The sequence below is a fragment of the Rhodamnia argentea genome, chromosome 6 (genome assembly GCF_020921035.1).
Source record: "Rhodamnia argentea isolate NSW1041297 chromosome 6, ASM2092103v1, whole genome shotgun sequence".
NCBI classification, from domain to species: Eukaryota; Viridiplantae; Streptophyta; class Magnoliopsida; order Myrtales; family Myrtaceae; genus Rhodamnia; species Rhodamnia argentea.
In genome coordinates, this window is record NC_063155.1 from 23375759 (window position 1) to 23444582 (window position 68824).

A 68824-nucleotide genomic window follows, 5' to 3' on the forward strand; every position below is an offset into this window, starting at 1 on the left:
ACAAGCAGGGGGGGAGGTTTCAGTGATTGAAACAAAAAAAAAAAAGGCGTTAGAGAGAAGTTATAGAGAGAGAAGGTGTTGTTAACGCTTGATTTTTTTTTTTTATCAATTTTATTTTTAGAAATTTTTTTAAAAAAATTCATAAAAAGTCAAAAATTACAAAATCAACTTTGGAAATCTTGGCCAAGCCTAAGAACCATTTTTTGAACAAAAAAATATTTTTCATATTTTTATTATTTTTTGAAAATAGAGAAAACACTTGAAAAATGGGGAAAAATAGCATTTGAGGCAGAAAAAATATATAAAAATAGCCAATATTTTTATTTTAATTTCATTTTCATTTTGGCTTCTTAAAATTTGAAAAATTCAATTCGAGATTATGGGTTACTTCATTAGACATAATTCTGAATTGAGCTAAAAAATGCATTTTGAGTCATTTGATTTTCTTTTTTTCACTTTTTGCAAGTTGTGGCATTTGCCTCAAGTCCCTCTCGTTCGCTTTTGGCCCAAAAATTTCAGAAAATTATAGAATTGGACTAAAACGACCAAATTGCACAAATATTTTTCAGTTTAGTCCATGGGTTTTAAATAAAATGCAATTAATCAAATTCTAGGGATCACCATGGCAAAGTAGGACCACTACCCTATAGTTTTCAACTTTCTGAATTGATCTGTGGGGGTAGTTTGGATTGAATTGGTCATTTAGGGTTTGAATTACATAATTTTCATTTCCGGGTCAAATGGAAAATTTGGGATTTTTTATAATTCCTAGCATATTTTTGGGGAAAATCACATTTTCTAACAGAATTCATGCCCCTGAGTCCAATTTTGACATCTAATTTGAAAATATTTGAAGTCTTGGAGGTCAATTTGAGGATTTTAGGTCTGCTCGGTCAAACCGGATTTGACCCAGCGACCCCGAGAGACCATTTTCTTTCCCAAATTGCAATTCCCACGCAATTTTAAACTCATTCATAGGTCGAGATTGACCAGCCAAATTGGGTCCCTTCCCGACCATAATCGTAGGAGCTTGGGGAGGGGTTTTATTCGTCGCCTTCCTCTATGTCTATCAAGACCAATTTTAGGGCCAATGGTCGCCGAAGCAGGGCGGAGCAGCTCGGTCAATACCGCGGCGGTTTGCGAAAGTCAACTCAAGCTGTACCGTCCGAATCGGACATTAATTCGAGCACGCCGGAGGTGCAAACCGACTTGACGGAATTCTCCATCGTTTCTGTCGGCGTTTGGACCAAATAGCACGCGTGATCACATGCCGTTTGAAGTCGGTGGATGCTCCTCCCGCGCGCAAACTCAATTCGAATAGGAGAAGTATGATCTCACGCATTTTTGTGGGAGGAGGTTCATTATGTTCACAAACAAAACAAAATAAAGAGAGAGAGTTAGAGAGAGAAAATTCTCTCTGTGAGGCCGCCATTGAAGCAAACTCAGGCTAGAGCTTCAAGGACTTCACTGCGACAATCCATAGCAAATCAAGGCTTAAGATCACTTCTAGAAGCTTGCTGAAGCTCGAAGGAAGCGATCGAACCTACTCCGACGACTCAACACCTCCAAAAGCGGTAAGTCGAACTCGCGAGCTTTCATCTTATTGACACCTAAATTTTGACTAATCTTTTTAGTCATTTATTTTGCATAAAAATTAGGAATTAATTTCAATCCCTACAAAAAATAATCGGATCACTTTTCATATTTATATTTAACTTCATATTGCATTACATTGCATTTACATTTAATCGGATCGACGGTGGAAAATGGATTGAAATCGACGAGCGGTGGGCCAAAACTCAAAGAGCAGAATTCGGCCAACTAGCGGGCAATTCCGAAAAATTCATCAAGATCTTGAGGTCTAATTTGAGCTTAAATCAGCCCATTTAGTGTTTAATTTGGGAAAAAGCCTTTTAATTAAGGATGCTCATTAATTGAGAAAAAGACTTGTCTCTGGATCAAATTACGGTTATCCGAAGTTGAAGGACTATTTCATAATTAAATAAAAGTTGTGAAACCCTAGTTTGTCCATAAATAGGTAGCTTGTTCACAATTCAAGGGGAGCCACTTTATTGAATACACGGCCACTTGGGGGATTGATAGTCAAGGGACGAACGAAGAAAACCTCACGTTGGTCCACTCCTGGGACCGACCAACAGAATGGAATCTTGGAGCATCTCTTTTGCCTTCGCTGACCTCAATTGCTAAGTGCTACAAGCCATTGTGTCGTGAATACTCAATCGCCATCGAGCTGAATACCATTGACTGTTCATCTACAAAAGTAAGAGTTTCCTCTTTTTTGTGTTTATTTTGCAGATTCTTTGGGCCCCGCAAGTGATTCATCGATGACGGGTCCTTGCGATCCTCGTATGGGAGCACCATCCAGTGCCATCGCATTGCAGTCGCTGTACAGTCCTTTTTGCGAGGCAAATTGAGCAGCCACGAGGTTCAGCCCTCCAGCTACGATCCAGGGGATTCGAGAGCCCGATCGACAAAGACGAGCCACAACTGCGAGTTTGTCGGTTACCGAATCGAGTGCGACCATCCAGATGTTGATGCATTTGTTCTTGATCACGACCGGTGGACTTCATCACTACAAGACTACCTAGCGGACTGGCATGATCAGATATAAAGGGCAGTGATTTGGTGATCCGTGAACCCATACCAACGCCACAAGTTTCTCGGCAATTGTTTCTTCTTCTTTTTTGGGTCCTTTTCGGAGGATCATCGTTGCTGCAATTCTCCATCGTGAACCACCGCTGCATCAATAGCGGACCTCTCAAGTTCGTCGTCACAAGCTCCCCGCCGCAAGACGAGCCTGAGAATCGAACAAGCCGATATACGTGACCCATTCAATTTTGGCAACATCATCTCGGAGGCAAAAATCAGATCCCGCATGCCATCCTGCCGCCGGTTCATGATCCGCAAGATTGAGTCGATTTGATTTGGTTCGAATTCGGGTAACTCATCTGCAAATTAGATAAATTTATTATCTAATCGATTTAAAATATTTGATTATCTATTTGGGCTATTTCGTTATCTAGCGAAATCTTTTTTGAGTCGTAGGTGATCAATTAGGAAAATCTTTTCCTAATTCGCAACCGCACATATGGAATTAATTATATCTATAAGGCTTTAGATAAAATTAACGACATTTCGAGTATTTCGAATTTTTAGGGTCGATCTATCATGCTTTAGATCGAAACTTGATTCGAAAGAAATTGCGAAATATTCAAGATTGATTTATTTGCTTTCCATATTTGAATTTAACCGATTGGATTGCTATCTTTTTTGCAATTGAATGCAGGTTGAAAATCTCTAAAAAAATATTGCACATAGATAATTGTTGCATATAGATTAGATTTACATATCATTCTAGATAAAATTGTCATGTTTAAATGAAATTGTACTCTAGGTTAAAATCATATAGATAGGATTGCATGTTTAAATTGATTGCCGGAATAAATTAGATTAGATTCCATTCTAGGTTAGAATATGCATGTTTAGATAGATTATTATGTCAAAAATAGATTATCTTTAATGGGTTAGGGTTTAGGTCAATTTAAATCCTAAAATATGTAAGATAACTATCTTTTAAGCATAGTTTATTTTAGGGCCATAATTGAATCCGAAAATCAAAAAATCATTTTCGTCATGTCACATTACATGTCACATTTGGAGTTGCATGTTTAGGTCAATTAATGAATTCATCATGTAGATTGCATGTTAGGATTGATTGTAATTGCATGTCATATAGAGTTAGTCATGTATTTTAATTAAATTTATATGCATTCTTAGGCTAGATAGCATTCATTCATGCCATTGCATTTAGATTAAAATTCATGCATTGCATATAGATTAAATTTCATTTAAAAGTGAAAATCCAAAAAGAGAGCATATTGTTTGGTGCATGCTTCCTACTTACGTTGAATTTTGGATGTTCATTTAATTCATTGTGCACACGCATGATAACCTACGTTAGTGGCTTAAGTTAAAATCAATTAAAATCTGCTTGATGAAACTTTTTCTTGAAATTAAATGGTACCGAAAGGGTGTTAGAGTAATCTAGCGTAATCAAGTTCCCATACCCAAAATCTCTGGTTTATAGAAATAAAATAATCCTTCCACTATTTTATTTAGGTTCATAATCAACCTACCATAAATGATTAGTGGCGACTCCTAATTAAAATCTTAGCATATTAATAATTGAACCTTAAGCTATGAATTGGTAGAGTTTGGGAGAACTCGAGCTAAGTTAGTTACTTTAATTAACTTAGTATTCCATTAACCTGAAAAGTGATTTTTTTTTTTTTTAGGTCGTGACACCTTTGTGCATCAATGGTAGAGCTCAACTCCGGCCAGTATTATTGCAATTATTGTTTGCGTTTTGTTCCCCGAGCTCATCTAAGCACGTTCGCATTCCATTTTTACATTGACTTCGCCTGAAACCTTCGAGTTGAACCCCCTACCGGTCGCGAATTCATCGCAACTTGGCCATTCAAATCTAGCAACCTAGAGCTCGATCGGGACCTCGGGTAAGTCTCCCGAACTTCATGTGGTGATATTATGTGAGTTAATTGCATAGTTATGCTTTAGAATGCACATATAGGTTTCGCCATTGATGAACTGTGCGAGCTTCAATCATGTTTATTCTACCGTTGGATTACTCTAGATTTTGGGTATGTTGTAGAGGACATCGAGACGAGTCGAACGGCGCATGTTTTAGGTTTATCGGTGAAGAATCCACCATTGATCGTCGCTGGGAAACTCTCGGCCATCCGTTCGATAGCTACGCAAGGAAGACAAAGACCAATCAGCCTTCGCTAACTTGATCAATGTTTGACCTAGCGCCGACGTGGCGCCACAAGGCTCGACACATGGCAGCCACATCGATCGAGGCGAATATTCTGATATATTTTCGAATACTAAAAAAAAAACCCAAATCGGATGGTTGGTGTTAAATCACATATTGCGATTTGTGATTTTTCAGAAATTAAAAATGATTTTTTGGATTATAAAATATTTTCAGAAAAAAAAATTGTGATCGAACGGTCGAGAATTAGTCTCGCCGTGCGATCCTGGCCGTAGGATCTAGTATGCGGATTGAACGGCTGAGAATTAGTCTCTCTGTTTGATCTCGGCCGTTGGTTTCGGAAATTAGATCAAACGGTTTAGATTGAGTCTTCGTTTCCGATGGTGGTGGCTTAGCTATGAGGGTAAGCCTAGACTGTATGATTCAATATTAGATTAAAAAATTCTATTAAAATAGATTTAAAAAAATTAGAAAAATATCAAAAAATCAAATGCGGCATCGTTTTAGACCAACTCGGGACCCTTCCGGTCTAGGTTGGATATCCGGTTCGCATGGGTGGAGCCAACCCGATCCAAAAAATTAATAAAAAATCATAAAAATTAGAAAAATCAATAAAAAAAATCAGAAAAATTCCCAAAAAATAACAAAAACTAGGAATGTCCACATTCAACTAGCCCAATCCAATTTTATGATTTTTCGATTCCCGAGCATCCGAAAATGACCGTTTTACCCATCTAGACAATTTGTCCCAAATTTTTCCGAAACATGTCCGAACTTAATTGGTACATTCCCTAAGCCCTCCTAGGGCTATGCTAGGCATGACATGTTGACATTGATTGAATGCGTTTTATCTGCATGTTCTTGATTGCCTTGATTTGCGCACTTTCGATTTTGATTGTGACTGATAAAATAAAAATTCTCATTTGCATAAAATCCTTAGATTGCTAAAACTTGTCTCACCTTCCAACGCATCTGCATGAATTCTTAGTTTAGGAAATCACTGAACTTAGGTATCGAAAGGGCGTCGATAATAATTTCGATGTAACCAAAACCCCGAACCCATTTCTCTTATTTTCGTAAAATCGAACAGACTTTCCCGACCACTCAATAGGGTATCATACCCTCCAAAAAATGATTGGTAGTGACTCCGTTGGCATGTACACTAAGCACATGTCACCCAACCACACTAAGGTCGACCTCGATTTAAAGTTATCCGTCGCGATTTGAGTAATGGGCCTTAGGAGGGGCCCGTGTTCGAAATTCATACCATGGCGAGTAGTGGACAACGACGACCCATTACCCCTCAAAAGCCATCCGCCGCATTCCGCAAGCAGTGAGGGGAGAGAGAGAGAGAATTCACAGGTCATGAAGTAGAGTCCGTGGTATACATCAAAGAGGGAGTGAAGAAGTTCTTCTATTCTTGTAGAATCCGAAGATCAACCAGAAGACAAGCACCAATGTAATATTGGAGGGTGCGACGAAGGGAATCAACAACTCTAGTGAAGCAATCATCCTCCAAGTCCAAGATCGAGCCTCCTGCCGTGTCTTGCTCGCTCTAGATCGGTAGGGGTGAGCAATTCCAGATTCCGGATAAGTTTCACCTGGAACTTGGAACTTACCCGCCAGTTAGGTTCCTCATTTTTTGGAATCTAAAACCTACCATGCATACCTTAGAACCTAGAACCTACCTTGTCACAGGTTTCGGGTCCGGTTCTAAGGTACCCGAGAACTTGCCAATACAATTCCCTTGCATCAAAACAGAAGACATTCATATAGAGTCAAATGGAGTTGTGAGGAAGGAAACAAATGGATAGTGCATCATCGACAAGGATAAATGACGTGCAAATCAAGCATAAAATCCAACCTCTGCTTTTTGTTTCATCCCATTCATAAAATCCAACTAAAAGTCCTCACACTTAAACCAACTTAAAGTTGAACAACAAACTAATCACAAATCATGATGAGATAAAACAAAAAAAAAATTGCCAATTAAAACGCCACATGCAAACAGCTTATCACAAGCCTCCATTCCGATCGCACGAGAACCGAAATCTAACTACCTGAAACCAAACGAAACAACAAATTAGAACACAAGGAATAGGAGAGGCTAAACAATGAGTCAAAAAAGTACAGACACCGACACCTTCGAGCTACAAAGTCCCCTTCTAACCATCCAGGCTCCAGAAATGAACAAACCAATCTGATATTTAGACTCAACTAAGTGCCGACTTTGCGTATTGTCTACATACTAATCCACCGGAGAACTACAAAAGCCAAAGGACAATGTTCTAGTGCTACGATAAGAGTCATATGTTATTATGTCTTCAATCTTTTTCTCTTGTGCAGTGTAATATGAATATCATTATCAAAATGCATCCCGAGTTCAAAAAGGAACTAGTTCACACAGGTCTGCTTCTTGTAAGAGGTCAAATTATCAAGTTCAATATTCTCATGATTTAACTGACGCCAATTCCACGACACACTATTCAATAGCGTTTCCCAAAGCCAAAAAGTTGGTGTCTTGTTCCTCGTGCACTTGATGCCAAGAACTTCTCTGAATGATACAAAAGGTCTCATTAACTTCTTCTAACCAGAGATATTCTCGACACTATCAAAACATCTACTGCATACTTCACGAACAGGTTTAAATATGAACACCTTAACTCCAGCCTCCAACAAGCATGTAATCCCATACTACTACCAATAAAGAAAAGAAAGCCACAATATCAAGTTTTCAACAGACGAAGCAAAAAGAGGTGTCCGAAAGCGAGCAAAATCAAGGGGAATTGATCTAGCTGTACAAGCACCTAAGCTTGAGCAACTCAAATCTGGACAACTTGGATGCCGTCGAGCAAGAGGAAGTTGGGGACGCCGTCGAAGATGTGGGTACCGAGGACGAGGCAATGGACGGCGAGGGAAGGGTCGTCGTCGAAGGGCTGGGGAGGGAGCGGAGCCCAAAGGACAGTGAGGGATGGCCACTTGAGGGCGTGGAAAATCGTCACTCTCACTTGTGCGTTCCCAAAGCCGTCGGCCTGCTGCTGCTGTGGTGTTGCGTTGAGGTTTCAAAGTGAGAAGAATAGAAAGTAGAAAAGTAGAATAGGAAATTTAGGGTTTAAAAATACCGGTTCTGATTCCAGTTTCGGTTTGGTTCCATAGAGAACCGACAACCGGAACCGGTGGTTTCTCAAAACGCGGAATTGGGAACCATATCCTATTTTACTAGAACTTGGAACCGGACCGGAATCACAGGTTCAGTTCTCTAGTTCCGGGTTCTACCCTAGAACCATGCTCATCCCTACAGATTAGTCCACTTCTGCATTGATAACGTCCTCATGTCCTCGCAAAAAGTCCATCACAACATCTGAATTCCTGGAGAGTTCTTATGCCTCGATCTAACATCGCTTGGAGTTCGACGAAGTCGCAGCGTTTGCGTACTTTACCCTCAACATCGGTGAAACTCGTTGGTCTTGGCTGCGGACCTGCGGTGCTACTCAACGACCATGACCCTTGTTCCATCATCGGTCTGTGACTCCGGTATTCCTACACCGACAAAGAGCTCATCGTGACTTGGTATGAGATTTACGTATTATCCACTGCCAGTTTAGTTTATTAAGTCTTTGTCTTGCAGGTTATTTAATGAAAGCAGCCCCTCCATGTGAGCCCTGCAATGTCTCACAAGTGTCGTGTTAAGGCCAATTTTAGTCCACCGATGAGCCTCACAATGCCCAGCTCATCATCAAATTTGCACTTGATTCTTTGATTATCCTCTTTGTGAAAATCCAGGGACGGTGAAGTCCCTTCCTTTTTTTTTTGCGATGCCCATGCTCCTCCAATCAACGACTCGATGACCTCCATTGGAAGTAGCATCCCGACAAGTCCTCATCACCGTTATCTTCATCCACAACGAGGCCGAGTTTGTGAATACAACTGCAAAGCACATCGCCGGTCCCATCCGCATGCAAGATCGAATCGATTTGATATCGATTCAAATTCGGAGAGAGAATATTCATCAGGTAAGGTAATACTTTTTTATCTTAATTCATTCGAAATGTATTTACTTATCTTAAGATAATTTACGTATCTTGCGCCTTGCAGCAAAGTGGACATCTTTTAAAATATAGGTTGATTATGAATTTTTACTAATCCGCAACTTGTCATATGATCGAGAAAGTCCATTGATGGAATACTCGATTAGGCAATGATTTGGGTTCAATCGTTAATCATATGATTAGGATTAAAGATTAGATTCAAATACTCGCGAAATCTTTTTTAAAAAATTGATTGATATATCCAATTTTTTTTTATTGACATTGATTGGCATATTCTCTTTTCTTATTTGAATTGGAATTGATTGACTTCAAATATGTCGTTATCTTTTAGGATATATCTTGCCATGTTTGCATGGTATTCTAAAATTGAAAAAGATATTTCTTGCATAAAGAATAGATTGAATCTTAGAATTAGGATCATGTTGATTAAATTTGCATTAGATTAGATTGCATTCTAAGGTAGAATTTGCATTTCTAGATGAAATTTTATACCTAAAATGACTCATCTTTAATAGGTTAGGGTTTGGGTTAATTCAAACCCTAAAATATGCAAGAGAAAAATCATCTTGGCATACTTTTATTTAGAGTCATAATTAAATCTGAAAATACAAAAATATGTCACCTTTGTCATGCCATCATGCATTACATATTATCATTGCCATGTGACATAGAAACACATGGTTAGGTTAAATTAATTCATCATGTAAACTACTTGATAGAATTAATTTTAATTTGAATTGCATGTCATATAGGTTAGACATGTAGTTAATTAGATTAATTTCACGTACATGCTTAGGATAGTTTTGCAATTTAATGTCATTATATTAGAATAGAATTCATGCTTCTCATTTAAGTTAATCTTTGGCCTCTAAAAAAGCGAAAATCAAAAAGTGAGAACAATAATTATGTGGCGCATGCTTCCCGCAATTATCACTGATTTCTAAATGTTTAATTAATTGATTGTGCACTCACATGATAAACTTTGTTTGTGACTAGGCTAAAATCAATCAATATTGCCTAACAAATATTTTTTCATGAAATAAAATGGTACCGAAAGGGAGTTATAGTAATCTAATGTAATCAAGTCCACGGACTCTTAATCTTTGGTTCGTAGAAGTAATTTTGTCCTCCCGCTAATTTACTTAAGTTTTTAATCAACCTACCAGTGGTAACTCCAATTGAAAACATTTGCATGTTAATCACATTGAACCTTAAATTGCGAATTGGTAGGCTTTGGAGAGTCCAAGTTAAGTTAGTTAAATAATTAACCCGATAATCCATTAGCTTGGAATTTTCGAATTTTAGGTCGCGACAAGAACCATCCTTAATCCCCTACTCTAAACACGTTCTTCTTTAATTTTATATTACTTAATGTAGAGGTGCATGCGAAAGTCTAAAATAACATACAAGTGCATATAAAACGATTGGCATGCATGATACCTAATAAGGTACGACTTTACTCGTAGGGTTCCTCATCCCGTAGCACACATGCGGTAATATTATTTACCAAAATGTACAGAATAATTACTTTGATATCTTGAAAAGGGTTGAATTACATTTTCTTAAAAACAAAACAAGAAATACACTAGAAGGATTACAAAGGAAAAACTACTCCTGAATGCTACTTGTCCTCGTTGTGGGTGTGCCCCAACTCCGTTGTCCATGTCCAATGCTTCTCAAATGGGGAACTTACTTGAAAAGGGGTAAAATCAACAAGAATGAGCCGGAAAATAGCAAGTAAAACTTCTAACCAGACAAATAAACTATCCGATTCACCGTTCATCTTAACGAAAACCACACGAATAGAACACGCCAAGAAATCGAACAACGATTATAACAAAGCCCACACATCAATCGGACAAAACTAAGTCCACGAGCACCCCAAAGAACCCCCAATTCCTCATGGCTGAACCACTAGGTTGTCCTAAACTTCAATGTATCCCGGCTCAACCATCTTCAGGATGAACGGCCCATCCTTTCTAACCACCCATGCCTCACAGACACTAGATCGAGCAATGAATTCAACATATAAGTCACCAAACCACTCAATGTACCCCTTAAGGCTCACGGCCGAGCTCCCCCTCAACCGATACTCAGTTCAATTCACCTCATTTCGACAATATGCAAAACGATCAACCTTTGAAGCTCAACAACCCATGATCCAAGGACGCTAACTCAAGCGACGGATCATTCGAACAAACACGCTTTCCCTTCCATACACGCAAATAAGCCCATTTTCAAATTAACTAGAATTGCCCAAACAAACGACCAACATGCAATATAGTGGTAGGGATAGAAGTAGTACTTGCCTGAGATTGATTCTTCGAGAAAACGGAAGTGGATTCGACACCAGAATGAGCACGGACCGATTCTTCCTCCTATGGCGCTGCGCGGGTATGAGGGCAAAAGATAGGTGAGCAGGCGTCGTAGGGCTTTTGTTGAAGGCTTGAGGACCTCGTGGACCACCGGCGTCGAGCTACGGTGTCGCTGCGCAAGATTGTGTGTGTGAGAGAGAGAGAGAGAGCTTTGGTGAGGGGCTGCCGAGGGGGAGAAAAGAACGTAAGCTCCTGGGGGGTTGTCCACGAGGAAAAGAAGAGGTGGAGTGAGGAGAGAGAGAGAGAGCTTGGGGTTTCCATAGGTGGGGGAAAAAATAGGTCGGCTGATGGGGGTGTTCTGGGTTCAATTCGCGAACCAACTCAGGCGCAAATAACTTCTCGAGAACTAAAACAAATCATCGCCTCAAAATGTTCTAACAAGTGTGGACACTGTCGTGCCCGCCATAGTCCACCAAAGTCCCATAGTCCAATGTCATCGCAATTAATCTCCAACGCGCTGTCTCTGAGCACTCTCAGCTTGACACTTGTCATTCTTTCTTGTTAAACTAATTGGGTGAAAAACTTTCAGCCGTCACGGTGCACGACCCAGAAAGCTGAATAAATTATTGTGATCGTGCAACCGAATTAGTACGAAACCCCTCCTTCTCCCTCCCTACTTCATCCTACATCACTTGCACACGTGCTCGAGGGCAAGGGGTATCTATGTAACGGCCTGAATTTTTACTCGATTAGGATTAACGAGCAGAATAGTCATCGATGGGCATGGATTATTCAAGATGATGATTTGAGGGGTTTAATAAATTGTGGTGCGATTAATTAGTTGAGGTAGCAAAGTAATCGGACGTGACAAGGCTAGACGAACCGTTTGTGTTTGACTGATAGTTTTAACTTGAGAAAATGGTCCGGAGTGAAATTTATTCGCGAAGCTTCCACCGCCAACTAACCCGGTGCCCTTGCCCTTTATATATAGATCCGGATTGCCTAACATTGGGATTTTCGTGACATGCGTGACATTATTTAAATTAGGCCATCCAAATGAAAATTAACGGCCTGATTTGAGCCATGTTTGGGATTCAAAATTTTTCAAACCCAAAAAAAATTTCCTCTCATATTTTTCCCTCCCTTTCAACACATGATGTGGCTCAAATCAAATTGTCCATTTTCATTTGGATGGCCTCATTTGAATAATGTCACGCATGTTACTGAAATTCCAATGTTAGACGATCCAAATCTCTCTATATATACCCCTACCCCTTTTTCTCTTCTCACTTTTCCCTCTTATTTTTTGGTGGACAGCCCCCCAACTGACCTCCTTCATTTTCTCCGCCCGTGCTCTCCCCTCCCTCAAGCCAACGACGCCGCTTCTCCCTCCCGTGCATCCCTCTTGTTCGGATCCACGAGCCGTCGGCCTCAATCACTCAACCTCGCCTCCCTCCTGCTCTCAGTCTCGCCGACTTGCTCGCTGCTCCCGCCACAAAACCGCGCGGTGCTGAGAAGAGGAAGGAAAGGATCGAGCTTAGTTCTTCGTCATTCTAGCTCGCACTTCTTCGTGCGACTTTTTCAGGCAATTATATTCCTCTAACCATGATACTAGACGGTCTAATTGTTGCTCGATCTTGTGCGAAACGGGGGCTTTGACAATGGGTATTTCAATGGAGCGTTACGGTTGCATGAGGGGGTAGACGATCTTGGAAGTCAATTCTACTTGCTAATCTAGGCTCGGTGAACTGTGGGTAACGAAAATTTAGTGGTTGATCATCAAGATTTTCATGGAATTGGAGCTTTTGGAGGGGCGAGGTTCGGCCAAGTCCTCGAGGGCCGGCGTGTGGGATGAGTTGGAGGTGCACGCTGAATTGGTTGTTTAATCTATTGCGTTAGAACCTGAGTGAGGCATGTGGCCTTGAGAGTATAAATGGGTTGTTACCCAATATGGTCCTGCTTGTCCACTTCACCCTTTTACTTATGGGAATGTGATCTTGGGTAATCTGAAATCAAAGACGGATGGGATAGTTTGTGGATGATTGAGTACGAGCTAATGATGTGGCCTTCCTGAGTGTTCGGCCATGAGACGGTGGAAGGGCCCTCAATGTGTTTGTGTTTTGTTTGATTGATTGATATATTAGACTATTTAGTCATTGAATAGAGGTTTATTTGCGGAGCTCTTGCTCATTCTTGCTTGTGGACACCCTTTTCAGACAACTAGCTTCGCCGACTCCTTCCACAACCTTTTGATATGGAACATGAGGGGACAGTGGCACTGTGAAATACATGAGCTTGGCGTTGGAGCACGAGACGATGCTGACTTAGTACCTGAGAATAGAGTCTTCCTTTGTTTTCCTCCTAGTGTTTTTTGTGTTTTCGATTTATAAGAGATGATGTAATTAATTGGCGCGCGCACACACACGTATATATATGTGTGTATGAACCATATGTTTTCGGCCTTGTGTGGTCCATGTGTGATATTCGAGGCATGTGATTCAGGTTAGCGACTCCTAAAAGGCCATATCTTTAGGCGTCGTGCCTGCTTGGTTGTTTTACATGCACTTGTGTTTTCTTTCGGTCTTCTATGTACGCTCGTTATATGTATTATAATATTAAAACAGCACACGCTTACTAAAGGATTAAGGACGATTTCGGTTAGTATCAAAGCAAGAGAATCGAGAATCATTCCTTACAATCCAAGTTGTTGTGCACCTGTTCAAGCACTATTGCAAGAATCGCTGTTCGATAGATCCACGGTCACCATCATTTTGCCCGTCCCTCTCTCACTTCTCTGCTATTTATATTTCCGCTTGTTTTTCTCTCCATAAAGTCGAACCTTTTTTATTTCTTAAAACTCGCCTTCATATATTTTTATAAAAATAAATAAATTAAAAATATTACTTATATCGTTTAAAAAAATATTTAGGCATTAATCATGATGGATAATAAAAAGTATTTTAAGATGGGAAAGAACTTGATAGCATAGGTAAGAGGCTTAGGCCGCCCAAGTTCACTTCGAGAAATACTCAATTATAGGCAGGAAAGATTAAAAAAAAAAAGGGAAAATTTAACCATATTTCTGTTGTGGAGAGGAAAGCAATTCCCACCCGCAAGCCCAGACAATTCCCACGCACGCGCTAAACAAACGGAGACACTAACCAACCAAGGCCTGCCACGCGTCCCCGAACTGCCATTTTCGGTTGGAACTGTTACTTCACGCGCTACGCAGTGGTGGGTCGTTCGAAACGAAGCCAAACGGAACGAAGGAAAATACTTACCAAGTTCTCATCATTAACACCGGAACTTAAAAAAAAAAATAGTAAAAAGAAAAAGAAAAAAAAGAAAAAGACAGAAAAAAAAAAAGCGGAGGAGCTCTCTAAACATTGATTTCTTCTTCCCCCCCTCTCTCTCTCTCTGTCTCTCTCTTCGTGTTGTCGCTGGCTAGCGATTGGGAGGAGGAACAAGAAGAAGCCCAAGAGGAGGTGAAATTTTTGGGGGGGTTTGTGGGCGAAATTAGGGTTTGGCGGGGGAGTTTCGTTGGGGGGCGATCCGTAGATCTGAGGTTGGGGGAGTTGGAAGTGGGAGAAGATGAGCTTGGATTCGGTTCCTTCCAATTCACATGGCAACCTCGATGAGCAGATTTCTCAGCTCATGCAGTGCAAACCATTGTCGGAGCAAGAGGTATTTCCTTCTTCTTCTTCTTTTTCTTTCTTCCCTCCCTCGTTTCTCGTGCTCGTGCGCCGTCGATTGCTTGTCCGAACAAGACCCTCAGCCCTTTCTCGTGTTCTTTGCCATTTTCGTTGACGTTATGTGTTTTGGACAATTTGTTTCGAGGGACGTCTGGTGATTGTGCTTGAGTAATTACGCGGATCAGGGTCGATTTGTAGCTTTTTTTTTATTCTTCTTCGGTTTATTGATTAGCTCAATTGGATTTGATCCGTTAGATTGGCTGAATTTATGGGGTTTTGACCTTTTAAGGTTGGATCTGCTGGGTTTTCATTCTCGAGGTGGATCCATTAGTAGGCATAGTGAAAATGGTAACTGGTTTCTACTGGGTCCAATTTGTTTTTTTTTTTTTTTGGCATGTAATCTTATTTGGTATTGGGCTAAGATTCACTCGGAACTCGTTTCTCAAGGTTCATTTCTGTTTATAGGAAACGGAGATACATGGCTTTTACCTTTTAGGAGCTATTCTCTGTTTATTGTGTGTGATTGTTGTACTCTGTTGACCTGCCAATGGTCCGGGAGCATAAGTCAACTTGTTGATTTTAAATTAATACCCTCTAGAGTGGTTTAGTCTAAGGAGACTTTGGTCCAACCATTACTGCCCAGCTAGCATTAGCAGTTTCTCTGCGGTGCTGTTTCTTTTTTTTTTTTTTTTTTTTTCGGTCGAACTCTGGTGTGCTGTTGGCAAGGTGTATTTTCTTACATATTTCCTTATCCTGAGAATTCCTAGAATCTTCATCTTAGCTCAGGTTTGGGGCAGCTTCCTCTTTGTTGCCATAAGATTGGCTTTTGTTCGTCCGCGCCTTTATTTTTATCCTGTGCTAATCTGCAGGTTTCTTACACGAAATAAAATTTTCCTCTTTTCTCCCTACCCTTGTATTCACTTGTTTACCGGTAATTACTTGCCAAAAGCTCCTTTTCTGAGCTTCGATCTCTGAATATGAACTGTCTTATTGTTTTTGCCTGCTATGATATCTTGCCCAGTAATATGATGCCAGCTGAAAAAATGAGCTAGGACAAAAGTTTGGGAATGAAGCCCCCAAAATAGGGTCTTAATGATCTACATTTAATGCATGTTTCAAATGCCCTTTCTTCACTAATGTTGTTACAAGAATACTAATCATCTCATTGGCAATTACGTGCTAAATAATTGCTCTCGTTGCATAGTGTACTTGGTTTGATTAGTATGCTGTCTGTATCACCCACCAAATAGTTTGGAGAATCTGCTGTTATCTTGCTTATGGTCCAATGGAGTTATCGATGGTTCAAGTTGTTGCTCAGCATATTGGGTTCTTCATTTCACAAAGAGGAGATGGATAGGATAAGCTGCTGTGGGTCTGGGTAATGTTCTGCTTGTCCTCTTGAGAGGGATGCAGCAATTAAGTCATTTTTGGGAAGAAACAGTGTTAAACTTATAAGCTTCATTTAGCTTTGGCTTTTTTCTGGTGATCTAGGTAGTGATCTTTTCTCTCGAAATCGTAAGTAGTTTTTTTTACAACACTTCCACTGCAAAATTGACCTGATGGTTGTTTGGAATACAGAATAATGCTTAATTTGTGTTGGAATGTAACCACAAGCATACTTTTACTAGAACTACAGCGGCTAATATTGATGACATGTCGTTGCACAGGTAAGGGTTCTATGCGAGAAGGCTAAAGAAATATTAATGGAGGAGAGCAATGTTCAGGTATTCCTTCTATATGTATATTGGTTTGCAACACTTTGCTTTGGATGTACCTTTTCATGATCGAATTCAACCTAATACCTTGGAATTTTTCTCTACCCCTCGGGTACTTAATTCACTTCTCCATTAATGGTAAACTGCAGTTTTAATTTCTGGGTGCTGATTTTGTAACCAAAGTCATGTTTTGACCCTTGAGGTCGAGCGAATAAAATTAACTTTGGTTACCCAGGCAAACCTTTTGAGCGTTGATGGTTGTCTGGGAACCAAAAGACGGATTCTCTCTTATTCTTCATAAGATCCTAATTGGGCTGACAATTACTAATTCTTGGCAGTGAGTAGGGATACTTGGAAGTTTCGGCAAGTGTTTGCTGCTACATTGCTTTTAAAATTGGGAATATAAACTGCCTGCATAGACATATTGGAATTGGGATAATATTAATATTTGATAATTGTCTACTGACTGACTCGATTTTGTTTATCTTCTCCATGTATCCAACCTTTTACTATTCATGTTGATTTCATAGAAGCAGCTTACTATAGCTGAAAATATTAAAATTAGTTTGATTCAGCCTTTAAATGGGTATTCTGTATTTTTGTTTGAATCAAATCTAAGTTGTCTCCAACCTAACTATAATGCTGAATTTCTGCCAAAATCTGATGGGCTCATTAATCTTTCAAGATGCAGTTGGTGTAAATGTTTTCTTTTTTCATGTGTTGCAGCCTGTAAAAAGCCCTGTCACAATATGTGGTGATATTCATGGGCAATTTCATGATCTTGCAGAGCTTTTCCGCATTGGAGGAAAGGTATATGCTTTCCTAGTGGGTTGTATCTGCCGTATGTCCTCGGCTTTGCTCATTACAATTTTGCCAAATTAATTGCTTTCCAAGAGACAAGTCATTACTTTTATCTACCCATGTCAGTAGCCACTAATTACTGCTCTGCTGTTTGGTTACCTCTATGTGCATGTTGGCTGGTGGGTACTTTGATCCATGGCATGCTTCTATGAAGTGTCAAGTCTGTATCTGAATTTGAATAGACCTTGTTTTGAGATTTTGATTCTTTGAAATGCTTCCCCCTGGATTATGACCCACATACCTATGTCACTGTGTTTATGTTGACGAGAGAAAAGGTCCAGTATGTTTGATGGCTCGTCTTTGCCAAACCCATGTACATTTGCTTTAATTTCCTGCTTCTTTAGTGAAAACTATGGTCACTGGTCAGTGTGTCCAATAAATTCAAGATAGGCAACTACAACCTTCATCTCTATTGTCTACTCCTGCAGTGCCCGGATACGAATTACTTATTTATGGGAGATTATGTTGATCGTGGATATTATTCGGTCGAAACTGTTACAGTAAGTACTTTTAGTTCTTCGTTTGAGTGTTTTATTGAATAAGTGGAGTGCAGCAGAATTGAGAAACTTATCATTTTATTTGAACTCTTTCTCTTTTTGGAATGGTTTCTGCTTCTTTAAGTGGATCCTATCTGTTTTAGAGGGTAAAAACAACATGAAGGCTCCGTTTGTTTCGCGGAAAATGACAGACTGGGAAAATATTTTTTTGAAAATTATTATTTATATCGCTTATAAAAATTAACAAACAAAAAGTATTTTCATCATTCACGAAAATGTTTAGACATAAATTGTTATCGGTAATAAAACTTTTTTCATTGACTAGTTATTTTGAGTGATACAGTTGGATCAAAATAAGTCGTCAAAAAAGAAAACTAACTAAGCATGGCCTGGGAATTATAGAACAGGTTTTTTCTTTGGGAAAAATACCCAAATTTTCTCCTAAGAGGGGCATTACTTATTTCAGTACCCTTTGTCCATCCTGCAACCCCATGATTGCTGGGACATTTGCTTGTACTTTATTAGGTTGAGATATTTGATAAGTCCCTTTGGGAAAACAAGTGTGTTCATATATAATTGAAAGTTATGCTGGGTAGGAAAAATCTACGTGTCAGCTAAGTATGTTGTGGTGGAATATTGTTTGGAGCTCTTTAAGTTTAGACAATCTGTCACGTTCACATTGAGGTTGTGTTGCAAGTGATAAGGCTGTCCGTGTTATTCTAAGATTGAGTTGTTTATTCAGCTCCTGGTCGCTCTGAAAGTGCGATATCCACAGCGAATTACCATTTTAAGAGGAAATCACGAAAGCCGTCAGGTAATAATTGTATACTATCACTCAATGTTATTTCAATTTTATTAGGGTTTCTATGTCTACTTTTTTGTTTCAGTAACTCCAGACAATTTCTCAGCTGTATGCAATGTGCTAAGGCTTTTATTGTTCTGTTCCTTCCATTCTCGTGGCTGCATTTGCAGCAGCTTCCAAATTTTTATGTCTTTTATGGTATTTCATATATCTAGCATGAGGCTTCTGGTTCTGATCTATGTCTTGTACTTTGCATTGCAGATCACTCAAGTTTATGGGTTTTATGATGAATGCCTTCGAAAGTGAGTAATTGTCTGTTCCTCTTTTGAGTTCCCTGGCTGTTTTAACTTTTATTTGTAGTTCTTCTGGAAGTGCTGCCGTATAGGGTTTCTTAATCTGTCTTTATTTTGGCATTCACTTTGGTGAAGTTTACAACAATTGAAAGCTTTATCCTCGTGAGAATTAGCAATCCTTGTTGTAATTCAGATGGATACTATGGCTGATGGTAACTATTGTTCCATGAACTTTTTCCTTTAAGCGGTGTACTAATTTTTGACCTAGTGATGTTTCTGTTTATGTTCTTTGTTTTCTCAACTTTAGTCCATAGCAGTGAGTAAAATGGAAAAGCGCAATTCTGTCCTCAGATGTGCTAGGAAGCTTGAATCAATGTTGGTATTAGTTGAAAGGTGAACAAGGTACTGGTAATATCTTGATTGATTTTACTAGTCGGTCTTGATGTCTCGTGTTTGTTTGAATTTAAATATCTGGTCTGGATTGCTGCAGGTTTTCTTGTGTTTTTTTATGTATTTTGTGCACTAGAGTTCGCTTCATAACCGATCCTTTTTGGCGCGTTATATAATATTTCCCAAGGCGATTTCTATCATTATAAAAGCTAATCTTAGTTGCGAGCATGTGTTGAATGAGGTTGTTTTAGTGGAGGCAAGTTAAACTTTCAATGAGACAAATTGCTCTTTTTTTTTACTTTTCAAGAAGTTGCACGGATGCATAGATTCATTCTCTTGTGTGCCTGAAAACTGCATGCTGCTGCCATATAGTCATTTACTTTCTTTTCGACTGTCTCCCTTCAAAGAGCTTGTAACAGGAATTCCATTTTCTTCATGCAGATATGGCAATGCTAATGTCTGGAAGATTTTTACCGATCTCTTTGACTACTTTCCGCTGACAGCACTGGTCAGTCTGATCTTTTGTTTATAGTCAAATATGTTGACTTGTAGAACAAGATCCTTCATCCCTCTACTAAAATATTGGCATAAGAGTAAAATTATCTATGGTCTTATGAGCTATTGCTTCTCTTTTATTGAAGGTTGAGTCGGAAATATTTTGCCTACATGGTGGATTGTCACCATCTATCGAAACCCTTGACAACATTCGGAATTTTGATCGTGTGCAAGAAGTTCCTCATGAGGGGCCCATGTGCGATCTATTGTGGTCCGACCCTGATGACCGTTGTGGTTGGGGTATCTCACCCAGAGGAGCTGGATATACCTTTGGCCAGGTTGGTTTTTTTTTTTTTTAATAGCTTTTTTCCTTTTCCTTGCCTTAGTCTGGAGAATGGACTCCTGTGATCTATACTTTGCTAAAGCTTTCTAAGCAGTGCCCTCCCTGATTATTATGGCAGGATATATCCGAGCAATTTAATCACTCCAACAATTTGAAGCTCATTGCTAGAGCTCATCAGTTGGTTATGGAAGGTTATAACTGGAGCCATGTACGTCTTATCTAGTTTGTGATTCTTAGCTGTTGGGTAGAATGGAGAGGTTATGCGATTGATAGCATGTTCTCTTGACAGGAACAAAAAGTGGTCACCATATTCAGTGCGCCTAACTATTGTTATCGTTGTGGAAACATGGCATCCATCCTCGAAGTAGATGATTGTAAAGAGCACACATTCATTCAGGTCTCTCCTCCCCCTTCTTCTTCTTCTTCTTCTTCTCTCTCTATTGAGTTAATATCCTGAAGACTTGGTCTGTGATTTTGCAGTTTGAGCCTGCTCCTAGGAGAGGAGAGCCGGATGTAACCCGTAGAACACCTGATTACTTCCTGTGACATATTTGCATTGAGAAGCTAAGCTTATCGTGGTCTTCGCTCGTGGGCTTTCATATACTAGGGTGTTCTTGATTGTCTTTTGGCGCGATGACACGCATGCATCTTGGAGGTTGGAGAAGATGCCGCAGCAGGGGCTCACATTTTGTATCAGTGCCTTTAGATTTCAAGTTTCTGTGAGAATTGTGCGTTAGAGGCTGTCGAAGAGTGGCATATGTAGCATTTCCAGGGAACAATGTGGCACCCTAAGTTTTCTTTTTTGTAGTTCTCATTATATTTTTCTTCTTTCTCCCTTTTTGTCGTTCTGTAGAATTTACACTAGAGGACGTCGGAGCTTGTAGAGGGATGACTTGACTTCTCTTATAATGGGTGACGTCGTCTGGTTCTGTCCTGGATAGCCTATCTTTTGCACGAATCGTGCTGCGGACTCGATCAACTGTGTGTATAACGAGAGATGAATGCGTTAATGAGATCAATTGCGGAGACTTGTGTGATGAGCATCGGGTTTGTGAAATTAGATGCTGAAAAGTAAGCCTGCCGTACAGCCTGTATTGGATTCTGGGCTCCATCTACTCACTGGGAGGGAGTGAGATGAAATGTTGAGAGTGATCTCAGTGGACTTAGATTTCAGCACAAATTTCGTCACTTTCGTGTGACTGCTAGCCGTCGATCACTTCAATTTCATGACTTTCCATTGACCATTTGGAAAAAATTGTCATAAAAGTTTTAAATCTTTTACGCTTTTGTTAATTCAGTTATAAATTTTTTAAATTTGCCGATTGAGTCCTTAAGCTTCGTCTTTCGCCAATTTAGTCTTATTGGCCGGAAATTTTTGATGCGGACGCCGTCATTCCTATGTCGTACCGTCGGCACTAATGTAAATAATTTTTTGAATGTTTTTATTTATTTTTCTTTGTTCTTTTTTCTTTACCTTTGTTGTGAGGCGAGGGCTGCCCTCACCTCACTTGATGCTTGAAGGAGGAAAAAAAAAAAGGAAAAGAGGAAAAAAAAAGGTATAAGTATTCGAATAAATATTAAAATTTTAGTAAAAATTAATCTCGTCAGCGTTGACGGTGCTACGTAGGATGGCCGGTGTCCACCTCGGTTATTTGGCTAATATGACTGATTTGGCCAAAGGTTAAAAAGGTTTAAGATTGAATCAGCAAACTAAAGAGGTTTAGGATTGAATTGACAAAAGTATAAAAGATTCATGACTTTTTTTGACAATTTTCTCGATCATTTGAGTGCGAAAACATTTAAAAACATTGAAAGGCCAAATGACGACCACGAAAATATTTTCATTTCATGTGGATAAGCTCTCTCACACACTGTAATTACAAGAATTTATGCAAGTCTTTGGAGAGCTCTCTTCTGTATGTCATCTGGAATTGAAATCGACAATCATACACAAAAGCCTCCCGTGAGATTTCTGAAGGGGATCATCTTGATCTATCAACATTCCTGCGATTCGGAAAGAAAGCCACCCCGGATTTTGCGTAGACAAGTATGTGCACGCTAGGTAGGCCCTGAGAACGCTCTACTGTATGCCAGAGGCAAAGTAAGAAGCTTCTTAGTCCTCCCGACATAAGCTCTCTTCGTCAAGTTGTCGTAGTCATTCTCCTCAATCTCGTCCAGGATCTGGCGGTATATCATTAACGATGACCACACCTGCGAGTTCACATTACTTAGAAACATAGTTGATTAGTAAGTTTGATGTCCGTGGTAATGAATCGTGTTCCCCGATGTTGGAATTTCGATTTCGTGTTTCTTATGATCAAGGCATGAATTTTCCCTATTATCGTGTTACCGGTAAGAGCAGTATATCCTAGGAAAAAACTTACCGGCCACCGGCTGGCCTTGTTGAGATTAGAAGCTCCTTCCTCGGCCATGTTGAAATAAAATCTTGCCCTGGTGATCTGCTGTTTCATGAACTCCCTCCAGCTATCAGTCACCTTTCTTGAGAAAACATCCTTGTCGCTTAACCCAAACTGCGCAAGCTCATCCTGAGGAAGGTAAACCCTGCCCCTCAGGGCACTGAAACAGATGAAAAGCGTATGGATATGAGCAGGTTTCATCGATGAGGATAATACAAACTAGGCAAGCGAAGTTAGACTATATGATCCAGGTGGTACAACACTTACTCCTCCCCGACGTCCCGGAGAATGTTGGTTAGTTGATTTCCGATACCCAAATATAGAGCCGCATTGTATATGCTCTGAGTGGAACTGGAAGAATCTGGTGCGATTCCCATCACCGGAACACTCATTAGGCCAACCGTTCCAGCGACGTAGTAGCAGTAGAGATAAAGCTCCCGAAAGTTCTCGTAGCGGCATTTTCTAGTGTCCATTCTCATCCCCTCAATCATGTCCCTGAAGGGCTGCCAAAAGCAACGCACCACATTTTGCGTCAGTTCAACTCATTCCCTGAAAGTTCCATGCCAGTTGTTTTGACAGACCTCCCGTTTTAGTCATCTCTAACCAGGACATTAAAGCAGGTAATAAGACGTCGATCTCTTTGACAATACGATGGTTCGTTTGCTAATTACGCCTAAGTTGTTGAGGTAATGTGCAGAAAAAATCATTACCTTAATGTCTATAGGGAATTTGAACACGGTGTCTGTAAGCGCGGTGTCGAGCATATCATAAGGGCGTCCGTCAAATACGTCCTGAAGACGCTCTTCCCACTGATCGAGAACGGCGGAGCTCATGTAGGTGGCGTTGGGACCATCGACCAATTCGTCCGTTCTTCTGCACCATACTGCAAGCAAAAAACAATCCTTCTCAGTGACAAAGGAATGATCACATGTCCCAGGATGATCTTTTGTAACCTCAGAAAGGAGGAACCCATTTTTGTGGATTGTTCTCGGCTAAGAGTGTTAGAAAGTTCCGTGTCGAGACGACTCTTAAATTCAAGTAAATGACTTTGGTGTCTAGGTCTAGCTACTGTACAAAGCGCTCACAGTCGCATCGATCGATAAAATCAAATTCTAGGTGCATAATGAGACATGACAATCTTGTTAATTATCAGTCCTTACCGTATATTGCCCATATGGCCTTCTGCCTTTCCTCTGTCATCAATAGAGTTCCTGCATCAAGGGACATTCATGAAAAATCAACTGCCAATCCTGTCATAATTCGCACAAAGAAAAAGGTGAAACGATCAACAACATTAGGATCAAATGTCATCTGTTGAAAAAGCAATGTCCGTTTGGAAGATTCAGAGATAGCCACCTAGATAAAATGTTTTAGCGTATTCAGCGCATAGCTTCCGACACCTTTCGTAGGCCTCATCAAGAAAAGCTGGATGAAACTGCGGCTTCCGGTGCTCACCATCTGGGAAAAGGCTGCCAGTCTGAGACTGCTTTTCGACAATCTCAACCAACTGCAGATCATTGAGAGAAATCACTTGCTTTGGCAGCTCAGGAAGAGTGTGAAGGCCGGAACTCTTAGGAGCGACCGTCACTTGGGCTCTTACCAAAACGCCATATTTCCGAGTCCTTGGCCTGCCGATAATCACCGTGTGGAAAGGCTTTGGTACTGGAGAACACGTCGAACCCATTTGGCTTGAACACTCAAATAACTTCTTGGAAGAGGATTAGGAAAAATGCAAAGAAGAGTTGCCGACTCAGGAAAAGAGCCTGATTCAAACTAGCCTAACCTAAATGTATGCACAGAACACAAGCATGAGCATATCCCTTATCCTTGTAAACCCCTCCTGCCTATCGCGTCGCTCCGAAAAGCACGAATGAAGTGACAATGATGGTCGATACTCGCATATATTGCAGACTTCACAGAAGCCAATTTGGCATACAAGAAGGGACGCTGGAAGAGGCACAATATTAATAATATCTCAGGGCCATTGTTTCCAGCAGTTGTTTTTAAAGGATAAGCATTGTTCCTTTCGATCAACAAGGCCAACTCCTGGACTTGTTCTTCAGTTGCTGACAAAATGGAGTGAGCTGAGCTATCAATAATTACACCAGCTGGGAGATTGAACTGTTGGCCACAAACGTGAGAATATAGGGAAACAGTCAATTTGATCCTTGATGCTTTCACGACCAGTGGCTTTACCTTGTAAGTTCAGCCTGTTCCTGTCTGTCTAGAATAGAGCCGTGAAGCTCTTTCTTACGGGGAAAAACAGAAACAGGAAAATGAAGAACATCACTAATTAAGAGTGAATATTGCCGAAACTCGGTTCTATTATCACAATGCAACGGAACCATATGCGTTAGGATGCAAGTGTGAGTCGTGTCAGAGAAATCTCCCGTCAGAGAATTGGTGTGATGTAAGACAGTTAAGGTATCGTAGTTGACCCATAACTCATTGGCTTAAGTTTTCGAGAGTGAAGATAAATCTAACTAAATATATTAACATGCTCAGATTTGGGCTGTAAATGTTTTTCAACGAGAGCATACCAAGAACCGGAAACGCTTTTCCACCAAATTATTCTTTTTAACTCGAGTTCAGGTGGTGTAATCTTGTTCTCAGAAGATGCGGATTTCGTCTGGTACGGAGGAGCATTCGGAGTTGGCAGCACAACTCGTAGCTCTGTCTTGTTCTTGCGGCATCAATGAGAGAATATTAACCCAAAAAGATACCATTTTTAATCTTTGTCTATATACTTTGAACCCGTCTGTTTCATCATTGCAAGCATCAGCTTTGGGCGATCGTAAGTTGTCTGAAAGTTCCAAATGGGGATTAAAGTATTGGGGAAGCACAAAGAGACAGGACAGCTGTCCCTTGGGACTGAACCTTTTTGCTCATAATCGAAAAGATCCCTTTGTCCCCTTTATAGGCATGATCGGTTATGACTGGATTGCCACGTATTTCTTGTCCTTTTTCCTTGTGCTTAGGAATTAAAAAGGAGGAGGTCCCTTTTCGGATCTAACTTTGTCCCCATAACAAAATATTTGGTAATTATGGGGAAAATGAGTTCTAATTTCGTTACAGACCCAACACATAAACCATCTCAGTCCTTTTGGACTATGCTTTTGGGTCGAAAGGAGCTTACAAACAGCATCAATCCGGCTAGATGCTGGAATAGGTAAAACTTTGATTTTGCTCGGAAATTGAAGAGAAAATGACTCGAATCCCAGGATATTATCATTGGACCAACGGTGATGTTTCGTCAGCACTAGCGAAACATGTGTACTATCATGAGGACTGACAAGGCGAGTGGCCGGGAGGGAGGGAGGGAGAGAGAGAGAGAGCAACGGGAGTGCAGAACATTGCCGACCATGAGGAAAGGTGACACTCGGCGCCGGGCCGTTCTTGTCTTCAAGTGCTACGAACAAGTTTGCTGCGAACCCTTATGTCCCAATTCATTTAAGAGACTGGGATCGAGCTTTTAAGGGAATGCTTGCCGCTGCTACTAATTACATGGCGAGTTTGGCCACCTAAGAAGAACAACGATATGAGAATTTCAATATGCGGGGTTTCTCTAGCTCGAATTTTTCTTTAGTTACTTATCTTTTTAGCTCAAATACTACTTTTGTTTTTGGTTTTTTGGTTTTGCTGACTTACGAATGGGAAATGAGTTGAATGCTTGCGATCATTGTATAAAAATCCACTCGAAAGGCAAAAATGATCAAGTCGCATCATCCTAGTCAGAAATGAGCCGATCTTGAAGAGTATTCAGGAGACTCATTAATTAACCGACGTGCCCCTTGATGTTGATAGAGCTGAGCCCCGGGTCGGGCGGGCCGGTTTTGTTATTTGAAAAAATGGCCCGGCCTGAACATTCTCGGGCCCATGACATCCAGGCCCGAGAAACTGGCCCAAAACCAAAGGCTGTACTTCGGCCCAAAATAACGAGAACCGGGCTATTTCGGGCCGGTCCGGATCAAAGCCCCACATTTCCCTTGGAAGATCCATTTTGGCTTTTGAAGCTTTTCCTTTTGGTTACCGTCTTCTTCTTTTTTTCTGAACCTCTTAATTTGTCTGAATTGAAAAAAGTTGTGCCCATGATTCGAGCTTTTGAATGCTGAGGCATAGGCTGACCATTGTTGACTGACTCCCAAAGCTCATCGTTTTCATTTCGGCTCTCCTTCCTCGTGCTCAAACTCAATTTGATGAATCATCCCTGCGCTTCGCTTTCCCTCTCCTTCCTTCGTCGCGTGCGCGACTGCCGAAGACAGCGATGGCTGTGTTTGAATAGATTTTCTTGTATATTAAACTGCTCTGGCACGTGGACCCGGGGTCCTGTCCTGTCCCATGCCACCTCCCTGTCCACGCATGGGACACGGAGAGACATCTTTTGCTGCTTTTCACTTAGCAGTTAGCACTCCTCGAGTTTCAGCAACGTGGCCATCATCGATGAATTATTGAACACCAAACCGTTCCTGTGCATTCACCGCCCGCCGCCGCCGCCGCCGCCGCCGCCGCCGCCGCCGCCGCTTTTGCGATGAGCCCCGAAATCCACTCCTCCCAAAACCTCCGACGACCACCCTCGTCACCTCACAAGCCTCCCAATGCCCAAGAACCCGCACCGCGCAACGCGTCGCCTGAACTCCCCGTTACGACCGCTCCCGCCGCCTCGGCCTCCAAGAAGCTCACCCTCGTCCCGCTCATCTTCCTCATCTACTTCGAGGTCGCTGGCGGGCCCTACGGCGAAGAGCCCGCTGTGCAAGCCGCGGGGCCCTTGCTGGCCCTCCTGGGCTTCTCCATCTTCCCCTTCATATGGAGCGTCCCGGAGGCCCTCATCACCGCCGAGCTCTCCACCGCGTTCCCCGGCAACGGTGGCTTCGTCATCTGGGCCGACCGCGCCTTTGGCCCCTTCTTCGGCTCCCTCATGGGCACCTGGAAGTTCCTCAGCGGCGTCATCAACATCGCCGCCTTCCCCGTTCTCTGCATCAACTACTTGGAGAAGATCTTCTCAGCGTTCGAGTCGGGCTGGCCCCGATACCTCGCCCTCCTGTTCTCGAACCTGTCTCTCTCCGTCCTCAACTACACCGGCCTGAACATCGTTGGGGTCGCAGCGATCGTGCTCGGCGTCGTTTCTCTGATGCCCTTCTTATTAATGTCCCTCATCGCCATCCCCAAGATTAGGCCTCACAGGTGGGTGAGCTTGGGCCAAAAGGGTGTCAAGAAAGATTGGAACTTGTTCTTCAACACCCTGTTCTGGAACTTGAACTTCTGGGACAATGTGAGCACCGTCGCCGGAGAAGTGGACCGGCCACGGAGGAATCTCCCATTAGCCCTTCTTGTGGCGGTGATTTTCACTTGTGTCTCTTATTTGATTCCTCTGTTCGCCGTGACGGGTGCCGTCTCGGTGCACCAGAGCGATTGGGAGTCCGGGTTCCATGCAGTTGCGGCCGAGATGATCGCAGGTAAATGGCTCAAGGTCTGGATCGAGGTCGGCGCGGTGCTGTCGGCGGTGGGGCTCTTCGAGGCCCAGCTCAGCAGCAGCGCTTACCAGGTCCTCGGCATGGCGGACATCGGGATCTTGCCCGAGTTCTTTGCCGCGAGGTCTGAATGGTTCGGCACTCCCTGGGTGGGGATCATGCTGTCCTCCCTCATCAGCATCGCCGTCTCCTACATGGACTTCACCGACATCGTCTCATCGGCGAACTTCTTGTACAGCCTCGGGATGCTGCTCGAGTTCGCGGCGTTCGTGTGGCTGAGGAGGAAGCTCCCGTCGCTGAAGCGGCCGTACCGGGTACCGCTGGGCGTGCCGGGGCTGATGGTCATGTGCCTGATACCGTCCGCGTTCTTGGTGGTGATAATGGTGCTCGCGACCAAGGTGGTGTACTTGGTGAGTGGACTGATGACGGTGGGCGGCATTGGGTGGTTCTTCTTGATGAAGTCCTGCAAGTCCAGGAAGATTTTCAAGTTCAGCATCAGCGCTGTTGAAGTCGCATCAGACTAAAACACAGCTTCATGCCAAGAAAAACGTCAAAATCACAATGAAAAAAAAAAAAATGTCATCTTGAGTTCTCCTAGTTGTTTCAATTTCAATTTTTCTTTTCCCAAAGTGGTACTTTGGAAGGATGATTTTCCGACTTTTGGAACAACTATTAGATCCACCTGCGATTTGTCCAAGATCCCAAAGACCGCACTGAAGGAGCACATGGGTGGCACGCGATGGGACGAAATCCCCTGCCATTTCTTGGGGTCTGATTTTAGAAGTAGACAAATCGCTGGGTCCATTTTGATATAAATAGTCTCTCAACTTTGTCCTTATTTGTAACGTGGTCCTCGATCTTTATAATTATTAAATGTGCTCTCTGAATTTTAAATTTAATGAGCAATATCGTCCATGAAATTTTAATTTGTCCGATATAATTCCTCAATTTTGATGCACGTTTAATTTAGTTCTTGGGCAGTAAGAAAACGTCCAATATCGCCCTTCTATTGATTCAAATTTAAGGATAATACTGTAAATTTTCATACAGTTCGAGGACTAAATTGAATATGTATCAATAGTCTAAGGACCACACTGAACGAATTAAAAAAATTCAGGTATAATATTACATATTGGGCTAAAGATTATGGATCACATTGAGTAAATTTATAATTCGAGGATCACATTACATATTGAATCAAAATTCAAGGATTATTTGTATGTTTACCCTCTTCTCTTCTCTGAGTCCCGAGTGCCGCGAAAATGGAGGATGAATCTGCGAGATAGGATAATGCAGAGACTGATTGAATGAATCAAGGATGACTTTTGTCTTTATGGTACACCTCCCTTTCGGACACTGGTCCTGTCAAAGTAAGAAAAGAACATCCGATAGAAATGGAGTTTTCGACAATGCAGGGAGAGGAGTGTACCAACCGGAATCACCAACCTGACAAGTGACACGGTAAGGATGAAAGGAGAATTGGGAGTTTTGACCCGTAGGTCAGATCGATGCGTCCGTTGAACGTCGAGTCGTGACTCTGGAATTCCATTTACCTCCTTTTCTCTGGCTCCTGGGATCTCCTTACTTGCTTCCAGAATCCAGACCAATCATGGCGTCCGCCGAGGCATTGGAGACTTCCGATCCCTCTCCGACAGCCTCGCTTCTCGATACACCCGTTCCCCCGGCCGCCCCCACCGCCGCCGCCTCCAAGAAACTAGCCCTCCTCCCCCTCGTCTTCCTCATCTACTTCGAGGTCTCCGGCGGTCCCTACGGTGAGGAGTCCGCCGTGGGAGCCGCCGGGCCGCTCTTCGCCATCCTGGGCTTCATCGCCTTCCCCTTCGTCTGGAGCGTCCCCGAGGCCCTCGTCACGGCGGAGCTCGCCGCCGCCTTCCCCGGCAATGGCGGCTACGTCATCTGGGCCCACCGGGCATTCGGACCCTTCTGGGGATCCCTGCTTGGCTCCTGGAAGTTCCTCTGCGGGGTCATCAACCTGGCCTCCTACCCTGCCCTCTGCATGGACTACCTCAAGCTGATGATCTCGGTTTTCGCCTCGGGCGTGCCCCGGTACGTCGCCATCTTCTTGTTCACTTCGGTGTTGTCCTTCATGAATTACACTGGTTTGAGCATTGTCGGCTACACTGCAGTTGGTTTGGGTGTTGTATCTCTCTCGCCTTTTGTTGTGCTGACATTGTTTGCGATTCCCAAGATTGATCCTAAAAGGTGGATCAGCCTGGGTGAGGTGGGCGTGGCTAAGGACTGGACGCTTTTCTTCAACATCCTCTTTTGGAACTTGAATTTCTGGGACAGTGCAAGTACTTTAGCTGGGGAAGTTGAGGACCCCCAGAGGACATACCCTAAGGCACTCTTCTCTGCTGGTCTGCTTGCTTGCTTGGCTTATCTGGTGCCTCTTTTGGCTGCAATTGGGGCGATCCCTCTGGATCAAGAGGATTGGGTAGATGGGTACTTTGCCGATGCCGGGGAGTTGATCGCCGGCGAGTGGCTCAAGATCTGGATCGAAATTGGTGCGGTCCTATCGGTCGTGGGACTCTTTGAAGCACAGCTGAGTAGCTGCGTGTATCAACTTTTGGGGATGGCGGACTTGGCATTTTTGCCCCGGTCATTTGGGTTCCGGTCCGCGTGGTTCAACACCCCCTGGGTGGGGATTTTGATCTCCACATTGATTGCGCTGGCGGTTTCTTACCTAGACTTCACGGAACTGATTTCGACGGTGAATTTCTTGTACAGTTTGGGAATGCTGCTGGAGTTTGCATCATTTCTTTGGTTGCGGAAGAAATTGCCTGCAGTTAAGAGGCCGTTCAAAGTGCCGATGGCGATGCCGGGACTGGTGATCATGTGCTTGATTCCGTCTTGCTTTTTGGTTTATGTGATGACCGTGGCTTCTAAAACTGTATATATACTGAGTGCCGTGATGACCATCTTCGCGATCTTTTGGTACTACTTCATGAAGATCTGCAAATCAAAGTCCTGGTTCCAATTCCATGATGTTGGTGAAAAGTTGGACGACGAGGAGTAACCGGAACTCTAGCACATATATTGTAAGGTTGTAAGTTCAAGCCCCCGAAGAAGGAAAGCACAATATAGTTCGGATCGCATTTTCTGGACGACTAAGATCAGGATTGAGACCAGTGAAATTTTTTCCTCCTTCGAATAGTTTTGCAGATAGAGCAATCAGAATCCATTGTTATAGGAAGCCCTGTCCGAAAGTATCATGTTACCAAACCTGAACATGTTTCTAAGTGAAAATGGATGTTACATACTTTCTCTTGTGTCAGAGATCTGAGAAGGCGGTGCTATGAATTCGACTTGATGGACCAAACATTGTTCGACGGAGTGGTGCTGCGGTGTGTGTGAAAGGTGTAGAAAGCAGGGGCAAAATTTTGATGAGGAAGAAGACAGACAGTAGCAGAAATTTCTTGGTGAATTTGATTCTAAATTGCTCACATCATATCGAATTCGAATCCTTGGCGGTAAAAATGATTTTCCTCTTGGTGCTCTCTTGACTTCTGGTAATCCCAACTCAAGCGAGTCCCTTTTTCCTTTCCTTTCATTTTGGCTCGAAGGTTGGAATCCAACTCAAGCAAGTTTTACTATGAACATATGATGATGGCAGTAGTTAATCAAGTACGAAGCCTCCCTCTACGAGTTGATCAGCCTCTTCCAACTGACATTTTGTGAATCGAAAATGTACATCGCCGTAGGGATATCGAAGGGCGAGCCCATCACGGCGAGAGATGATCAGAAATCTACAAGAGCTTACGACGGCCTATTCAAGAAGTAGACCCTGGACATGGCAACTTTTTCTTTTCGACTGCATTTCGACAGACCAGGTAATCTGAGAACAAGGAAAAATTTGTAGCGTACGTGGAAGATATGGCTCGCCTAAGCGCCGAGTCGGAGACCGACGACAACGAGATGCGTCTCTAAACTGTTCATTAAGCAAGAACAACTCAACAACCTAGCCTAGATAATCCGGAAGACTTTGGCATTTACAGTACTGAGAATCAGGGCGTAACAGGTGATTTACGCAACAGTCTGTGCATAACTCAGTGTTCCTAGTAACAACGTGGACAGAAAAGATTGTTCCTTTGGTTAAACGAGCAGAAAAAATGTAGAGCACAATGAACAGTACTAATGGCCTCCTTCATACCCCTCCAGGAGAGACCGGAGTTTGATGGATGGTTTAATTCGAATGTTCTTGTCGACCATGTAGGAAAACAAAGAGGAAAAGCACGAATGATCCATGAGCTTGTGGCCCAACGTGCAATATTATTTTTGAATTTTTAATTTATTTAATATGGTTCTTAAATTTTAGTTCAATTCGCAATGCGGTCCTTAAGACTTTTAATTTGTTCGATGTGATCCTCGAACTTTAGTCCAATGTTCAATTTAATCATTGAACTACGTAAAAATGTTCAATGTTGTCCTTTGTTACTTCGAGTTATTAAATTAAATTGAATTTTTCATGTAGTCCAGGGACTAGATCAAACGTTTATTAAAAATTCAGTTACCACATTGAACAAATTAAAAGTGTGAGAATGACAGTGTAAATTGGACTGAAGTTCAAGGATCAAATTGAACAAATTAAAAATTCGGCGATAAAAACTACACTTTGCACCAAAGTCCAAAAAATTATTTGCGTAATTATTCCGACAATAAAGCGTGGACATTTGGTGGGTCTGGAGCGAAAGGACAAGTTTGGATGCAGGAATTATTGAAGCCCCACGTCGGATTCAAGATTTGTTCGAATGTCACTAAATTGGGCATAGAACAGCTGATCATGGTCCATGTGTTTCTAGTTAGAGAGTGCGCCGGCCTATTATTAATCGTGGTCCCACGCTTCTCCTCATCTTTATTTCTTGCCATTTTGGCAAAATGGCTCTTGTACGTTTCTGATAATTTTTATCACGTGTACATGTATATACATCGTGCATGAATTGTACCGTGACCCCATATTACATACCACACGCTTATGTAAGTATCTCTACAGTCTCCAATCCCCACTAACCTTCTGCACTCTTGGGAATCTTATTCAATTCGACGAAACGACAGTTTTTAATCTTGTCTGAGTAGGTGACAGGTATCGGGCTTTCATTCGAATTGTTATGGATTGGACAGACAAGCCAGGTTGAAGTGGTTAATTTGCGTGCTTGTTTCTTGCGGTTTGAGTTATAGCACCGAGCGTTTCCGATGGCAAACTAGGTCGCTTTTTTCCCCGATGGAGATATGCAAACACGGGAAGAGAGCAAAGATCTATTCCGTGATCAAGCATTCGCATAAAAAGTCAGTTAGAAACTTAGGGATATGTATGTAATCCTAATGTACGTCCTATTGTAAGCAAAGTAATGTTCTAGCCATGTCCTTTTAACTTCGATGGCCGACCAAATTCTAGCGTGGTTCCAGTACCACCAAAGAACATGTCTGCTCAAAGTTAGAGGGGCACCATGTGGGCGACCGGCTCAGCCTTTACCCCAACCAAATCACGGCGATATTTCACGAGCGCCTTTTGCTGCCGATAAGGCCTGAACCCCCCCACCACCCACCTTTGCGCTGTCAGGTCAACAGGTAAGGCGAAATCTAGAGACAAGAATGGCGAGCATCCACCATCAACATGGACAAAAGCAATTGGGAAAAAGGGAGCTCGTTCCTTTGATTGGTCGTCCTATCGCAGCAAACAAATCAAGCGGTAGATCTCGAGAATGTGTGAATTTTTCCCTGGACCAGTCTCGTCTAGGAGCTCACGATAAAGGGATAAAAAAAAAAATTCCCCTGGACCATTCTTTGATTAGACAAGAATGATCAGTTCTTAGGTGCTAGCTTCCACTGATCTTTATCCAAATCTTCCCCTCCCTGGACCGAAACAAAACTTCCTAAAAACACGAATTTTCTCGAGATGCGTCAATCTCAATATCCGGAAAAAAAAGGGACAAGAATTGTCAAATTTCAGGCAAATTCATTAAATATTTTTTTGTCAAAATTCACGGCGGAGAAACTGGTTCTGAGGGATAAGGATTCCCATCCAAGTCGGTCATAAATGGTAGGGACACATTTGAATGAATCAAGTCTATGTTAATCCGTCCTTTTTCGATCAACTTGGGTGTATGAACCAAAAAAAAAAAAAAAAAAGACAAGGAACCGGAGATTGCTTTTACATTTGCTTTTCAATTTCCCTTTTTGCACTCTTGATCTCGCCCGGGCCGAGGCCGCTTAATGATTAATGTGTCCATCTTGAAAAAGAGTATGTTCACGTAAAAAAGAAACCTGTCGTAATCTTGATCCCTTTCATTTCTTTCGTGCGATTGATGACCACAGCTAGACGTGGTCAGTTCCAGTTCCCGGTCCGGAACCATTGGTTCCGGTTCGAACCGCCGGTTCCTAGGCCCAACGGCTCTTTTTCCCCGGGCCTCCTCTCTTTTTTTTTTTATAACCGAGTCGGAACCATGGACCCGATCAACGGGCTGGTTCCGGGCCCCGGTTCATTTTAGCCATGTCTAACCACAAGCGGTATTGGAAAATTTAGATGCCTCTAGAGACTCTTTCTTTTTCTTTTTTTCTTTTTTCTTTTTTTTTCTCTCTTGCGAAATGGATATTACCATAATTCAGCTAAGAGAAGAAGAGAATAGTGCCAAATAAAATTCCTAGAACTACTTCGCTTGTGACAATTCGATCCCGAGCTTTTCGATTATACTAATTGAGTCTTAAATCTTTTGATGATTTGTCAATGCGATCCGCACTACCAATTCTAGCCGAAAATCACCGATCGTTGATGTCGGCAGTCTTACGTGGCACGATAAATGCTAACACGAACAATTTTAATTTTTAAAATTTTTCTTTTTCTTTTTTTCCTTTTACGACTTGGGCCTGTGACGGCCCTCGTCGAGATCCAAGCGAGGGGTGGAGGCCCTTGCCTAGACCTCGCTTGTGGCCGGTGACGTTGCCATCTCACAGTTGGGAAAATAAAAGAAAGGAAAGAAAAGAAAAAAAGTCAAAAAGTAATAAAAAAATATATGTTCATGTCATCGTTGGTTGTCGAAACATTGTCGTGCCATATAGGATAATCGGCTTTTATGTTAGCAATTTTCGATCAAAATTGGCTGGAATGATTACATTAACAAATCATCAAAAGGTTTAAAATTTAATTGACATAGTTCTTCGAACAAAAAAAAAAAAATTTTGACATAGTTCAAAGGTTTTAGATTGAATTGGCACAAGCACAATTGATTTAGGATAGGTTTAAAAAATTTTTGGCACTTTTCCCAAGTAAGAATGCTCACTTGGATTCACCTTCTAGAAACACACACTCTCTCTCTCTCTCTGTTGTTTTCTTTTTGTGTTTTTGCTTTTACGTTCACATCGCCATTTGTTTTCTTCTGGAAGCTTTTTCAGTACTCCGGGGGCAAAACCCACCATAAAAACGGCACCGTGGGATCCATCTTCGTGAGTCCAGGAGAAGAAATCTCTCGAAATTAATTGAGCTTTCGAGCAACGATGATAGTGAATATAATTTTCGAGATGGCTCTAAAGACCTTGTTTTCCTTTCTTTTTTTTGGGGTGAATGGATGTACCTTGATTCGGCTCAAAGGGAAGAATGATGAACCATCGGCATCGACATTCATATTGATTTGCTCAGCATTTCATCACCATCCACATCGATGCGACCAAATCGAGCAGGTGTTCTTACATGAGCGGCTTGGGATAACAACATAAATAATTTTCAAACTTCGGTCTAACGCGCAACATCATCCAATAAACTTTTAAATTTGTACAAGGAAGGTCTCCTAACTTTTGGTCCAAAATGTAATGTCATTCATAAACTATTGATTTGTTCAATGCAATTTATAAACTATTGCTAAATGTTCAACATAATCCATAAATTAGATGGAATATATCTAAAAGTTCATGGATCACATTAAATAGCGGATCAAAATTCAAGGATTACATCAAACGAATTAAACAATTCGGGATAATATTGCACATGAGACCGACATTGATGGGTCATTTCGTGTCATTTTCTTGAACTAACTCATTAGGAAATTTGAAAAAAATCATGCCCAAAAGGGTATACGCACAATCATGTTGCTTGCGCGCCTCTCTTTGGTCCCATGGGGGAATCTCTAGCTGTAAAAGGCCCGAATGAAAAAGAGAAAGGAAAACGATAAAGGAGCCCAATAAGTGGATTCTCCTTCTAGAAGCTCTCTCTCGATTGTTTTCTTTTTGTACATTTACTATGGTATCGTCATCCCCATTATTTTCTTCTAGAAGCTTTTTCGCGGTTCGGACAAAGCCCCGTTATAACGGACACTTGACACAACCGGCGGCGTATATAAAATTGCATGTGCATGCCCTACCCGGACACAATTCGAAAATAAGTATACATTTATATAACTCGATTGAATTTGACTAAAAAAAAAACTCAAAAATGTAATAATTAAATACGTATGTAAATATGTAGATAACTACGAATACATTAAAACGCAATTGGCCCCACTACGTTTCGTGATGGGTGTGTGTGTGTCCCCGCCTAAGCACTAACAGCCGAGTGAGTTTTCCTTTTTCTCCCTTTTTTAAACCCCCAAGAGCTAAAATGCTTATAATAAGATCATCGATAGTCACGACCGTGGCGGCGGAGTTGACTATGGACATGGTTCTTTTTGTTTTTGTTTTTTTTTTTTTTTTTGGGGGCGGAGTGGGAGATGTTTTGAGAACAAAATGAGAAGGAAGAAGAAGTGAGCTCGTTCGATTTGATCCGCCCGTCCGTTAAGGCGATTTCGGCTGGTCGACCCACTAATCGCCGGTCCCATCGTTCGTCCTGCGATTTTATGTATCGTCGGCGCATTACGCCTCCAAGAGAGGCCATGCGAACTTATTCAATTCCCTTTGAAATTCGTCGCTGTTTGGCCGCGGCTCGAAGGGTCTCGTGATTGAAGGCTTTTTTTGAGCGTCTTTTCTGGCTACGAAATGTTGATGGCGATCGTCGCTCCTTGGCGATTCTCATTTGCCCCCGGCTAGATTAATGCGCATGCTGCTAAAAAAAATAAAGTAATAATTGTGGAAAAGTCGGCACGAGTTGACTATTTGTGAGGATCGTTCTCGCAACCAAGTGTCACGAACGATCCAAGCCCATGCCCAATCGCTACGTCAATCGAGCGCCGTGATTGGGGCAGCCATTTGGCCTCCCCACTTGTATCATCCCGCCCCGTAAAAGAAGGATTGCAGAATGGCGGTGTTAACGAGCGTGACGTCACTATCGCGTTAAATTAAAAGCGGCAGTAAGTACACCCGTCAAACGGGTGGGCAGTCTTCGAATAAAATGGGTGGGCAGTTGTGTTTGGATCGGCCATAAATGGTACGACCCAAATGATCTATTTAACTCATTTAGTGCAATGTAAGTACAGTGGCTCGTACATGACTTGACTTATATACTTAAAACACTTTTATATTTAATCCAAAACTAATACCGAAATTGAGGTGATAGTGTGGAGCGAGCGAACGCGAGATCGATTGAGAGATAAGAAATAATGAAGACGAAGTCATAGAGGTAAATTAAGTCTAAGTAAGTTGTAAAATCATTTATGATTCATTTAAAGCTCATAGTATGTGTAAACATTTACAACCTATTTATTAAATACAACTAATTTATATAATAACTCGCAATTATATATGACCCGTTTTGATAGGTCTAACGATAAGCGTTGTTTCGTCGAAAAGTGTTTCGTGTTTCTTCAATTTTTATTAAGAAGAGACGATTTCTATGGTAATTCCAGACATGGATCTCAATGAATTGCAAGGAATGTATATGCTTCATCAAAATTTAGTCGACGACGAAGTGGAAACACTTTGTGGAAATTTAATTGGCGATAGAGTGCAATGATAGAGAGATACAACGTCAAAATTTAATTAACGACGAAGTAAAAATAATGTCCGAAGTACGGGAATTGAAAGATATATGAATGTAAAGTTGCGAAAAGGATAAATTATGGAAAGTAAAGATAAAAATAAAGAACGTCGAGTTTTGTCATTGATTGAAGGGGCTTACAAAGAGTACATTTGGGGATTTAACCCTTACAAATGGTGATTACACATGGCGATTACTAAATTTGAAAGAACAAATAACTTCCTTTCGGTAGTTCCCGGAAGTTACTCAACGGACATATATGACATAACCAATCAACGGTTATCTTCGTGCCAGTAGTTATCTTCATGTCATTTGTTTGCCATCGATATCGATGATTTTATCGAGAAACTTCAAGATTCCCCGTCAATAACTTCACGTTGTGTTATCGATTTCCTTTAAGTTATCGGTAATCGTGTTAATAAACGATCAAACTCTACTCTCGTCGACTAAATCTATCGCTCATGTATGATTACAATTCCATCGGGTGGTTATTGCATATATTGAATGCTCTAGTAATCCAAGCCTTTACACGGATTATATTCGACACGAGTTAAAGCATCTCATATACACATGTGTCACGGGTTGGGAGATTTCCGCCGTGGAATCGCCCAATGCGACACTTGAAAAGCCGAGAACGCTAGGCCGGTCTTCCTTCTCATGTTGCTCCAAAAAAAAGTATGCAAATAGCGTCCTCGCTTTGGACCATACCATGCCTAGCGTAGCTTGGACAAAAAAAAACATGGAGGGAGAACACACAGTCTATTTCGGCACACTAACCGATTTCGGCCTGCTATGATCTCGTTAGGAGAGCTAATGCCGCTCTCAACTAGCTTGTGCACAGGAGGCCAAACCTCACATTCAGAGCTCTTAAAGGTAGATTCATTCTAGCATAGAACTTCCAGTACAAACCATCATGATATCACTTTCACGAATCAATTGTATCTTTTGCACGTGCATTTTACACTCTTCAAATGATCCGAGTACGGTTGGGATATGGTACATCCGGTCCGTCTCAAATGCACACTACAGGTCCAAATCTATCTTAGATTTTTCGTCGCGCGCCTTTCGATGATGTACCAAAGTCAGCTTCTGCATGCTTCAATTTTCTGTTTTTTTTTTTTTTTTTGTCAGGCATTCTTCAAGTTTGGCGGGGGGGCTCTTTCAGCATGGTCGAGTCGACCACATCGGACTCGTTCGAGACCCCTTTTTAATAAAGACAATTCTTACTTGGACCGTACGACCAATTAAAGAGGAATCTACTTTTTGAGGGCCACGGCCGCCCTCGTAAACAGCAATTCCCATTCCGAAGTGTACTTAAGAGATTTTGGCACCAATTCCACTTCCACATGATTGATCTCAAGTTTAAATAACAAAAATCGGGATCGACGTGATGGGATGGGATGAGGTCAAAAAGCGATGGCAGCACTCCCCCTTCCATTTTACCGCCATGAAAGCTTTCCCCCCCTCCCCGTCCTCATCCCCAGGCCGATAGAATCCCGGTCACACGTCAGCAATCGGCATGACCTCCGGACCTCCCATCCCCACCCCCCTTATCCGCCAAGTGTCGCGCACACGTGCCCTCTCTCGGCTCGATCACAGCGTAGCAAATGGCAAGTGGGGGCCCCACCGTACATGTCATGTCACGTGCCGATGTCCCCGTCCCGTCAGGCTCGGCGAGCCCTTATCCTCAACGAAGACGGCCCTTTTAACCGCCGGTCAACTCGGAGCGTCGACCACTTTGCTGGTGCCTCCCAACATGGCATTTCTTTCCGGACCCCAGTAATGATGATAACCCCAAAATTTCACCCTAAAAAAAAACGATAAATCGGGAGAGCTTCTAAATTGGCGATATTCTTCGGCTTCGACCGCCACGTCAGACGCGGTCCGACCCCACACGTGTCAGTTCCTGATTGCTCTCCAGTCTCTCGTTATCCCAACTGCTTTGTACAAATACGGCATGCCCCTCCCGAAGCGCCCTCGAACAACCGCTCATTTGCTCGTTCGCAAGTTCCCAACGCTCGTTCGCACTCCAAAACCCAGCTTCCGAAAAAGCGGACCGAAAAGATAAACCTTTCCTCTTTTTTCTTTTTTTTTCCCCGGTAAAAACCAAAAGAGCTTCCACTTCAACTTGAAGCACTGTGAAGAAAGCGAAAATGGAAAGCTTCGAGCTGAGCGACCTGATTCCGGGCTTGCCCGGCGAGATCGGGCTCGAGTGCTTGACCCGCTTGCCCTACGCCTCTCACCGGGTCGCCTCGTGGGTCTGCCGCTGCTGGCACCAGTTGCTTGAGAGCCGCGAGTTCTACCACCACCGTCAGCACTTCGGGTACACCCGCAAGGTCGCCTGCCTCGTCCAGGCCCTCCCTAGGCCCCAGCCCCAGCCCGAGGCCGACGGATCGAAGCCCAGCGACTCCCCCAGCTACGCCATCACCGTGTTCGACCCGATCGGCGGGACCTGGGAGCGGCTGGACCCGGTCCCCGGGTACCCGGGCGGGCTCCCCCTGTTCTGCCAGGTCGCCGGCTTCGAGGGCGGGAAGCTGGTCGTCATGGGCGGTTGGGACCCGGCGAGCTACGACCCGGTGACGGACGTGTTCCTCTACGACTTCGCGTCGCGGCGGTGGAGGCGGTGCGCCCCGATGCCGTCGAAGCGGTCGTTCTTTGCGATTGGGTCGCACGCGGGCCGGATCTACGTGGCGGGGGGTCACGACGAGAACAAGAACGCGCTGAGGACGGCGTGGGCCTACGACGCGTGGAGGGACGAGTGGACCGAGTTGCCTCAGATGACTCGGGAGCGGGACGAGTGCGAGGGGATCGTCGTGGGCGGCGAGTTCTGGGTGGTGAGCGGGTACGGCACGGATAGCCAGGGGGAGTTCGAGGTAAGCGCCGAGGCCTACGCCGGCGGCGGGTGGAGGCTGGTCGAGGGGGTGTGGGAGGCGGGCCGGTGCCCGAGGTCTTCCGTTGGTGGTTTCGAGAGCGACGGGAGGCTGGTGAGCTGGGCCGAGTCGGACTCGAGGGTCCGGGTCGGGCCGAGCGGTGTGGCGGTGGGGGACATGACCCTGGTGACCGGCTCGGAGTACCAGGGGGCGGCGCAGGGGTTCTACTGGAGGGTCCGGCAGAGTGGTAAATTCGAGCGGGTCAGCGACGTGCCGGACGAGTTCAGCGGGTTCGTCCAATCGGGTTGCTGCGTAGAGATTTGATCAACTGAGTTGACCCGAGCCGCGAGCGGCTCGGGGGTATGTACGGCGACGAGGGCAGTAGAGTCATTTGGCTCGGAGTGTTTGGTTTTTTTGCTTTGAACTTGCATCATCAGGGCTATTATATGACTGAGGAGAGTTGCTTTCGGTTGTATTGCTGCTGCTTTTGCTGGATTGTACTATGTAAATGATTATACTTGAGTCGAGCAATTTTGTCCGGAAAAAAAGAGAAGAGAAATGTGTTGTGAGGACTTGTAGGGTGAAAAAAAGCATTAAGCAAACTGCATCATCCCTCCCCCCCCCTATGACATTTCTTTGATTAGAAGTGAAACGTTACGGGAGACATGGTGATGGTACAATGTCGTGCCGCGCCACATTATTAGGGGAACGAAATCGGGTCAGGGGAGATGGATTACGAATTTTGGATGATAGGGATTTGATGGACACTTGGACGACTGCGGTTTGTATTTGCCTTATAAATGCTACTTGAAGTAACCAAATCATAGTTTTGTCGGGAAAATGAGAAATTTATTGTAATTGTATCAATTTAATTATAAATTTTATTTTTGCTAATTCAATCTTAATTTTATTGCGCTAATTTAATCCATTTAATCATTTGGCGCCGATATGGTAATTTTTTTACAATATTTTAATACTTTTTGATTTTTCAATAAAGTTTTTTATCTTTTTTCTTTGAGATTGGGCCGACAGAAGGCTGCTGGCTGTCGACCCTGGCGAGGGTACCCTTGCTAGCGATCAGTGAGAGCTCGTAGGTCCTCGTCCTCCTGTTGGCCCAAATCCAAAGAAAAAGAAAAGAAAAGAAAAGGTAAAAAAAAATTATTAAAAATTTGGCAAGTGAGCATTGGCCGACCAAATAGATTGAATTAGCACAATTGTAAAAGGCCTAAGCCTGAATTAGCAACAGAAAAAGTTCAAAACTGAATTGACATAATTTCAATAGATTTAAAATTTTTTTTGTAATTCTTTGTAAAGAAGGGGCATTGACATGCCATAGGGCAATAGGAGCTATTAAAGTGGGTGAGAAAACAATAAAATTGGATAATCATGCGGGTATAATTAATGGATGACATACGCAAGTTTAGATGATAAAAAATATCCTATAGTAAGACGAGTATCGTGATAAGGATTGGAGAAAGAGTATTTTAAATATCCCTCCTACTTTTGTGTACAACGTGATTTTCCAAAGAAGCGTATGCGTTTCTCATTTTCGACAAAAATAAAATAAAATAATGAGATCGAGATTCATGTATCTCGTGTTATTCTGGACGCCAAGTTTGAATCGCTCCACTAAAAGCCAATTCGACGGGACAAAAAGAAATGGGGTGATTGAAATCGATATGAATCGAGAGACGTGCCGACGCGAAAATGATAATGCTTTTTGCTTTGCACATACTAATTTTACCTAAACGTGATTTGAGAATTGATGACTGACTTGGGTTAGTTCGGTTCGAGGCGCAAAAGACTTTTGACCTGCGCTCCACAAATCTTATAATTTCTCCTTCCCTAAAAGACACGAAGCGACTAGTGATGGAGCGACACATAGCCCAAAATCCCTCACGACACGGTCAAATCATCACAGTCCCTTCAGACCACTTCACAAGCCACAGGGACAGAAAGTGCAGTACAGCGACACGACGAGCAATCCTTCGTCTAGCGACCAATTCTTCCTTCAACCTCATGCAAGATCCAGCATTGGAGGACTAATTATACAAAGGGCATAAAAAAAAAGTGGAGTGTAAAAAAAGGTTTGACCGTGTAAAGATCCGAAACCTAATTCATCCTCGTGGGAGAAATAATTTGCCAACTAAACTCGAAAAGGTCTACAAGACTGTGCGTGTAAACTTGAGAATCAAGTTAAAGAGAAGATTCGTCGTCACGTTTCACTAAATAAAAGGGTAGAACAGACATTCAATTTGGAACGCTACACATGTTCGGCATCTCCTCAAGAATTTCAACTCTTTGCCGTCTAGAAAATTCGATTTTGTTCGGTTGCATCCGCCGCACATGGAGTTTAGTTGCTAGTGACAAAGAGGTGCATGTTCGGTTCTTGCACATGCCACGGCTTATTCGGATGTACATGCCCGAGGTAATAAAACATTCGACCGAGATTCGGCAGGTTGTTTGTCTCTAATGTTTCCATGACAGATTCTTTAGCTAAAACCCTGTCCAGCTAGGAAAAGATGTACAAACGAGCTGAGATTTCGGTCCTTCTATGATCTTTCATCGAACATTCGATCTTCGCCCTCCCTCTCGATGGCATATCAGTTTATAGGAACCAAGGGAGCGTGATCAAACTGAGCCGGGTTCATGGATTTTTGAGCTCGATCGAGTATTCACTTCCCCACTCGTGTTCAACTCATCTTGAAAATTGAGTCTCCGGGCTCGATTCGATTCAAGTCCGTTAGGATCAATTTATGAGTGAAGTCGAGCTCGAGTTCAACGAGTGTGAATGCCGTGTAATTTTGAATTTTCTTATGTTTGTTTATGTTGGGGTGCAGTTCATATTCCTCGTCGACGGGAAGGCACGGTAGTCCCATTGTGAATGGCTACTGTTGTTATACATAACCTATTTCTCATGTAATTGATAATTATAATAGATGGGTGAGAGGTGTTAATTATAGTGAAATTTTTTGCTAGATGTAGCCTTAATTTAAGGGCGAACAGGGATAAACCTTGTGTATCGATTTTTCTTTCTCGTATTTACCATATATTTCATTGTGGTTGTACGTCTAATCCTAACTGTTTATACAGTTTTTCAGATTTTCTGAAGAAATAGTAGAAGATCGGTCATTCTAATAGGCTTGTTGAGATGAGTGTCTTGACGAGCCGGAGATGGAGCATATCTCGAAAAGATACTCGAGCAGCTCAGGCTCAACTCGGGAATTACACGAGTTGATGTCGAGTAATTATCGAGTTGAGCCCGAATCGCCTCGCGAGTGGCTCGACACGATCTCATCTCTAGTGTGGGATCTACGGATCGGATGGCCAATATTCGATGTAGGAACAAATGGTTCCGGTCTTATCATTGAATCCATGTATGCAACAGAGGTCACTGATCCCGTCAACCGTCACAGGGGCAAACGCTTTTTAAAGTCAAAGTGATTATACGGTCATCCAATGCTGAAAACCCCTTCGGGACGTCAAGAAAACGGAGTCTTTTCAGTGAAAAAAAATTGGTTTTTGACCGTAAAAAGTCTCCGACGTGCCTGAACCGTGAACGTTTCCAGCAAGGGGCTAAATTTCCAGAATGCCGACGATCATATTCAAAGTCGGGAGGCAAGGTTTTGACCGGAACGCCAGATTTGATGGGCGCGGAAGAATTGGTGACTTCTAAGGATGGCCAATTGAAAATGACTTGAGTCCGGATTTTGTATTTCATAGTTTTCATCGAGCAGACGACGAGGTCCCGTCATTTAATTTCGATCATCAAACCAGGAAGTCCCCAAAATCTACGATCCTCCTCCACAACATCTGTCGGAGAAGGAAAGTGTGTGCACCTCCCCCGTTCAAGGGCCTTAAATTTTTGGATTCGAACGCAAAACTGATAATGACACAAACGGTCTTTGAAATTTTATCTTGACGTGCAATTTGATCCTTAAACTTTTAATTTGTTCAACGTGATTCTTGAACTTTAACCTAATATGCAATGGGATCCCTGTACTTTTGGTACATGTCTGATATAGTTCATAAACTACATGAAAATGTTCAATATTGTAATTCCATTAATTCAAGATCAAGGATAACATTGAACATATTCATATAATTCAGGGACTAAATTGAACATGTATAAAAAAATTTAAGGATCACGTTGAACAAATTAAAAGTTGGAAACAATATTAGACATGAACTAAAGTTCATGCACTTATTTTCCCACCATATAAATACCCACATTTGCTTCTAGAAACCTGGATTTGATAAGCCCAGTGGTGGTTTGGGTTCATCTTGGAATAACTATATGTGACAAATTATACGGCCTTTTCACCATACAGAGTAGGGGAATCATTAATTCTTACGTTAGGATCAGAGGTTTTTTAGGCAAGATGGGCCGAAAGATGGGCCGAGATAACCTGACGAGCCTTGAAGGACCCTTCAAATTTTTAAAGGAGTAGTGTTTATGGAGTACGCTAGAATATTCTTGAAAGTATATGGGAAATGTAAACTATTTTAGAGTTCTCTTGTAATTAATATGGGTAATTGGTAGATGGGAAGATTAAATCTTTACCGTTAGATTAATAGGCAATCTACGATTGTAATCGAATGGGTTCATTTATAAATAAGAAACCCCCTCTCCTCATTTGTATCATCTCACAAATAATGAAAATTCATCTCAGTAATAGAAGTTCTACGAATTCCTCTCTCCAAAATCCTTGTGAGTGGTGTGCCGAAGGGTTTGCTAAGACCATAGGGGCATGGGTACGGGAACACTAGATCTATGTATTGGTACACAGCACTATAGATCCAGTTATAGAAATTATCATTGGCGCAAAAAACCAACATGCTATCACTTATAAGCCGAAAAAGAGAAGGTCAAGTTGCTAAATTGCTAGAAATAGATTTCTCTTTCAGCATTAGCATGACTGGGTACATTGTTCCGAGATGTGCCGGGCTATTGCTTGCAATGATGGAAGAAGAGCTACTTTCAACGAAATACAATTATCTTGGATATAAAAGGTAAAAGCGAAAAGACAAATGAACATTACAGCTCTATTTGCTTGCGATCATTCTTCTTCATCCTCCTCCATCAGATATTTTTCCATGCAGAGAGATCATTCAGCTGAGATTTTAGTGGCTGCATTTGCCGAAGGTTAACCCAGCTGTAACATGTTCACCAATACTTACAGTAAACAAACTCATTATACAAGTTGCCACTGATTATACACAAATTCACCTGAAAAAGGCTTGATGCTGGAGCAAGGAGGCGTGCATCATATTCATCTCTACAGGTCTCAAAATCAAATTGGTTGTTTAGGTCATGCCATATTGCCAACCCCGTCATCTGTGGTAAGAGTTGCAGACCAAGGTAGTCTGCACTTTCCATCTAATGAATTCCATCACTTCGCAAATCGGAGTGTCCATTCAGCAGCCAATTGATCGTGTTTAGGCCGGTCCACCATGTGCTGATGGGCAATGCCAGGAACCAATAGATTATCTGAAAAAAGAGAGCATTCGAACAAGGCATGATGCAATTTCATTTAGAGGACAAATACTATGAAAGAGAACTAGTGGTGATGCTCCTAACAAAATTCCTTCAACCCCATTCTGAGTTTATTGCATATAATAATAGCGATATGTGAGAACCATATATCTGTTCTTGTTCCACGACCAATTAAAAAAGTCACTCTTCCCTAGCAGGTAAGAAATATTGAAGACATAGTGACTAAAAAAAATGCAATAATAGAAGCATACGGGGATCGGGATTCGTGAAAATCGATCTGATGGCAAGAAGAACTTTAGAAATTGTAAGAGCCGGACTCCAACCATCCTTCAAGATGTCCAATCCAAGATTGCCGGATGAATCAACATTGCAATGGTAAATTCGAGTTTTGAATGCGACCTGTGAACTCACATGACTTAAATAGACATATATGCAAACCACTCCAACTTAATCAAATTCCAAAAGACAATTGACATTCCAATCGACAAACTTAAGGAGATAATCAACAAAAGCGCATACCTTTGGAGGTTTGAATGGATAATCACCCGGAAAAGTAATGTCAAGGAAAAATATCCCGCCTCCGTATGGTGTACCTAGAAACATGCCCAAGAGCATGCTCGTCAGGTCACTCAAGAAAACTAAGAACCTTGCAAACCAATTGATTCATCGAAACTACAGAAGAACGGGACATGGCAGATCACCAAGGAAATCAATAGCAGGATCCCACGAATACCAATCAATCAAGATGACGGATGCCGTTCATCGAAGACATAAAACCGCAGACCAGTCAAACAAGACAGGCAGCAATTGCCGAAGACACCCCGACGATTTTGCAGACACAACGGAATGAATTCAAGAGGTCGTTAACCTCAAAAGGCAAGGCAAAGCTATGAATCCCAGCTCATCAACCAAATTGTTTGCCAACAACTAAGAGATTATCTACTAGGACAATAGATAACAAAAGAAGCTGAGCTGAACCATTAAAGAAACATCAGATTCAGCACCAGAAAACCCAGAATCGCCACATTCGAGGAGTCAATGCTTCCCCACGACATGTCCCAAATTATTAGTTTAAAAGCTGAGCTACACAGAGCAAGGAAGGGCCATAATTAACATCCAAACTAGACTTGTAACTCCCAGACGGAAACCCTAGGCGCTTTAGGAGAGAGAGAGAGAGAGAGAGATGAACCTGGAGGCCCCATGATGGTGGAGACCCAGTGGTAGAGATTGTCGCCTTTTGGGCCAGCGGAGCAATAGGGAGGTGGGTCCAAGTTCAGCTCCGCCATCTCCCTCTGTATCCTCTTCCCCGACGATGACACCGAGGTTGTCGACGCCCACGCTGTCGCTGACGACGCCGTCGCCGAGGACGACCCTATCATCCCAGAGCTCCTCATCTTCCCAGACTTGCGAGCTAGTAACAGACGAAGGTTCTTGCTTTACCCTCCTTTCTTCGCGGCTTGGCTTTCTGCGCCCGAGCCACGTAGAGTCGGAATTATTGGCCGGAACGGTTCGATTGTCATTCTTAGAACTCGAACCCGGTCCTGATTTAAAACCTCCTGCTAAATTGCTAATGCTAAATTCATCCGGATTTAATTCTAATTTAGTCTGATTGTTATTAATTGGATGCTAATGCTAAATTTTAATTCCAATTAATCATTCAAAGAGAGAAAAAGAATCATAGTGCAATGCACCTTACCAAAAAAAAAAAAAGAATCATAGTGCAATGCAACATGATGTTCCATCGAGACATTTGGTGAATAATGTTCACATAATTAAGGCTCCGTTTGCTTCGCGAATTTTTTGTTTTAAAAAAAATATATGTTTTTTAAAATAATAGCATAAATTTTTTTTTCACAAAAATGAATGTAATATTTTCCTTATACACTAAAGCGATTATATATAAATACAAGTAATAAAAGCGCCGTGCAATCATTTTTACAAAAATATTTTCTAAATTATTCATTTTTCACGAAACATACACGCTGATTCAAAATGGATGTGTGAAGGAAGGGTTTCACCTTAAAAGGTTTCAACTAAGCTAGAAAGAAAGCAATAAAACCTCATTAACTACACTTTCAAAATGGTTTGATCTTGGTTGGCTAATATATGATAATTTTCCATGTGGTACGATGATCAACGAACAACTTGAGTGATGTTTTTGAGTGTTATTTTGAATGGCATCATACTCGGTGTACAATGCACATATCTAGTTGCTTTATTCTGCCCAAGCCGTCTCCCTCGCCGATCGATAGCCATGCTCTTACAATTAAAACTAATTATCCAAATCGATGTTTCATAAAAGTTGTTTATGTAAAGATTGAATCATACATTTTGCAACACTAAGTGGAAAATTGAAGGCCACCCATCTTACTTCTCTACGATAATTTATTTGGTGGCTGATTTTAGGGAAATTGCAAGCAGGCAAGGCAATCGCCAGTCACATTGGTCCATTCTCATCTCCCCCCTCCAAAAGAATCATGCTCTATCCACACATTCTAGAATCAAATGTTACAATGGCATAAAATAGACCAAGAGGAACTAAACGGAAGAATCTCTAATCACAAGCAAAAAAATGAGAAGTGATGAATGAACAAGAATTTCTCACTAGGCTCAAGAATCTCCCACCAATTTCATCACAGCCAACAAGATCTACCAGTAACCCGCTATTGACTGCTCTAGCCGAATTAAGGCCCGCAACCCTTTGTCAAATGGACATTAGAGCAACGGCGATCGCGCAAATCACGTATTTTAGTTCGGAGACTAGTGAAGCTGAAGTTGGTGAACCTCCACCTTGAGGACTGAAAGGTGCAGATGCTGACGGGGTAATCACGCTGGAGCTTGAGTTTGAACTGTTAAAAGCATGCACATATAGGGAACACATTCAGAACAAAAGCAGCATCAACTAAAGAGATATGGAATGATGGCAGCAGAACAGATCTGTCAACGATATACTAAAGTTTTCTCACCTCCCAGTGAATTTACACGATCCATAACCTGCATTTACATCACACCAAGTCAGCAACCGCAGGAATCAGTCGAAGGAAAACACGAGAGGAAAGCGTCCTCTCTAAGTATTGCAGGAAGGATGCGCATATTCAGACAGCCCTTTATAAATGCCAATATTAGCGAAGCAGGATATTTAGAGCTCATAAACTACCCAAAGCTTTAGCAATGTGGTCTATGAATCAGTCCTAATGACATACAACTTTTTAATGAGGAAAAGAAAACACGTCCACACATCAATTTCTTTTAAGATCACTGATGGTGACGATTCACTGCCCATCTGCAACCCTCTCTGTCCATGAAAACATGCGTGCGCATCATAAAAAAAGGCGAAGACAGGTAGTTCGTATGCACAATTCCAGTTGTCCTCTGCAGAAAAGAATGAACATGAAAAAAAGAAGAAAACTCACTGGGATTGTCCGGAGTTGTCATAGCCGTGCCCTGAAAATCGCACGTCCCACCAACACTCTGCATCTTCTGATAATAGTCATTGTAGGCATACGAAGCATGGCTCGCCACAGTATTGGGCAAGTAACACGGCTGTCCTGCCTGAATAGCCGTGCAGTTAGCCTGACCTTGACCACAAGCCCAGTTTAGCCCGTCTTCCAACTTGTCGGGATCCGCATCCTGCTTCGCTATGCAGAACACCCCGGAAGAGTTCCCCGTGACTTGACTGGATGTGCCCAAGCTGAGAGGATACACAGAAGTCCCGTTGGTGAAAAACACACCCCAATTTCTCTCTGACACGGGTCCCAGTCTCTTATCTTCGTTATATAACTCATAGATGTATGTGTTGATTGGCACATCTGGCTGACTAGGTGGACCCGAGCCATTAAGCACTCGCTTGATCAAGTTGTTGTTGAAGGTTTGGGCATTTCCCGCCGTTGCATCAGGTTCATTTGATCCACCAAACCAAGGCCAGCCAGTTTCTGTCACCATAACAGGGATCCCAGAAAAATTCATGGCCTCGACAGAATAATAAGTGGCATCGACCATGGCATCAAACATGCTGTTGTAGTGAAAAAGAGTATTTGGGTCAACAATCTGCTTCACCGAAGGAAGTGATCGAAAAAGAGCATAATCAAGTGGGAAAATCCCGTTTCCTTGAGTATATCCATAATATGGATAAGCATTCAACATGTATGAAGAATTTGTGTTCTTCAGGAATTGAAGCAGCTGGTACATTGTAGAGTTCCATGAAGAGTTGAAAGCCGCAGTGGAGGGAGGGAAGGGCCTCGGTATTACATCCATTGATTGTGGGGTTGAGACCTTAACCATAAAATTGAGATTAGAGGCAACCAGAGCTTTATGAAGGTTATTCATTGCCGGAACTAAAACTGGAGCAGCATGAGGTATTGAAGTAAGAACTTCGCTGCCAACAGCAATTGCAGTTATATTGGTTGCAGGCAGGTAAGCAGCAACATTTTTGTTAATCCAAGCCGCCGCTGCTGCTGGAGATTCCCCAATCCCTAAAACTTCCTCGTTCGTGACACCAACCATGACATCAATCCCACTGTTAGCAAGGGCTTTTAACATGTGAGCATCGGCATCATAAAGTCGCACATGAGTTATCTCATGGGATTTTAAGACTGCTACTACATCTGAAGCTTCTGGCAGGTTAGAGACATCGGTACCGATGTTTATTCCCACAAATGCACCTGATGTACCAGTTCAAGACATGGTTCAGAAGTAGAAGAAAATGCAGCCTTCATGTGCTTGTGATGTCAAGCAAAGTTGAATGAATAAGAGAGATTGCGAAATCATAGAGATTGAAGGGGCTCAGCAAATTGTCAAGCATATAATCGCATGAATTTGCAGATTGCCCCAGATTCCAATAGATAAGGTCATTATACTTGTTTAATCCACAGTGAAGGTCAAGAGCTTATCCATTTTCAACTATATCGGAAAAGAAAAGGAAAAAACGCATGATTGAATCAGAACATAGAATTGTGAAGCAGAATATCATCATGACCAACCATAACAAAACATCTTTTTCATTAGGGAAAACTGCCCCCATCGTCAGCTTCAATGGGAATCTATACCCACTGATGACACTCTCAAGCATTATCAAGCCAATGAAACCTTAAGTATGCAATCCTATTGTATAAACCTTAACACTGTATGACTATGCTCATAGGTCACAACTAGGAAGTATAACCATGCAAAACTTGCCCATCGGATCCCCTCTATGACGACTGAAATTCTACATGATTGGATTAGTTTGTCCCCTCAGGGCCAGATAAACCTTCGAAGCAGGACGTTTCACAGGTACTAAATGCAGAAAAGATTTAGCAGACAAATTAGAGCTAGTAGGACTAAAAAAGAATCCAGGAGGGTTTCTGGATTACCCAAGGCAGTGGGCAAGAATGAAACTAGAAGCAGAAGAATTCTCCCCAGTCCTTTTTCACCCATCATCTTCAAAAGTATGGGGTACGAAACCTTCCACTCCGTCGCCTTTAGATGCAGCTTAAACTGCAAATTCAATGAAAATTTTCCACGAGGCATGGTTAGAGACTGCATTCAAATTTCAACCAGGGGTCAATATTACATGGAGATGAATTCAAGAACAGAAGGCACAAATGATAAAAGAAATGCCACGTCAGCTACTTCTAGCAAAAAGAGCATAAACCCCCCAAAGAGCTGTACAATAGACACCCAGCTCATCTATCTCGACCAAATATTTTGTGGGACGGCCAATTGTTCTAAAAGCTTAAACTGATAAATGAATGTGTGAATTAATATTTAAATGTTCTAACACTTAGGACCTCCACATCTAATACCATGAAGGATTTTGTGGGACCACAGCTAATTGCTTTAAAAGATTAAGCAATTAGATGAATGTGTGGTTGGATATTTAACTATTCTAACATCTCCATCTTAATTGCATTGATCATGAAGTCTTGGTTCATAGTAAAACAACTCACCCAGTGCCCCAAAAGCTAAAAGGTTTATTTCATCTATCCAAGTCCACAGTTTACTGTACACCATTGAGTAAACTGACAACCTACTTCACAACAATTAAGGGAACCTCTATACCTTCATTAGGTACATGATATCTATGAAATTGACCAATCTCCAAGCACCAAAAAGCCTTTGCCGAGATAAAATTTCTAAATACGAATGCATTACAATAATCTTCCTTTTCCTTTCCTATCATTCATTGCATTTGCAGCTACCAACCTGAAACATTTCTCCAAAATTCCAAAAGGAAAAGAGAAAAATCTTAAATGTCTTTTTTCAGAGCTTCAGCGCCTTAACAGAAATCATACCAAGATGACCTGCTAGGATTATTGAGCTAAATTATTTGGAATAGCAGCCTGCTTTCAACCAATAGAATGGGTTATCACTGAAGCACATCTGGTATGACTATTATCCAACGTTGCCAAAATGTAGACAAAAGTAAAACTTTGCAATATATGGTTTAGAAGCTGGAACTAGAAGAATGTCATGAAATGGAATTAGGGACAATAGTTGCAGTTCGTTATAACTTCTTTTCAGTTGATAAGTTCACTATAGTCTAGAGATGCGGGCACCGATGATTTCCAATTCGTCGGATTCCTTTTGTTTTGCCCATTCTTTTAGGTGTAACTAACCTACTTTAATTGACTTTGCGGTCCCTGATTAGTCTGACTCTATAGCATATTAGGAATCCCTCCTTCGCAAAACACATTGTGTTCGAACACAAAATTCACAAAGTATGCCGGAAAGGGCGAGAAATTTCAAGGTCTATGATAGGATCCGACAGCACAAAAATTAAACAGCCCAGAAATATATTTTCTAACTGTAATGCAGCTAAGCTTAGAAATGAGCAACATAGCGCCAGAACTATGAAGGGCCAGCTGACTAAGCTCTTAGGGTGAGTTTGGTTCGACATTTAGAAGTAGCATTTGGCCCCGAATGCTCCTTTGAAAAATGTTGAACCGTTTGGCAAGCATTTCGAAGGAGCATTTGGCCAAATATTCCTCTTGGGAAGGCTGAAAGCCCAATGCTAGAAGCCCCAGCATTAGCTTTCAGCATTTGCATTCCCCCAAAGCTCTTTCCAAATGTCGAACCAAACCCACCCTTAGTCAGGAGGTCTAAAATGTCAAATGCCATAACTGTAAAGCAACTTCTCGTCTGTTCCACAAGCATAGTTTACAAGCATCAGCGACCAGCTCGAGTGCGAGTCGTGATCTGCAGACCATTCTAGGGAAACCTCCAAAAGCCGGACGATGAACACGACAGATGAAGAAACTAAACACGGGAGAGAAATAAACGCCCAAAACTGAAAGATTGGGAAGCACCAAAGATACAGAGATTGAGAAATCAAGAGGGAAAATGGCACAACTTACTCAGTTTCTTGCGCACAAAACCAGCTCAAAAGAAGAAACCACACAGATATATCCCTCTTCAAAAGTCCGAACGCCAAATATAATGAATCTCAAACAGAATCCACAAAGATTTCATCAGCTTCCAACGCTATCTGAGAGTGCAGCACTCAATGCCGAAACTAGAAACCGGAAGACCCCAGATGAACACTCTTCTAGTCTAGACCTAAATGGCCTGTGGACAAAAATACCACTCTTTTCCCCACAGTCCCCACTACAAAAAACCCCATCTTAAAATAACGCTCCTCCGGACTATACCCCACCGGCCAATCGTTTTTCTACTAAATAAAGTGGCCTTTTTCAACTAAAAATACAAGCTTTACAACCCTGTGACAAAGATTTGAAATGGGTGCTACGTTAAAATTAATAATAAACAGATCCCGGAAGCTCAGAGAGATGATAGAAACCTGTAATGGCAGCTTCTCTCTGTCCCCAGCGCCGCAGAGCCAAGCAGAACCAGTTTGCTACAACTTTGTCTTTTTTGCAGTATCTCTTTCTCAAATGTTCTTCTGGGTTCGAGCTCGCTGGAATTATCGCCGTCCAATACAGTATTCTTCTACAGGAGGGATGCTAATGTGTATTGGGCTTTTGGGATTTCTCACTCCAAGGCAGTCCTTAATTAGCTCCTTGGTTCGAAGGAGTCGAAAAGGTGTGGAAACGGTTTTAGCCCGTAATAAACACTCTTATCAGTGAGGGAAAGTTGGAAACTTTAGTCAGTCGCTGTAATTAAAATTTATTCCTAGGATTTAAGACATGTTTTTACAGGAGATCTCGTCGTCCGCGGGATGACTTCAAGAAGACTCTCCTCCTTTCCGGGGCAATGTCAGTTATATCTGGAGTTGTCAAATACAGGGGAAAAAAATATTGTAGCAGCAGAGCAGGTGTGTCGCCTGAATTTGATATTGACCATTTATTGGTTCATTATTTATTGTAATCGGATCTTCTTAAGCTCAAGAAAAGGACTTTGGTACCTCAATCGATTAATTATTAAGCTTCGATCCCGCGCGATATGCCGTGCTTGGTATATACTTCAAAGGTTTTTAACCATTGATTGAAATTTAGTATTGATTTAAGAGGATCGTTTGCAGAAGTTGATAAAATAATTAAATATTAAATCAAGCATTCATTTAACAGCTTGAATTTTCAGAACGATAGGTACTAATCCCACAAAATCTCACGTAACCGAGTGGAAAATTTTTCCAATCCTTGGCAAGTGTAAAGTGGATGCCGTCAAAGGTCCTACTATTTGTAATTTATCGATGCAACTTATGCCGGATTAAGGGAATGGTTAATACCACCGATACAATTGCGATAAGTTTACCCCAAACTAATTTTTAACTTCTAAAAATTTCAAACTAATACACATGTACTAAATTTAACCTCTGTTAGTTTATATTGATTTTTACCATCAATTTGTTGAGTTGAATGATACATGGCGGTTGACGGATGTTTCAATTTGAGGTTTTTAACCCTCCATTTGTCACATGTATAACTATTTGAGGTTCCTCATGGTATTAATTCAATTTAATTGAAACTAACAGATGGTGAATTTGACACAAATGTACCATTTTGAAATTTTTAGTGGTCAAAAAAATTAGTTTGAGTAAATTTGCAACAAGTGCACCGACTTGAGATTTTTTGTGGTAAAAAAAATTAGTTCGAGATAAACTTATCATAAGTGTGCTAATTTAAAATTTTTTGTGATATTAATCCTATTTGGCGGCCAGCTCCAACATATAATAAATGGAAAGGTAGCGTGGGTGTCCAAATGAATGTCTGACGCGGTTATGCAAATTGGTTCATTCACACATCGGCTGACATAATTAAAAGCCACGGGGTAAAGAACAAAACGCAGAGACGATTCTGCAACAAAGTTTGCTTCGTAGCCCACAAAAGTGCAGTCCAGCGAAAATGCACATGCAATCAAAAGTGCAAAAGGTCGCGCACGACATGAAATGCACTCCTTTGCCCTCTGTCGATACGACAAACATATCACGTGCATCATTTTACAACTACGAGGGCGGGAAATAACTAGTAGGTGGGGTTTTCACTCATCAACGATGGAGATGATAACAACCTCTAGAGCACGGGAATTTGAGTTCGGTGTTTTCGTATTATGGGCGACCGGTATCAGCGACTGCCCGAACGTTATCATGGTAAATTCGCATCTGTGGTTGAAACATTCGGTTTGAGTAGTAACTGGTAATTGCCGTTCATTTTGAGTTATTCCATCTTCATTGCAAGTCGGAGTAAAACTCGGAACTATCTTGGTGCGTATGCACGAGCCGTATCTATACAACATATGAAGGAATGCTTGGTTGTAAAGCTTAGGGGTAAGCGGTTTCGGGTTCCGTACATGTTCGCCCCGAAACCTATAACTTAATCGTCTATACTGATTTCTTATTTTTTGGAATCCGGAGCCTACCCGTATACCTAAGAATTTAAAACCTACCATGTTACAGATTCTAGGATTGGTTCCAGATTTCTTCAAGTTCCACATGTGTTATTAGTTGAACGATTGCAATAAATAATTACATTTAATGACCACCGTCTGCTGTTAAAATCTATTGACCATAACTCATATTTAGACATACGAAAAATATAAAACATTAACAAAGTAAAAGTCTCGATGATAAAGTGGTTCCGGATGACATTCTCATCATCGGACACCATAAAATATCGCATGATGACGCAAAGACATATATGTAGGTTCTAAATTTCACCCACTCGAAACTTATCCATAAGGACACGTTCTCTATTTTTTGAAATCGAAAATCTACTCTTCTTGCCCTCAGATCTAGAACCGATCGATTCCCGCCGGGTCCAATTTTTCAGGTTTCAAGTTTTGCCGGACACCATGTTCTCCCCTGGTAAAAGCTAACAGTCAAGGAAAAGGCAGGGGAGTGTGTCAGTATGTGAAATCACATCAAAACGTCAAAAGCAGCAACCTTTTCGGACTCTTTTCCTCGGAGGACAGGCAACATGTAAAAGATTCCTCTTTTGAGAGTGTTTGAGTTAAGTGGATTACAAAACCATTCCCATCCCAATCGCCCCTTTCTCACTTATAAAACCTTGACCAAGGCAGTGGTTTGGAAACCGGGCTAGAGATTCGGCCGAATCGTCCGCCGGCGACTGAGCAGTTTGAACCCGGTCCGGCTTGGATTGAATCAGGAATAAAGGTGGTCAAAAAGATCGTACTGTAAATTAGATCGGTAGTTAATCCAACTGATCAAAATCTGATAAAGAGCTTTCGAAAATAACGATCGCTAACTACATGAGGATGGCTGAAAGTAAGTCTATTTTGTTCTAACCGATCGGAAACGCACTTCGATTGGTTTGATCCGAAAGTCTGAAAATTTCACGTATGATGTCGGCATTTCGACCAAGCCGTGCTTAGAGAAATGCTAGTAAGTGCGTCTATTAGATGCGATTACAACAATTAGAGAGTTGCTTTTGTTGCCTCAACTCAATGTGAAGCGCGTATCGAGAAATATAATAAGAAGTGACGTTTGTGAGATAGAGAACAAAAATTTGTTTTGATTGATTTTTTGTAAGTATGCTATTTTCCCATATTTAAGGGGGAAATATGCTAACAAATTGGAGTCCGAACTTGGTCATTACGGGCCGCTAAAAATTTGAATTATGTAAAAATGAATCTATATGGGTCAAACATGTCGGAACTCGTTTTCAACCTATCTAAATTCGACTCAATCCACCTATTCGGCGTGCTTACTAAGGCATGTCCCCAGCCAAAAAGCCTAAAAAAACAGGAAATGTGCTTTTTAGTAGTGATGGCCGGTTCGACGGAACTGCCGGTTTCGGTTCCAAAGCCCAAGTGCTCTTTTCACTCAACTTACTCCCTTTTTTTTTTTTTTTTTATAAAACCGGGTTGGAGCCGGCCCGGAACCAGCGGTTCCGGGCCGGTTCCAACAATTTACAAACCGGAACCGGCCCTTGAGGGCCGGTTCCGGTTCCGGGTTGGAACCGTGGGCCCGGTCAACGGGCCGGTTCCAGGCCCACAGGTCTATTTGGCCACCTCTACTTTTTAGCCCTCATTGGCGGGCCTCGTGAGAGACCGACAGAGTCGGCCTCTGGTAGACGAAGAGGAGCGAAAAGGGGAAAATCCAAGAAACCGAATCGGGCCGACCGGACCGGCCCCATTTTTTGGGTCTTTGGCCCGGCCCCGAAAGTGTTTTTTTTATAATCCGGTCCGGTCTTTTGCGCTTCAAGAGACTGAAGCCCGAATGGCCCGGACCGGTCTTTCTTCATTCCCGCCTCTCTCTCGCTCAGCGACGCTCCTTCTCTGCCTCTCGCTCACGACGCTCGTCGCTCACCCTCTGTTCCTGTCGCAAGCGGCTCGACGGGCACCCTCAGTCCATCTCCACTCGGCTCCGTCCAACTCCTGACTTGGCCTCCGAAGCAGCCGCTGCATTTATTCTCAATGTCGTCCGTCGCCCCGGCCACCTCACGGCACCCGAGCCGAGCTAAGCGACGCCTCCAGCTATTCCTCATCTCCCTCTCTCTCAATCTGCTTGGACAAGCTCCGGCGGTTTTTTGTCTGCAAGGTAGCAGTCGTTGTATTTTCTTTTTCATTTTTTATTTGCTGTTGTCTAGAAGTCTAGAACTGCAAGTGGGGCCTATGGGTTGGTAAATTGCTTTGGCTTACTAGAATTGTAATACTCGAAATTGAAGGGAAAAAGAATTCGGTTTTGCTCTGCAGAAGCAAGACCCTTGCAAGTGAGTGTCTAATCCTCCTAGCAATAGAAGGGAAAAACTGAATGAATTGAAGCAAGGACATCCAGCATGAGTAAGGGAGGAAAATGAGAGTGTCGTTGTTGATCTGTCCGGTTCCGGTTCCGGTTCCACAAACTGGGAACCGACCCACCTTGGAACTGATCACCCCTAACCTATCGTTGTGTTTTGCACAGTGAATTCAGAATTATCCTCTTGCATTTGTCTTGTTTCTTGCAAGTTGCTCTGCCTACCCTCTTTATGTGGTAACCGCGCTGGTGTAGATACTCTTCAATTGCTAGCTCTTTCGTATTTCTTGCTCACTAGTTCTTCGACTTCACTTGATAAATTCTGTGCGAACTGTGCAAAATCTGAAGGAAAATGTATGTGGATCTTTGATTCAGGTTTGTGCACTGGTGAGGCCTGGTGCATTTGGTTCAAGTGTCAATTGTGAGTCTGCTGGAGGCAAAGCAAGAAAGCATGTTAACATTTGGCATGGATGCGGATGATAGAGGTCTTTCTCCTCTTTCGAATTCAGAAAAAAATATGTAGAATATTTTAGATGTTAATCTGGTTTGATACGTGCTGTTTGACTCGTATTTGCAACTGGTCGATTATTCTTACGTTCTTTGTGTATGATCTTTATAAAGTGCTTCCAGTGGAGAGCTTAGATTATGAATTAAATGACGAGGACGAGGAAGGGAGCACTGGAACTAGAAGAATGTCGAAATCTAAGAGTAAAGCAAGGGAGCACAAAGAGCAACTACAGAGACTTCAGGAAAAGGTGGGGCGTTTTACATTGTTATGTGACGATCATTGTCTCGTCAGATACCCAAGTGTCTTTGCTAGCATTTTTCATCATCTACTTTTATTAATTTGATGTTTGATGGAGTCAATTCAATCATCGCCCTCTTCTCTTATTACTTTACACAATGATGATTAAAGATGGAGACTATACAGAAAGGTCTGAATGACAATCTTAAGAGTTCTATATTCATTCAGCTTGTAGGACCACCCTCCATCTGTATCCTGGGCAGTTTCTCTTTTGTGTTTCTGCTTTTGGGGGTGAACGACCCCCTTTGTCCATTAAGATTTTTTTCTTACCTTTTCAGATTCTTTACATCATTACTCTATGAATTTTTTCTTGCAGGATCCAGAATTCTTTCATTTTTTTGAAGGAGCATGATCAAGAGCTTCTAGAATTTGATGATGAGGACACTGAGGTAAATGATGCCCAGAATCAACTGTCTATGAAGCATGTCCAAGCGAATTGTCTCTATAGTACCTTCCTAACTGTGTAGGAAAGTGCCGATTCAGACATCGAAGGCGGAGAAATAGTGGTGGACTATGAAAGTAGTCATGGCGATCTAGATTTTGAGGAGAAACCTTCTAAAAACATTGTCACTGCCGAAATGGTTGATTCCTGGTGTAAATCAATCAAAGAAAGTGGGAAAGTGGGAGCTATTCGTTCTCTAATGAGAGCTTTCAGGTGGCAAGCCACTATGGTGATGATGAGGGGGGTGAGTCTTCTGCAAGGCTCGGAACCATGTCTAGCAGTGTATTTAACAAAATCATGATCTTTGTGCTGACTGAAATGGATGGAACACTTCGGAAATTGTTCAAACTTCCAGCTTCTGGTGGCAAGAAAGAGACAATAAAAGACTTGATGGGCACAAGATAGTGGAAGAATTACAATCACATGGTTAAGTCTTACCGTGGCAATGCACTGAACATTCTGAACCAGATGACCGACACGGAATGATATCATTTACTCTAAGGCCTCTCAAATGTTCCACCCTATTGTTGGCCGCTCTTCCAAGCTTCTTAAGGAGGTACATTAAGGTATGGACTAATGTATGCGCTCCGATACTTTCTCTTGTCTTCTTTACCTCTTCGAAATCTCAGTGTGAGCATTCCCGTTTCTACTTAGCTTCCGGTCATAATTTTACATCTTCTCCAAGTTCTCGACACTCTGATGACAGTGCATATGTAAACTAAGTGGTTGCTATGCTTCTGATGTGACTCTACCATATGTACCACGAGATTCATGGGCTGATTGTGCCGTCTCTCATCATAGCACTAGCAGAGAGCATTGCATGCCTTTAGTCAGATAAATTGTTATGAGAGTTGCTAATTTCTTGAGCACTCAAAAAATTAGATACATTCGTTTGCTCTTCACTTCTGGGGTACAGGTGGAGGTGCATTACCTGTTGTCTCCTTCCTTTTCTTAAGGGACCTATGTGTTCGGATCAGTTCTGATTGTTTGGATGAATGCTATAAAGGCGTATACAAAGCCTATGTTCTAAATTGCCAGTTTGTGAATGCTACTAAACTTCACCGTATACAATTTCTTGGAAACTGTGTCATCGAACTTCTTGGGGTAGATCTTGCCACTGCATATTAACATGCCTTCGTTTTTATTAGGCAACTAGGAATGATTTTGCGAGAGGCGCTTACCATGAAGACTAAGGTACAGTTTGTCCTTTACTTTTCGTACATTATAATGACTCCCTCCTGATTTAGTTTTTGAGGCAGCTCGTCACAGCAAATTGAAATACACACTTTTATGTGCCCGTTGCTCCATTGCCTTTCCAACTGTATAACTCATCTATTCTTGCCTTATAGTGTGACATATGAGCTTCTAAGGGTTGGAACTAATATCCATGTACTTGATATAACTTGGAAGACTTTTATCTGCTTCACGTGGACGAAGAGTTTATCTACATATGCGTCTGGTAGTTTCTTCTGGTTTCCGATGGCTCTGCTTATCCTGATGGTGTTGTGCTCCTCTTGTGTAGGAAGCATTTCAAAAGGTTTATGAATGGAAGTTTATAAATTGCCTTGAGCTATGGGCTAGAGCTGTCTGTGCTTACTGTTCAGAAGCTGATTTCCGGCCTCTTGCCTATCCACTGACCCAAATAATATTGGGAGTTGCTCATCTAGTTCCAACTGCTCGCTATTTTCCTCTTCGATTAAGATGTGTCAGAATGCTCAACCGAATCGCGGCTGCAACTGCTACTTTCCTTCCTGTTTCAATGCTTCTTTTGGACATGCTGGAAATGAAAGAGCTGAATAGGGCTGCCGCAGGAGGTGTAGGCAAAGCTGTTGATTTGTGTACCGTCCTAAAGGTTGTTATTCTTGAGGAAAAAACCATCGTTCTCTTTTACAGAATTGCCTGCGAAGCAGAAAACCAAGAAGCGGAAAGCGTCGATAAAAAGGTCGAAGAAGAACTCTGAATCTCAAGGAAAGAACTCAAAGAAGCGGAAGAAGGTAACCGACAAGAAATACAAGATGCATCATTTGCGGTTTCCGGTTTGCGCGGTATATGTTAATTTTTGCGGTGTCTCTCATGAGATAATTTTGTGACGAGATGCTCCGGTCTTATTTAATCAATGTCAGCTTCGACAGTTTCCTTACCTAAACTAGTCCTATGATACCAGTGCGCCGCCTGCTTGGGAGGTCGACATTGGAAGAAACGAGCTCGTCATTTGTCAAGGAAATATCTACTTTCACCCTCAACTGATCAAAGAACAATAGCGAAAAATGAGACCTTTGTCTTCGTGAAATCTTGATAATGTTTCATCTCGATTTACAGTTGAAAACAACATTCGATGAGATCAAACCAGTTAACGAAACTCTTTGACGTGAATGTAAAAGTCCACTCATCATTGACATGTTACGTGTCTTGTTCATTTGTTATGGCTTCAACGGTTTTATAAATGAAAATGCAGAAAAAAGACGACAAATATTTAAATGGGTCATAACAAATTTAGTAGATCAGCATAATGGGTCTACAAAATAAATAGGTCAAAATACGTGGGCTATAAATGAGTCCATTATGAATCAATTTACCACTCATTTAAGACAACCTATTTAAGTGATCTCTTTCCTTTTACTATCAGGTGGACTTAACCCATTAAAAGACCCAACAATTTACAGGATTTTATAATTTTGTAATTTTTGTAATTTTTTTCTGAATTTTGTTATATTTTTTTATTTTATTTTTTTTTTTTTCCTTTTTTTTTTTTCAAAAAAGTCCGGCAAGGGCCTAACCTCGCGCATGGCCACTGAGGGCCTCGCAGCCCTCACCTCACTTCGTAAGGAAAGAAAAACACGAAAAGAAAAGAAAGAAAAAAAAAAAAAATTAGAACAAAAGGAAAAGGAAAGAATGAAAATGAAAAAACAAAAAAAAAATAAAAAAAATTATAAAAATTGTCCACTAAATTTGTATTGCATAGAAGTATTTTAGCAATATAATTTTTTTTATAAAAATAATATAAAATAAGTTTTCTTAAATTGAAATTTATAATGAGAGTGTATTAGCAATATGAGTCGGGATTAGATATGTGTTAGGTATGAATCGGATCGAGTGTACGTAAAAAAAAGTTACATTATAAATAAATAAGTCATAAACAAGTTAATGAGTCATTTTAAATTGGACTATTTATAACACGATCCAAACCCATTTGACAGTTCTGCTTATTTCTTGCGAGTTACTCTTATCTGCCACTCGTCAATTGCTAAGCTCTTCCGTATCTCTTGCGAGTGGAGACGGCCTCTTACCGACCGGACCAGCCCGACTTTTTCGGGTTTTGATTGTATCGGGCCCTGCCACCGGGCCTGAAAGTGTTTTTTCAGTTTTGGCAGGTCCGGACCGGCCCGAGTTTCTTTGTTTTTTGGATCATTGACCGGCCCGAGTTTATTTGGTATAAAAGGTCGGGATGTCCTGCGCTCTTGGCTTCCTGCTTTGGTCACAGTAGCAAGGAACCAGTTCTCCGTTCGAGCACTCTCGGGGAGCTGAGCAGCAGGCGCTCGCCTTTTCGATCAAACCCATCGTCCCCTCGAGAAGAAGAAGCAGAAGGCGGGGGCATTCCCGTTCTGAAATCCGCGCGTCTCTCTGTTTTGGCGAAGGTACTGCTCGGGAGAGGCTTTCGCTTCGTCCCCACCGATTCTCAGGCTTTTCTTCGTGCCTTGGCTCGAATTCTTGTCTAGTGATCCTCTTTTGTCTACCGATGGTCTGGGCGGTTTCTGTTTTGACTCTCTCGTGGTGCCATCTTCGACACCTCGACATTCGACCGTACCGCGCGGATGATGATTTCGCTGTGCTTCTCTAGTCGCGCGTTTTTCTTTCGTCGGATGGATTCCGTGTTTGTATCTGTCATCTGCGAAGGCGATTTCGTGTTCCTCTCTTGAGCATACATTGGCTCTCTGAGTTTGCACACCAATTGTTTGTTTTAGTGGTTGATAGAGACGCATTGGAGACGACTACTCTGTAATCTTTACAAATTACTCGTTTCTTGCAAAATTGTCGGTTCAAAAGTTATGCTCAATTGAGACTTGGTTCCAGAAATTGGGAAAATTTATGAATTTGGAAGTGATGCCTAAGTGCCATGGAAAAACTACCTGGTGCTGTTAAATGATAACGGGAATTCGTCTAACAAAACACATCTTTTACTGTGGATTTATTGGAGATCATTGAACACACATAATCTTGAGATCATTTGCTCCTAGATTTTGGCCGCTCCTTTCTTTTTTGCTTAAGCTACCCTAACGCTATTAACATTCACCTTCCCTTAGATGTGGCTTTTTGTTTAATACTACTGTTGCGTTAACTTTCTTAATAAACAACCTCTTCCTATTTCTCTTGCTTTCTTGCTTCTTTTATGAATATCCCCTTTGGTATCAATGACACGGGACCAGGGGTGGAGGTCTACTGCTTTGGAGTAGTTCTATGAACTTTTGCTTATCTACTTTTAGGTTTGACTGATTTACTGCCCTTTTTACGTGTTTAGGCATGGAGGAACAGTTCATTCTCAGGGTTCCGCCTTCTGTTGCCGAGCGAATAGAACGACTTTTGAATGAAGATGCATCTTCTTCTGATGACAAGGAGTTAGATTTATCTTTCTCTGGTATGAAACCTGTATCATCTGTGCCTATGAAAGAAATATAAGCATTTATGAAAAATTAAGCCCGCTAGAATGGAGATTATATCTAGTTGTATATCTTATCATTAACTATCTGCCAAGTAGGGTTGTGCACCGGTCCCAGTTCAATCCAGGAACTTGCCCAAACCAGCCTGGACCAACCGGTTCCGGGTAGGTTCACAGTTGAACTGAGTAGGTTCGCTGGTAAAAAAAAACCTGGGAACCGGCCTGGACTGGTTCGATTCTCTGTTTGAGTCTCTGAACTGGCGGTTCTACCTGGAAACTGCTTTGACCAGGCTGGTTCCCGGGTGAGCCAGCTTCTAGCTGATTTTTGGCCAGAAAGAGATATTGTTTCATTCAAATGAAAATTGTGGTTATGGCGAACTTGGGATGATTCAAACTCGAGCTGACCAAATTCGTTCGTGATACCCCAACCACTTCACCGGGAAAGTACCATTACATTGTATATCTCGCAAAATATGCCCCAACCACTTTGCCAAGGAAGTACCATTTCGTGGTGTATCTTGAAAAATAATCTTCATATACGACATATATTAATTGAAATTTAGAGAAGTTCAACCTACAAATAAAAACCTTACTGTATGTCCCCGTTCCTTCTAACATGCTGCTGTCTCTTTATCATCTAGTGCCTCTCTTTTTGTGTCTCTCTATCATCTCATGCTTGTCCCCTCTCTTTTTTTTCCATCAAAATGCTCATCCCTTCTTAAGTCTCTCCTTCATGAGTCGCACACGCTCACCGCCTCACCTTGCACTCGCCGGTCGCCAATGTCGCCTTGTCTTGCCACTGACGTTGCTCCTGCCTCAAGTCGCCCTCTCTCTCTTTACACACACATACACACGGGTTTAATTTTTGCGAAATGGCAAAACAAAAAAGACCCGGTTCCATCCCGGTTGGTTTGACGTCAGGCCAGTTTCCAAGGAATCAGATTTGTTTTTTGGTTCCACAAACTTTGGACAGGTCATGATCAGATAGGTTTCAAATATTAGTGCGGGAACCTGCCTATGGAAGCGATCACACGTACTAGAAAGGTTCTCAATTAGGATTATAGGCTTATTTAGGAATTACAGTTCCTGAAAGGAAAACTGACATTACCACTGGCGATTCTCTCCTTTCTTGGATGTTGGGATGGAACAGGATGGTCGTCTCATCATATTGTCATATCTGGGATACTAGTGAAAATGCCTTTTCTAGTAAGGTGCTGTTTGTTTTATTTAGTCATTCTTATGCTTTCATATTGCATAAGATAGGGGCAGAGTTGAATTTAACATCCTAAAAAGGCTTTGCATATTTTGGTTTCCGATTTGTTTTGTTTTCTACTTCTCTTGGCAGAGGATGGGAGAACTGGAACTTTTGTTATTGGAAATGACCGTTTCACAGCCTCTCTGATGGATCTACCAACTGTTGTAGAGTCTTACAAGACATTTGATGATACTAATTTAATTAAAACTGCCGACATTGGTCAGGTGAAGGTTATTTTTTCTGAGTTGCAGCACTTTTACTTCATCCGTGCTCTTTTTTCTGAAAAATTGTTCACATGTACAGATGATAATGGTCAGAGAACCAGGAGATCCTGCCCCAGAAGTGGTGGAGTACAGACATGGTCTAACTCCTCCTATGAGGGATGCACGCAAGAGAAGATTCCGCAGAGAACCTGACCTAAATGTAATAATCGTCTCCTCCTTCTTTGAGTATGTGTCTGTTTTTCTGCCCCCCTGCGGGATTGGGGGGAGGGGGGAATTTGATTAGGAATGGTAGGGAAGAAATAGGTTCTGCTATCTATGGTGAATCGCATTGTAAGCCACAAAGTTTCAACTTAGCATCATTAAAGTTGTTTGACATGGATTCATCACACATACTGATAATCTAACTGGTTGATGTGTGTTGAAGGCAATACCATTACATTTGTTTTTGTAGTTTCTTGATATATAATCACCTCATCTTCTTTACATGCTGCAGCCTGAGCTTGTGCAGCGTGTTGAAAAGGATCTGTTGAACATCATGGCTGGTGGGACAGCAGAAAATGCTGATATCCTTTGAAGCTAATATCTATTTCTTGATGCTATCAAAAATCTAATATCTATTCCTTATATAGTAGAAGTAGGCATATCAGCATCTGCTTGTTCATTAACTCGTATCCGTTGCTTAGGTTGGTCAATATGGGTTTTTGAGTGCCTTATGTGCTTCAAGCAAGGTTTCAAATACTCGCATTTGCTGATTTAATAGCTTTCATCACTTTCCTTGAGGCATCTAAGTTGTTGAATTGATCATCCCAGCACTAATGTCAAGGGATGAGTTGGTAATGCATATACTGAGTGCAGATATTCTAGTTTTCTCTTTTAGGTTCTTATTTACGGGAGATTTAGCATGTGAACTGTGTTTTTTTGCACAGATGGCAACTGCCATTGTTGGTTTCTAACCTTTTCCTTTTTTTGGGTGGTATCTGTGCGGATGTGCATCTTGCCTCTACCACATTGATTGAGGCACATCTACGTTGTCCAATCTATGATCACAGTTGTAAGGTCAACAAATGAATCTAATGCATATTAAGTAGAGAGGTTACGGTTCTCTCTTTAGGCTCGTATGGGACATATAGCATGCGAATCCACTTTATTACGCAGATAGCACCTGCCATTGTTTGATTTTTCCTTGATTTGGTGACGCACATGTGGACATGGCCGAGCAAGAGGAAGATGAAAATTCCCGCAAACCAGGCAAGAAAACTGCGCCTAAGCCCACTGCAAAACCCAAGGTGCCAGAGGCTGAGGCTAATGCGAGGGAACCTGAAAGAAGCGAATCTGACGAATCTGATGAATCGGGCTAATTTGGATATTTCTGTTTTCTCTTGCTAGACAGTGAGGTCTCAGCTAATTCCGTGAGAGGTGGGACTGTTTGCTTGTATAATGGTGGCTGTCCCCTTCTTCATTGCTACTACATCAAACTAGTAATACAAATGTATTGGGGGTTGGTACTTCTGGCATGTTAGCTCAAAGTCTTTTACCCCGTGGTATTTTGTAACCAAGTAATTATCTTGAATATATGAACTATTTCTCTATTTCCCGATGGCCTGGAAGTAACAAAAGAGACATCTTGTTCTCTCTTCAACAATTTATTATCCTTAATGAACCCATGTAGATCCAACCATCTGTCGAGGGAAAATGACTACTACCATGACTGGTTGCTTTGCTTTGATCGTGAATTGAAGTTATTTTGCAAGAACTGTTCAGGAAAAACTGAAATTCTGCGCTGAGACTTTGCTGTCTTGTGATCTTCTAACTCGACTCTCTTCAGTTGTGGCTGTGAATGGCCCTTGGGTTTTGCGTTTAGTACCATGCAGGCCCTAGCAGTAGCAGATACATCATGATCAACTGGAGCCCAAAATGCTTGTAAACTTGCCAGAAAGTGCGAACATATTGGGTTGGATCAGTCGGGTGCTCGGCTGTGTATCTTCCTGGCCCAGTTTTATCAGCTATGCCCTACTCGGTCCTTGGACTGGAAACGTAGTCCATAGCATCTTGGTAACCTTTTGTTTTTTAATTCTGGCTTAGACAGGTGATAATCGTATAGATATCTGCAGAGCCAGCTAACTTCTGACTTCCTTGCTGGTTAAATCATGGAAACTTGTCTCCAGGGAATATTCTACTCCCCATATGATTCATGCCTGTAATATGATTTGCCGCTGCTGAAAATGGTCCGAGCTATTTCAGATCCGAGTGTTCCGTGGTACCTCCAATGTAGTCTCAGGTTCGTTGCTCGTAACAGGTCCAATGGATGCAATCATTTAGGACCATTATTTCTGGGGACATTATGAGAACAGCAAATGCTGCTTCTTGGTTCAGGAAAGTACCCTTTCGTGTCGGAGGGGTCCGTGAGGACATCTTGTTCGATCATAAATCTCGCAGCATCTTCTTAACATCGGTGGTTGAAGGAAAATCAATATTTTTCAAGGTTGTCCAGATTCCTTATAAGAGCTATTGTTTAGAGGAAGATTGCGGAAGATCGCGAAGCGACCTGCTCTAGAAGCTTACTACAAAGTTGTGACACGATCAATGTCGTGGGGCTAAGAGTTTGATTGGCATTGTGCCTCATGGTGTGTTGAATGGCTTTAGTTTCTAACTGGGTAGGGTTTGGTTGGTAGATTTGTGAAGAGATGCCAGCTTGCTCATTAGGTAAGATTAGGGTGTTGAGTATTTGACTTTGTCCGTGTTCTTGGAAGGATTCAAATCTCTTGGCTAAATCTTCTCTCAACTTAAAGAATCGCCTTCCTTGGTTTATTAAATGGTCAAACCATAATTCTAATCAAGATTTCAACTGTCGAACTCAAATGGGTGAACTCATCTCATCTTCTCA

General features: G+C 42.0%; 8 protein-coding genes, 1 long non-coding RNA gene and 1 pseudogene across 12 annotated transcripts; 6 read left to right on the top strand and 4 right to left on the bottom strand.

The window, feature by feature from the left end:
• The first annotated feature begins 14548 nt into the window (after window positions 1-14548).
• On the top strand, window positions 14549-21174 carry LOC115753202 (serine/threonine-protein phosphatase PP2A-2 catalytic subunit). Its single transcript, XM_030691726.2, has 11 exons — window positions 14549-14861; window positions 16537-16593; window positions 17311-17394; window positions 17874-17945; window positions 18685-18756; window positions 19006-19046; window positions 19869-19935; window positions 20069-20260; window positions 20384-20473; window positions 20555-20662; window positions 20746-21174. Exons 1-11 carry the CDS (start codon window positions 14769-14771, stop codon window positions 20809-20811), a joined length of 942 nt encoding a protein of 313 aa, XP_030547586.1. The 5' UTR covers window positions 14549-14768; the 3' UTR covers window positions 20812-21174.
• On the bottom strand, window positions 14577-21435 carry LOC125315563. Its single transcript, XR_007198738.1, has 3 exons — window positions 21183-21435; window positions 17844-17846; window positions 14577-14588 (listed from the first exon to the last, which is right to left on the bottom strand). It is a non-coding gene; the product is annotated as an uncharacterized LOC125315563 (long non-coding RNA).
• Window positions 21436-22108: 673 nt separating this feature from the next.
• On the bottom strand, window positions 22109-24510 carry LOC115753212 (phytoene synthase 2, chloroplastic-like). The gene is made up of 6 exons (XM_030691734.2): window positions 24039-24510; window positions 23843-23893; window positions 23393-23565; window positions 22950-23185; window positions 22650-22842; window positions 22109-22476 (listed from the first exon to the last, which is right to left on the bottom strand). The coding sequence occupies exons 1-6, from the start codon at window positions 24364-24366 to the stop codon at window positions 22324-22326; spliced, it is 1134 nt and encodes a 377-aa protein (XP_030547594.1). The 5' UTR covers window positions 24367-24510; the 3' UTR covers window positions 22109-22323.
• Window positions 24511-27238: 2728 nt separating this feature from the next.
• Window positions 27239-28676, top strand: LOC115753211 (probable polyamine transporter At3g13620). The gene is made up of 2 exons (XM_048281462.1): window positions 27239-27737; window positions 27779-28676. Exons 1-2 carry the CDS (start codon window positions 27278-27280, stop codon window positions 28672-28674), a joined length of 1356 nt encoding a protein of 451 aa, XP_048137419.1. The 5' UTR covers window positions 27239-27277; the 3' UTR covers window positions 28675-28676.
• A 679-nt stretch (window positions 28677-29355) lies between these two features.
• On the top strand, window positions 29356-32234 carry LOC115753233 (probable polyamine transporter At3g13620). Its single transcript, XM_030691763.2, has one exon. The coding sequence runs from the start codon at window positions 29760-29762 to the stop codon at window positions 31182-31184; it is 1425 nt and encodes a 474-aa protein (XP_030547623.1). The 5' UTR covers window positions 29356-29759; the 3' UTR covers window positions 31185-32234.
• A 7795-nt stretch (window positions 32235-40029) lies between these two features.
• On the top strand, window positions 40030-41502 carry LOC115753240 (F-box/kelch-repeat protein At2g44130-like). Its single transcript, XM_030691773.2, has one exon. It carries the CDS (start codon window positions 40217-40219, stop codon window positions 41255-41257), a length of 1041 nt encoding a protein of 346 aa, XP_030547633.1. The 5' UTR covers window positions 40030-40216; the 3' UTR covers window positions 41258-41502.
• A 4689-nt stretch (window positions 41503-46191) lies between these two features.
• On the bottom strand, window positions 46192-47904 carry LOC115753246 (constitutive photomorphogenesis protein 10). Its single transcript, XM_048281366.1, has 5 exons — window positions 47620-47904; window positions 46950-47023; window positions 46682-46829; window positions 46323-46424; window positions 46192-46291 (listed from the first exon to the last, which is right to left on the bottom strand). Exons 1-4 carry the CDS (start codon window positions 47822-47824, stop codon window positions 46327-46329), a joined length of 525 nt encoding a protein of 174 aa, XP_048137323.1. The 5' UTR covers window positions 47825-47904; the 3' UTR covers window positions 46192-46291; window positions 46323-46326.
• Window positions 47905-48774: 870 nt separating this feature from the next.
• LOC115753226 (glucan endo-1,3-beta-glucosidase 4) lies at window positions 48775-54433 on the bottom strand. 2 transcript variants are annotated; one of them, XM_030691749.2, is made up of 5 exons: window positions 54208-54433; window positions 51782-51905; window positions 49844-51091; window positions 49397-49424; window positions 48775-49279 (listed from the first exon to the last, which is right to left on the bottom strand). In XM_030691749.2, the coding sequence occupies exons 2-5, from the start codon at window positions 51846-51848 to the stop codon at window positions 49135-49137; spliced, it is 1488 nt and encodes a 495-aa protein (XP_030547609.1). In that variant the 5' UTR covers window positions 51849-51905; window positions 54208-54433; the 3' UTR covers window positions 48775-49134. The 2 variants fall into 2 exon arrangements, with proteins under 2 accessions (XP_030547609.1, XP_030547608.1); XM_030691748.2 differs by lacking the exon at window positions 54208-54433 and adding an exon at window positions 53765-54166.
• A 3723-nt stretch (window positions 54434-58156) lies between these two features.
• LOC115753210 lies at window positions 58157-61767 on the top strand (annotated as a pseudogene).
• A 1537-nt stretch (window positions 61768-63304) lies between these two features.
• LOC115753248 (transcription initiation factor TFIID subunit 7) lies at window positions 63305-67527 on the top strand. 3 transcript variants are annotated; one of them, XM_030691780.2, is made up of 6 exons: window positions 63305-63442; window positions 64324-64440; window positions 65807-65940; window positions 66020-66139; window positions 66434-66503; window positions 67141-67527. In XM_030691780.2, the coding sequence occupies exons 2-6, from the start codon at window positions 64326-64328 to the stop codon at window positions 67296-67298; spliced, it is 597 nt and encodes a 198-aa protein (XP_030547640.1). In that variant the 5' UTR covers window positions 63305-63442; window positions 64324-64325; the 3' UTR covers window positions 67299-67527. The 3 variants fall into 3 exon arrangements, with proteins under 3 accessions (XP_030547640.1, XP_030547641.1, XP_048137246.1); XM_030691781.2 differs by having other exon boundaries at window positions 63305-63437; window positions 64322-64440; XM_048281289.1 differs by lacking the exon at window positions 63305-63442 and adding an exon at window positions 63660-63678.
• The last annotated feature ends 1297 nt before the right edge of the window (window positions 67528-68824 follow it).

Bases quoted from the DNA above. Each gene is read 5' to 3' on its own strand.
- LOC115753240 (XM_030691773.2), top strand. From the start codon at position 40,217: ATGGAAAGCTTCGAGCTGAGCGACCTGATTCCGGGCTTGCCCGGCGAG.
- LOC115753233 (XM_030691763.2), top strand. From the start codon at position 29,760: ATGGCGTCCGCCGAGGCATTGGAGACTTCCGATCCCTCTCCGACAGCC.
- LOC115753226 (XM_030691749.2), bottom strand. From the start codon at position 51,848: ATGATGGGTGAAAAAGGACTGGGGAGAATTCTTCTGCTTCTAGTTTCA. The intron at 51,092-51,781 runs GTAATCCAGAAA...CTGGTACATCAG, and splicing joins ATTCTTGCCCACTGCCTTGG to GTGCATTTGTGGGAATAAAC. The intron at 49,425-49,843 runs GTGAGTTTTCTT...ATGTAAATGCAG, and splicing joins GACAACTCCGGACAATCCCA to GTTATGGATCGTGTAAATTC.
- LOC115753211 (XM_048281462.1), top strand. From the start codon at position 27,278: ATGCCCAAGAACCCGCACCGCGCAACGCGTCGCCTGAACTCCCCGTTA. The intron at 27,738-27,778 runs TCTCTCCGTCCT...ACATCGTTGGGG, and splicing joins CTCCTGTTCTCGAACCTGTC to TCGCAGCGATCGTGCTCGGC.
- LOC115753212 (XM_030691734.2), bottom strand. From the start codon at position 24,366: ATGGGTTCGACGTGTTCTCCAGTACCAAAGCCTTTCCACACGGTGATT. The intron at 23,566-23,842 runs GTAAGGACTGAT...TTTTGCTTGCAG, and splicing joins GGCCATATGGGCAATATACG to TATGGTGCAGAAGAACGGAC. The intron at 22,477-22,649 runs GTAAGTTTTTTC...GTGAACTCGCAG, and splicing joins ACAAGGCCAGCCGGTGGCCG to GTGTGGTCATCGTTAATGAT.
- LOC115753202 (XM_030691726.2), top strand. From the start codon at position 14,769: ATGAGCTTGGATTCGGTTCCTTCCAATTCACATGGCAACCTCGATGAG. The intron at 17,395-17,873 runs GTATATGCTTTC...CTACTCCTGCAG, and splicing joins TTTTCCGCATTGGAGGAAAG to TGCCCGGATACGAATTACTT. The intron at 17,946-18,684 runs GTAAGTACTTTT...TTGTTTATTCAG, and splicing joins ATTCGGTCGAAACTGTTACA to CTCCTGGTCGCTCTGAAAGT.
- LOC115753248 (XM_030691780.2), top strand. From the start codon at position 64,326: ATGGAGGAACAGTTCATTCTCAGGGTTCCGCCTTCTGTTGCCGAGCGA. The intron at 64,441-65,806 runs GTATGAAACCTG...TTCTCTTGGCAG, and splicing joins GTTAGATTTATCTTTCTCTG to AGGATGGGAGAACTGGAACT. The intron at 66,140-66,433 runs GTAATAATCGTC...TACATGCTGCAG, and splicing joins GCAGAGAACCTGACCTAAAT to CCTGAGCTTGTGCAGCGTGT.
- LOC115753246 (XM_048281366.1), bottom strand. From the start codon at position 47,824: ATGAGGAGCTCTGGGATGATAGGGTCGTCCTCGGCGACGGCGTCGTCA. The intron at 47,024-47,619 runs GTTCATCTCTCT...GCATGTTTCTAG, and splicing joins CACCATCATGGGGCCTCCAG to GTACACCATACGGAGGCGGG. The intron at 46,830-46,949 runs GTATGCGCTTTT...GTGAGTTCACAG, and splicing joins ATCCATTCAAACCTCCAAAG to GTCGCATTCAAAACTCGAAT.